Here is a 56,925-nt window from a genome sequence, read left to right as displayed (position 1 = left end):
GATCACACCCCTTGATATAGTAACATGCCAGACAGTAAGGACTAAAACCAAGAAAAACACCTGCTCCTGAGTGTCCCTCAGGACATTGTCAACATGGGACAGAAGCCAGGCGAACTAGAAAAGGAGAGGAGATGAAAAGCGTTGGTCTCAAATGTATCAGTAATTGTGAGGTTTAAATGAGGGGAGGTCTTGCAACAATACAGAAAGTTTTATTGAAGTATGCATGGGACAGGGAAGAACTGTTTGTGTGGCTCAGTAGAAAGGAAGGCTGCAGGATGGTGGCGCATTATACTGACTTTAAAATCTGCTTTGAAGACAAACCTAGTGAGCACCCAGTTATTGGGGGGAAAAACAAAACCCTCAGCTGACAGTCCTGCAGACTAGTGAAACACAAATCCATAGCAGCTGATGCTTCCATACTTGACTCACAGAACACAGATTGAGCACAGGCAGAGCCCCCTGTTGTCAGAAATGCAGGGTTTGGTTGTTCAATTGCTGCCCTTCCCTACCACCCCCACATCCTGATTTGACTAAGATAATAAAGTAAGTTATGATAAGCTGCTTCTTGGGCAGTTCCTTGACCATTACCAAGTTGAAAGCATTTTCCTGTTCTGTCAAGTGTTTTCCCACAATGTGTTAGTTGCTTTATTGTGTCCAATCACAACAAAAGCAATGAAAACACAAAATAAAAATCCTTGTTTAACTACCCAAAATGTGTTCATGAACCTTGAGCTTTAGGTGAGTTACCCCACCTGGTAATAAATGAAGTATTTTGTCCTCTTTGGTTAAGCAAATATTAGGAAGAAAAAGGTCTTTAGAAATTGCAAGGATATGTCTAAATTAAAACATTAAGGCAAAACTTGGAGAGAGAATGTTTCCTTATTGGTTGGACATATTTTTCAAAAATAGTGTCTGAAGCATAGCTAGGGAGTTAAGAACTTAGTAAATTTTGTTCAAAATAGATTCTTATCACAAAAGCTGGTAAAATTGTACAGTTTAATACTCCCATTAAAAGCAATTTTTCAGTTGCTTAAAATGTCACTAAGGCAGAACAAATTATAATCTGGTGCTTCCTGCAAATGCGTTAACACAGTTCATTAAATCAGTCATTCTTCTTGACAGCTTTTCAATACACTTCTGGGATGTGACTCTCTAAATGTTCTCATTGGATGATACACAGGATCATTTGGTAGGGTAGGGATCACTCCTACCCGTTCCAACCCAAAAGCAGGACTGAACCTTGTCTTTTGTTCTGTATCCTAAATTCCCTTACAGTTCATTCAAAGTTAATCACCTGATTTCTTTCCTTCTCAAAGGCCACGGTACCACTCTTTGAATTTGCTGTTGTGATCTTACCTTTGAAGAAACAAAGCAATTTAAATCAATTTATGTACCATTACAGAAAGGGATTTATGTACTATTGCAGAGATGTGAAAAACCCTGGCAAGACAAAGCAGCTGACACCTCTCTAAAATATGCCCCTTGAAAGCTTTTTACTAGGACACACCTAAAATAACTTCCAGTTTCCCTGAATCTGGTGAGGTGATTTTTGTGAGGGTTTAGAGGGTTTCACACAGCCAGTGCCTGGAAAAACATAGAAAATAAATCATTCCATGAGATGACATCTATTCTAGGTACTTAAAATAACAACAAAGGAAAGTAGGGCTTCATCTTTCCAAGGGTACATCCCATTTTTGTCTTCAGTGATCCTATCTAAAAATTCTAACACATTGTTCCAGACAGAATACAGAAGTGAAACTAATGTCCAATTAGGTGTCAAGAATAACAAGCTGACATTTATTCTTTACCCAAGAAATTACTTTTTCACCTTCCATTAGGCTTCAAAAATATAATCAAATCATTTTTCTGGCTGGGCTTAGTAAAATCCTGTCCTTTGAGTAATTTAGGCTCTCTATGCATAAAAGCCTCTTAACATTTACATATACCTCCGATTGTGTGCTAAATCCTTTGTCCCCCATTCTTTCTGCACTTAGTGAAGTTAAACTATTTTGTTAATATTTGATAATGTACTTTATTTACAAATCTCACCTTTGGTATTTTATTATTGTTATATAGAAAAATTTCAGATTATAAAAAGAAAAAAAATGCAAGAGAACTCTTTGATTTTTTTTCCCTCTCCCAAAGTAGTTAATTTTGTTTAATTTTCTCTGTTTAATTTTTTCTCCTCCTCCAGAAACAGTTCTGATCACATAACATCTTCAGCATTTGTTATTGATACTAAGTGTATATTACAGCAGAGGCCATTGCTATCAAGTCTTTGATGCCATGTTAGTGAGATAAGGTAAGACAGATCATTAAGGCTATACCGTTTCCCAAGCACATTTTGATTTAGTGGGGCCAGACTGTATCTATCAAAATGTTTCCGTTGAAAAACCCAGCATTAAATCCTGGATCCTTCATCCCTCCCTGGAGGACTTTATTCTTACGGTGAGCAGGTCTGTGCAAACTTGGAGGATCCTGACTGAAATGGGTCAAGGAATGCAGTGCAAGAGCTTCAGCAGCAGAGGAGAAAACGCTGACAGCCCAGCATGGTAACACCTTCCCTCACACAGCTGCCTCTAGAAAACAATAGCCCTGCTCCTCTTAGCCTAAAAAGTTGAAGGCACTGCTACATTCCCCTTCTTAAGCCATTCAATACTGTACACATGGCAGGAAGGTAACATGAGTATGCAATGCAAATAATAATAATAATAATAATAATAATAATAATAATAATAATAATAATAATAATAATGGAAACTTTTCTTGTTCTTTTGTTCTTTCTTATTATCCCCTCTTTTGTCCTTCCTTGCCTGAGAGATCTTATCTCCGTAAACTGTTGTTTTTATTTGTCTGTCATATCTCTTCTCTTCTCTTCTCTTCTCTTCTCTTCTCTTCTCTTCTCTTCTCTTCTCTTCTCTTCTCTTCTCTTCTCTTCTCTTCTCTTCTCTTCTCTTCTCTTCTCTTCTCTTCTCTTCTCTTCTCTTCTCTTCTCTTCTCTTCTCTTCTCTTCTCTTCTTTCTCCTTTTCTTTTGTTTCTAGAAGTATTACTGAAACGTTGATTTTATTCCCAGCATGTACTGTTTAGCAACTAACACTTGTCTAATTTCTAGCAAATATGTTGCAGCTGCACTTTTCTTTTCTGACTTTTCTTGTCTTTGTGAAGATAAATCATCATCACTCTGTGGCAGGAAAACAGGGAGGTAACTATTCCCATATTTGGCCATTTCTTACCATTGTCAAAATAAATACTTTCATCTGTGCAACTTAAATATGAAATTATGTCTTCCCTTTTTTGAAACCATCAAATACTAACAACAGCAAGCTGGCATCTGAAAAGAAAATGAACAATAAAGATGACATTTATGCTTAAAATTCTTTATCACTCAAAATGAGAGCTCCCAACTCTGAAAACTCCATCTGTACCTTTACATTGAGGTTACAAGGTTATGATAAAAGTGACTGTGACATTCATGTTACTGAGTTGCTGAGGTCAATAGTATTAAATAAAATCTTAGCACCCAAAAAGGGCCAAATGCAGAACTAACCTTAACAGTTGCTACCATGGGCTGTCCATTGAAAATGTATTAGAAGAATTGTGACAGTTTCTGCATTAAAATTTACAGAAAGGACTGTCTTGAGGTCTAAGTGTATTGAGGAAGAAACACTTGGAGTGAGGAGATCTGTTTTCACCACGGAGAACTTCAGGACAGCAATGAAACAAAGCATGTTAGAAGCTTGCAGCTGAACAGTGAGGACCATAAGGAAGCTCTCCTCAGACCACTGGGGCTGGCGAAATAAAAGCAGTAACATCTAAATAATAACACAGAAAAGAATGCTGTGCACTGTTCTGAGTACATGATTTGTGATTCCTGCTGCTAAAAGTGCTTCATACTCGGATTCTTACACCATTACAGCAAATAGAGTTCTGTAGAGCTTCTGCATGAAGATCTGTTTAAATGTCCTCCATTTTAAGCACCTCAAGGAAAGGTTTATTTTGCTTGTATATTGCCAAACACAAAGGCTGCTTAATCTTCTTAGGTATCTCTGAACAATGCTGCAGTAGGACTGTTCAGAAATAACTGATACATGCTTCTGGATCGCTTTTTACATTCATTAAGACAAATCAAGTTACATCAAACACTGAGCCAAAGAAAACCTGGAATAATATCTCAAGCTGCTCCATTTTCACACACATCCAATAAAATCCTTGGCAATTCCATTCAGATTGTGCTCTTTCTTCAAATGGCTGGCAGAGAAGCAGTATTGGCTGATGTGATGCAACAGGCAAGCAACTTACAGATGCAGATGGACTCAAAGACAGCTTCTTTACTGAAATATCTTGATCTAATATTGTCAAGAAAAAAATGCTGCCATAGATGTGGTGTGAACAACAATGGTTTACCAGCTGGGGGTTTTTACCCCTTTCAGTGTGATGTGGAACTTTCCTGCCATGCAGATGTGGGAGCTGTTTTCTACTGTCCCTCAAAACTGCTTCAACTCCTGGTCCAGTGTGTGCAACCCACAAGTAGCTTCTGTGCTACCACCATCCCAGGTATTTGTAACTCATCAGGCAGGATGTCCAGAAACACGCCAAGAAGGCGCTGTTGTTTCTCAGCCATGCTTTGTTAACCAAGTGTTCTCTTTGATAGAAATGAGCCCCAGGTCCCCATAAGCCCTGTGTGCACAACTAGCACAAGCTACATCAAGGTCTGACCCTGTAAGAAGGGATGTTCAGGGTTTGACAGCAGCCTTGGCCTCGGTTAGAAGCATTTTTGCCATATTAAGAATTCAGGGCTCCAGATTTCCACAGACTTCCCCTGGTGAGCATTTAGCCCAATTTGAAGATAGAGAAAGGGAAGGACCACCTAGTCTGGCCACCTGAAGTTGTACAGGAATTGCAGACCTGCCGTCTTCAGCAGCTGCTCTAAGTCACCAAAAACCATCTACTGAGAATTTCCATTTTTATTTTACATATTGTGTGCTATTTATCAGTAGTAGAACAATATTAGTACTTTTTGTGGCAGTGCTACACAGTGAAGTTGTATCTGATTATCGGTCTGTGAGAATTCCTCTGTCCTCTTCGGTGTCAGGGCTGTCTTTGACACGGCAGCTCGGGGCGCTGTAGGAAAGAGAATAACTATGAAACCATAAATAGAAAAGAATGGATTTGATTTCTATTGGCAACGTTCAGACAGAGCCGAACCAGTTTCACAGGGGATAGATAACACGCCACAGGAGCAGGGCTACCGCTCCACCTGGTGGGCACCCGGCGGCTCCGAGGGGCACGGCGAGCCTCGGCCGGCGCCGCTGCGGCCGCGGAGAGCGGCAGAGCCGCTCGGGGATGCCCCTCAGAGCCAGCCCGGGGTGCGTTGCCTGGGAACGAACCACGATCCTGGGGGATCGCCTTCAGAGGCTCCGCCTGAGACCTGAGCCACTACCGCACAGCCCCTCCCTGGCCCCGCAGCGCCGCGCCGAGGCAGCCAAAGCCCTGTGGAGCACAGCCCGGCCAGGTCTGCGGCAGCCGCCGGCCTGGACGGGCGGGACTACAGGGCCCAGGCTGCCGCGGGCGGGAGGGCGGTGCCGCCGCCGTGCGCCGCCGCCGTGCCCGGGCTGGGCCCGCCCGCCGCGCCGAGAGCATGGCCGGCTTCGCCGACCTGAATCTGCCGCAGGGAGCGGACAAGAAGTCCCTGCAGAGCCTGCTGGAGGCCGCGGCGCACCGTGAGTCTGCGAGCGGGGCGGGCGGCGGGGCCGGCCCGGAGCTCGGGGGGGCCGAGCTGGGGAGCGCGGCCGGCCCCGGCCAGGAGGGCAGCGGGACGCGAGCGGCGGCTCCCCTGGCTCGGCAGGCACTGCCGGAGCCTGCGGGCTGGGCTGGCACGGCCGGACTGCCGGGATGAACCTTCCCTTCCCGCCGTTTCCCCCGGCGCCGCTCCGCTCAGCCCGCGGCTCTCTGCCAGCCCAGTGCCCAGGGCTGGCTCTGCCCGGGACGGGGGCGCAGGGGAAGCTCCTGCTGCGCCTTGCAGCTCTGTCTCTGCCTGCTTGTCCCGGTGTCACGGTTGGTTCTTTCCCTACGTGCACAAGTTTTTCCGCCGGCAGTTTGGGAGGGCCCGGCTCTTTTCCTGCAGAGCTGTTGTTCAGCCCCGTGCTGCCTGTGCGGGGTTCGGGGCGGGAGGTTTGAATGCCCCCGGCAGGTCTGTCATCCTCCCCAGAGCCTGTGAACCAAACCTTCTCCTCCGTTCACTCAGCATCGTTTGGGATTACTGCTTTGCCTTCTCCGGCAGCTCTGCGTTATCTGCACTTTTTAACAAATGTCCTGAGTACAGCAGTTTTCCATAAGAAAGTCACAAACAGGGCCAGGCTAGGCCAGAGCTTTGGGGACACCAAACCCATGTATTTGTGTTCATAAAGCTCTGCATTGAGTGAGTTGTCAGGCCAGGGCTATGTTAAAAGCCAAACAGATTTTTTTTTTTGTCTACTTCAAAGCACTTTTTGGGTGAACCAGTTGTCTTAAAAAATAATAGAAATCTAAACATGCGCGTGATTATTAACTGTAGAACATTTAAGTAATGAGTATTTTACAGTTTTCTCATTGGAATTGCTTTTTACTATATATTTACTAAATTTTTACTGTGTGTTTTTCAGTGGGATATTCTGTAGTTGCACTTAATCATGTAATCGACTTTAAAGAAAAGAAGCAGGTAATTTTTCTTGGGGTTATTTGTTCTTACTGTGTTTTCTTTAGTAAATCTGCTGCCTTATTCCATGTTTCCAGATAGCTTTAGCTGCAGAATGCACATCTAGATACAAGCACAAATCTCTATTTATAACAAAACTCCCATTTTATATTTCAGTAGAACTGCCTTCGGATTAATTTTTAATATGGTTCATGTACTGTCCCACAAAAATAGTTTCCTTAGTGTGGTAAATTTCTTCTTAAGATTGGAACACAGTTTTTGTTTACATGTAAACATAACCCATGACATTTTTAATAACTTTGTTCTGTTCTCTTTCAAGGAAATCATCAAGCCAGTATCCCCTTCAGAGTTGTTTCCATCTTTACCTATTGTACAAGTATGTCTAGTTACATTCTATATATATACACTGGTATTCCGAGTTACCCTTTTTTACCTTTGTGTGTTTGTATATGGAATTTTGTGTATGAGGTGTTAATCAAAAAGGAAAAATTTGTCCATTATTTCATGGTTCAAACTCCAAGCATTGGAAGAATAGTAAACTCACATCAGGGTAGGCTCTATTCGTTATTTTAGAAATTATTAAAGAAATTGCTTTGTTTGAATTTTGAATCTGCTTGTAGTGGAATAATCACAGTACAGTTCTTGAAATTTAAGTTTTGAAAATAATTTTGTGGTTTTGATGGAGCAAAATTTGGATATAAAGAAATACAATAATATGTTTTGGGTCACTGACATTGATTAATTCAAGAACTGCTTTTCATTGCAGTTGTGGCCTGCCTGGGGAATCATAGCAGTAGTAAATTATACTCAATTTTTCTGCATGGTTGTTTTTCTTTTTTTTCTTTGCTTTCTATTCATCCTTCCCCAGAGAAACACAGTAAGTCGTTCTTTGTAAGGACAGGTATAATAGCAAAGAGATAATGTAAATTAGGGAAGTGTAACTACAAACTTTAGAAAATTAGTCTAGCAAGACTATAAGCATGACACCATTTTCTTTTTATAGCAGACTGGGTGGAAATTACCACAGATTTTTGCATTGGATTATTAATTTTTTTTTTATATTATTCTTTTTTCTGTAGGGGACATCTAAAAGAATTAAAGTCTTGACCCGGCTAACACTTGTTGTTTCTGATCCTTCCCACTGTAATCTCTTGGTAAGTATACTCAGCAATCAATTTTGCAACTTTTATTTCCTTTTCTTAATGAATGAATGAAACTGGAAATTCTATGGGGACAACATCCTGGAATTTATAGGGCACCCTGCTGTGGCTTCTGAAATTGCATCTCTAACAAGTAATGTGATCATGAGGAGATGCAGACTTATAAGAGTGTATATGGCATCTGTTGATCATTTGTCAATATGGAAAAATAGTTCTGTTCCTTGATTTCTGGACTTCTGTGCATGAACTAGAAGACCATGAGTAACCCTTGCATCTGGTTATATTTTTGTGCTACAAGATCAAAGCAAAAAGTGTGTCTTAATAAATTGCTGGGACAAGCCTCAAATTGAGAATAAACGACTTCATTGTAGAAACCTGCTGTGTAATTTGATGATTATTGGCTTTGTTTTAATACTTGACAGGGAAAAAGGATTTTTTTCCTCATTGTTTTGGTTGTAATCATTGTGCATGTCAGAATTCAAAGTAGTAATTGTTTCCTCCTTTTATAGAGATCAACATCTGCAAACATAAGGTTATATGACATCATAGCAGTATTTCCAAAAACTGAGAAGCTGTTCCATGTAAGTACCATCATCTCATCAGTAATGCTCGTTCAGTAGCCTTTAGTGCCTTGTGCTAATCTAAGTACGTGGTTTTGTTTTGATTTTATGCCCCATTTATAAAGGCCTCATGGAGTTAGTCAAACATTATAGGCTGCCTGGGCAGTTGATGGGCTGAGGGGTTTGGGAGGATTTGCAGGAGGCTGCAGGACTCTGAGGTGACAGGTTAAAGTCTGAAATATCTACCTTGTCTACCTGATGGAGGGACTTCTATGCCCTGCACTGTGATTGCCTTTATGTGCCTTATGTGCCACTGTACTCTAGTGAGGAGAGAAAACATTCTTTTTCCCCCTCCAATATATGTGTATATCATCATGTAGAAAACTTCTGTCTTCAGCTTTAACTTCTCAAACTCTTGACAACTTCCCTAAAATGCACTTTTGATCTTCTGTTAGAACTATTTATTCCTCAAAAATGCTAGGGAGGATTTTAAAGTGGAACTAATGTGGTTCTGTGAGTTACCTGGTAGCTGTTCACCTCCATTTCCTTAATATTTTATTTAAATTGTTCTGAAATACTTGATAACAGCTGATGTCGATGTTCTGATTTGGTGGAGCACCTTGAAAGAAGTTATGTTTTTGTCAGAATTTTTCTGACAAAAAATACAAAACCCAAAATTGTGATGTCTGATCTGTTGTAAGCTTGTAAATATTAAGTCTGAATTGGGTGAGTAGGTGGAAGTGTTCCATCTCTGTTAGCCTTGGCAGGCAGACATGCAGTTTAAAGCAGTGTGAGGGGCAGGGACAGCAAAAAAAAAAGTGAGTTTCTTTGAAGAATTTACTTTCAAAGATATTTACTTTCAAAACTTCTCAGTTTAAGACTGAGTCTGGTGGTTGTTTTTTTTAAATAAGTTAAAACCACTTTCCAGTACTGTTGAGTACCTGTTTTGCTACATTAAAATTGCATTATTCTGTTTTGTTTTTCTACATTATTTCCCCTCCTATTTCAAGTCTTGTCCAAGTAAACTACAAAGCAGGAGCTGTCAAAGAATATGAACTTTAGAGAATTTTTCAGCCAAATTCAAACATTAATTATAAGAGTTACAGCAAAATTAAACAAATTTCTGAATTTTATTTCCCTTGAAAGATTTTAGGACTCTTCAGGGTGTGACAGAGGCAAATGGTTTAAAATATTTTTTGCTGGCCACTCTCCACCTCTTTCTTTTGATATTTGGCAATAATGTAAAATCTCATTTCTCAAGTGAGTTCAATCAGTTTATCATGTGCTTAAACAAGCACCTGAAACTAGGTGATCAGCTGGGGTGTGCTGTGTTGTTTTTTTGGGAAAAGGGTTATTAGTGTTTATTTTCAGCCATATCACGCCTCCTGCTGCAGTTGCACATCCAGCTGTGGCAGCGTTTAAGCAGCCACTCATTTCTGCAGTCCCTGCCTGCTTTGCTGAGCTGCTTGCTTGCTCAGCTGCATGGCAGCTTGCTTGGAGGAGCCTGCTTTTGGCTGAGCAGTAACCAGAGGTTTTGCCAAGTTCTTTTGCAGGCAGATCCCCTTTCCCAGAGTGATTCAGCAGGCAGCCCCGCGGAGCTGTGCCAGCGCAGAGCAGTGCTGTGCTCTGGCAGGGCAGTGCAGGCAGGGTCTGGCTAAGCTGACACTCTGGCAGGTGATGGGCAGGCTGTGAGGAAAGAGGCAGGATTGTCAGTGAGATTATCTCCATTGCTTCCATGCTGGCAGCACTTTGAGCTGGGGATGGAACCCAAGCGTGTTTTTTGCAAAGTGCATGAGGTGAAAGACTTCATTCATCCTTCACATTCAGGGCAGGTTTGTATGGCTGCCTTTTGTTTAGAGATTTTAGAATATCTCACTGTGCAAAACTGATTCAGTTTCACAGAAGTACCACACAGATGAAAGGGACTTTACATAGGGCGTTTCAGCACATACAGTTTGCCTCTTACAACTCATGGATATTTCATTATTAAGAATAAAGCCTTCAAGAGTGGGTCTTGCATGACAAATAAACTTCCTATTGGCTTTTGGTAACTCAGCATGAGCTCAAGAGCATCATCTTTCTCACCAACAATTTGGCACTTGTGTTTTCTCCATAGAACAAGATTTTTCATGTTTTTGTGAAAAAATTACATGACCCTTGGAGGTGTACTCCAGTTTTAGCATGGCCCAAAACTAGTCTGTGCCCTTTTGTCACAAGCCAGGGAAGCTCTTTTGTGGCTGAGTGTGGCAGTGATATGTACTGAAAGATGTGCTCAAATTCTTCAAATAATTTATATCCTTTAGGGGATGAGGAAGCCATGTTTGCCAGTTGTAGAATGGGCTCCTTGTTTAAGTCTCCCAAAAATATTGTTTTGGCCTGCAGCAGGACTGCCCACCCCATGCAGGTAATAGGGTCTGTACTTGCTGCTTTTAAAAAATGTTGCTTTCTAAGATTTCTGATTGTTTAAATTATATTAGTTAGCTCTGTCTGCTGTTTTTAAGCACTTAGCACATCACTAATATCTCAAAAAGCCTGCATATGTACATCTGAAGATGTAGTGCAAAGTCAGATTTCAATGTTTATTCCTAGAACGTTTGCCAGAGCTTGCTTCAGAGCCCCCAGACAGTGGCAGATGTATTTATTAATGGCTGGCTGGAGTTCTCCCAGCAGATGGGGCTCTTGCCCACAGTGCTGCCAGGCAGCTGCTGGGCTGTGCAACTTGCTGCATGTCATTTTCTGGATGAAGTTGTTGCACTTCAGATCTTCTCAGCAGCCAGGGTAGCCTTAGCTTGGCTGCATGTTTGATTTGTCTGGGAGCCAGAGCTAGGCTGAATATTAGAGTTCTTGGAGAAATCTGCTCTCCAGTTTTTCATGCAGTGCAGGAATTCCTCATATGTGAGGAATATGGCTCACAGTTTGGTTTTCCTTGGTGGTATTTTCTGACATGTTCATGTCACTGGAATCCTGTCGATATCCTGGCTTTTGAGTCACTCCCTGTCCCGCTGTGCTTAATTTACAAATTTTCCAGTGTTTCTGGAGCTGATTAGGAAGGATTGATTTCTCATCAAATAGGACAACTTGCCTGTGTCTGATGTCTGTTCTTGCTTCCCTTAATTTTTGCCATAATCTCTTCCTGAATTTTTAATGACCTCGCTGACATATTTTCTGTGATTCAGAGCTATTTGTTCTGTGCATGTTCCCATAAATCACCTCAGTGTAGTAGTTTGTACCTCATGTAAGAAAAGGAGGGAAGCTGACTGTAGTAGGGCTGAACTTCCTCCTGGAAATCTAATTCCATGCCATAGATTCCACAGGCAGCCCATGTCCTGCCTAATGGAGGATAAAGATAAAGGTAGGGCATGAAGGAAAAGTTCAGTCTGAATGTCCTAGCAAAGACATTTCAACTTCAAAAACCTTGGTGGTGGTTTGCCTGCATGTGTACTGTGGCTGTCTTGTCTAGGAAAGAGTGCTATCAACAGCTAAGAAACATTCCTAAAGCTGGGCCTGTGCTCTCATCTCCATCCAAATTCCATGTGAACAGAGTGGTAGAAGACCAGTTTGCCAAGCAGCAGTGTGCCTTGTGTTAGAGCAGCCCTTACCACTGCTTTTGTGCCAGTGGGAGGAGGGATGAATGGTTGGCACCTGGCCCAGGTGTATTTGGAGCAGTTGCTGCCAGGTTTCTGAGTGCAGAGAGTTCCCCAACACACAGAAAATTCCTTTTCAACTTCCCCATCCTGTCTTACCTTTTTTGTTACAACACTGCTTACAGACATTAGTCTAGCCCTGTGTAATCATCCTTACAGAGTAGGCATATATAATTCCTACCTTGGGTGCATGAGATTAATGTCAATCAAAGACTCCCTTTTAGGGCCCCTCAATTTTCCCTGTATCTCAGTGTGAGGAGTCTCTGCCCCTTGTTCATTTCCTCTGTCTCTCAATACAACCTGTAAATTGTGGTGTGAATTCAAAGCTACATTCTTAAACTGCAGCCTTCAGTGCTGTCTCCAGACTCTGCCAGAGGTGTGCCTCTCAGGAGGAGCTGCACCCAGCCAGGAAAGGGAGGCTCTGAGGATTGGTCTCCTGCACCAACAGTCACATTCTGCTTTTTTCCCATACTTTTCTCTATTGCTTCTGGTAAAAGTAATTAATCCTGAAAACAACCAGGTGCTGCTCTGGAAGCAGAGCATGATGGTACAAGGGGCAGTTCCTGCAGTCTTCCCTTTCTAAATTGGGGTTGGTCTTTATTATCTGTGAGTTCTTTTGTCAAAAGCCAACATTGCTTCTGCATGTCCTCTGTCAGACAAAAACAAAGAAGTAAGTACTGCTTTGGGGTTGACCATTACTTTATTGGAAAATTAGTTCTATAAGAAAGGGAAGACTTGGGTTTTAAGTCTCAAATGCTGCTGTTGTATTGGCATACTTGCAATGCACAGTACCTCTTAATTTTAAAACTGAACTCACCCTGGAGAGACATCTGTTGCATTAAGAAATGAAGGAGAATATTAGTGCACCTAAAGTTAGTTATGTATTTTTTGGCATATCTAATAATCTGTTCCTGTTTCTTTGCTCTAGATTGCTTGCACAACACTAGATGTGGATCTGGTCTGCATAAATGTAACAGAAAAGCTGCCATTCTACTTCCGAAGGCCCCCTGTGAATATGGTAAATTTACATCTAAATTGCACTCTTGCTGTTAGACTGACATTAAATACAAAATCTGAGTCGAATTCCCGACTGCTTTCCACCCACCATTCCTATCCAAGTGGTTCTTTTATTTTCTTGCATAATGTATAGTTTTGTTTCAAATGTCCTTCACTTCAGGGCCTCCACTGTAGCACTTAATACACATTGATGTATGTTCTTTCTTTTTCTCCTCCTGTCCCCCACTTAAGAAGGCAGAAGTGGTGTTCCCAAGGAGTGGAAACAGAGCCTTCAGGCCACTGTGCTGCTAAGCAGGGAGATATGGTGTGATTGCTGACAAAGCTGCTTCCCAAACCAGAAATGGTACAGCTGTGTCAAAACAGATAAACAGCCCTTTGATATAAAAGACAGGAAATGTGAATGGCAGTGTCAATTTAGGAGAAGGATGTTGTGCTGGTTACTTGAAAGACAACTGTATTGAATCCATACTTGGACAAAAGAATGTCTTGGTAAATGAACCCAGTGTAGCATTGCTAAATATATGCTGTGGGACCCAAGATGGCTATCAATGTGCATCAAATATAGTTCTGCCTGCTGTTGGTAGTTTGCCAGAAAACTTAATCTGAGCGTGCTCTTATGGGAACTTGTTTTCTCCTCTGAGTGTATGTAAAGGTTCATTCCACATGGGCATTCTTGGCTGATGTAGAACTCAGTTCTCAAAATTTTAAATTTGGAATTGGCTAGTAATCCTACTTCCTTTTCTTAGAAAGTTTGACCTAGAATAAAAATTCAAAATTAACTAGAATTAATTCTGAGACAGAATAACAATAATACATTGGCATTTATGGTAAACTGAGGATTTCAACATTCCACTTGGAATAACAATTTTGTATGAAACACTGTATGAAAGAACCCTAGCTGTCTAAAACTGCAGCAGCTGGCCCAGGTAAGGAGCTGTGTGGCTCTTAGAGCCCTGTGTTGGGAGACATTTTCCTTGCAAGCTACCTCTCATTTTCCACACTCCCAGCCTCAAGGCAGTCTGTCTGTGGGCAGGTCTGTGCATCCTGGGGCAGTCAGTTTTGGTTTTTACAATGCCAGACAGATTGGCAGGCAGCTGAAGTGGTAGGGATGAGGTTAAAAACCACCTTGACTGGAAATTGCTGTATTGCCATCACCTGTTTGGTTTTGATGAATTCAGGCTTCTGTTGTTTGCAGCTATCAGGCCGGATCTATGTAAAACATTTGATGCATGTATAGCTTCTGTTGTGCTTGCATACAGAGGTCATGCATGGCTGGGAGCTGGATTAATTCCAGCTGTGTTCGGTTACTGGACTCTCTTACAGTATTACCATTGCAGCCTATTTTAATAATATTTATGTAAGAGTAGAGTATCATTTCAGGCAAATGTAGGATTGCCATGGAACAAAGAACTCCTGGCCTTACATTGTGTCTTTATTGCTAGCACACTGTGTGCAAGCTTATTAACCTTTCTGTTTGCAAAAACAAGAATACTGGGCTTTTGGTGAGGCACAGCAAAGGATGTCAAAGCAGCTGAAAACATAACCAGTACATTACTGTTTGAAACCTCTTCTGTGATTCAGTGTTTTCTGACACTGTCACAAACACCAGAGTATGCTGTGAGACAGGAGAAGGGTCCTTGTTGCTGCTTTTGTGCAAGGAGGAATTGTTCATCTGCAGTACATGGCTACTGAGGGAAGTGATGATCTTTCTTACAGCAGGTGGGGGACTAGAGGACTTGAGTCCTCAAAGTTTCAAGACAGCAGATTACCAGCAATGGTTATCTGTCTCCTTGACTCTGACTGTGTGTATATATTAGTGATAGCCAGTTACAGCAAATAAGTGGTTTGTTTGTTAGACCTCATTTATCTGTCCAAGATTTATGCACACGTATCTGGTGTACAGTGAAGCCTTCCCCCACTCTCCTTCCATGCTATACTGTGCTCTTACTGGAACAATTCTGCCTTATTTTTTTTGTATGTGACACAGTTAAAGTGAGAGTAAGCTGCATCAATAACAGACAGCAGTTGTTAGATTGTTAGGCTTCTCTCCTTTTGATTTTTGATCACTCTCTTTCATGTGAAGGCAATAGATCGAGGCATTTACTTTGAACTTCTTTACACACCTGCCATCAAAGACTCCACTATGAGAAGATACACAATTTCAAATGCCATCAGCCTGATGCAGATCTGCAAAGGAAAGGTAAGCTGTCAAAGTGAAAACAAGGTAATTAAATCAGTTCAAATTTTTCTGGAGTTGTACAGACTGAGCCATTTTAAATGAGTTTGATGCTGGGACATCTGAAGCTGTGACTAAATCTTGGCCTACTAATACAAGGACACAATCATTGTAGCTCCAGATACTTCCACTCTTGCACCATTGCATGCTTTCTTCTTAAGCTGTCAAGCTGTTAAATTCTTTTTCCAGAACAACCCATGTGTTGTTATGGTATGCAATTCCCAAAACAAAGGTGGGAGGGGATGGAGGGAGATTCAAGTGCCAGACATCTAAGGTTTGCACTAGAACTGAAATTCATGTATTTCTTTAAAATCTTCCACTTCATATTTCTCATTAACCAAGAGCTCTTTTGACTGCCTACTTTGAATATGGAGGCTAAAACACATTTAAAAAAAAGAAGTAGAAATCTTGTTTTGTTAACAAGTAAATTCTCTGTGTCCAAAATAGACCAAACAGCTAGCTGGCTGTCAGCCAAGGCTTTGCTGCAGTCAGATGAGCTGCGTTCTTCCATGCTACTGAAACCCAAGGAAGAAGTAACTTTGGGATGCCTGTAACCATTGCTTTCATAACTTACCTCCTCCCAGGCTACCAGGTTAAGCTGTCTGTTATGCTGTGTCCTCTCAGGCCATGCTTTTTAATATGGGGTCATATCAAATTTAACAGAAATTGTAGCTCCCTCTTTTGTATTGTAAATGGCCTCTGCCACATGTAGCTAGTCTAGAGAAGCTGGATTTGGAAAATCTGAAATGGGATGTAGAGCTTGGAAGATAAATTAAAAGTAGATCCATCATTACCTCAATTCTCCTCAATCATGGCAGCTCTTATAGAACAGCAGGGTGGGTGAAACAGATTCATTCCTTGGTGCTCCAGAGAAGGTGAGTGTTTGCACAGCCTCTCCTGAGAAGCCCAGCTCTGGCAGGTAATAACATGAAGTACTGACTTGGACATGACTTCTATACACACCAGACCACTTTCCTTTGAAATTCCCTTTTTGATACTGCTCCTCTTTCCTCTGTGCAGTTCAGGATGTGCTTCTCATGTGGTTGTTGATGAACTGGAGAGCACCAGCTGTGTTGGTATCATGGATAGGGCAAGCAAGATGTTCAGGCTCTCAGTCTGTCCACGGTGCCCTTTGACTCTGCATCTGTCAGTCAGGGTTTCATCTGTGCCTGGAAGGTAAAGCAGCTGGAGCTGCACAGGACAACTTGTTGTCAGGCATGGAAGAGGACTGCTAGCTTGTCTTTGTTCTTTGCCTCCAGACTCAGTAGGCTGTGGACCAGCAGAGATGGTTATTAGCCCTACTGAGAGTTTGCCTCTGTCAGTGAGGTGGAGGCCCTTGTTTCAATGGAGCATGGGATGCTTCTGATGACATCTGGCATGCAACTCTCATGTTCTGTAACGTGTAGTTGCTCAACCCATAGTAGCTTTTGGATACTTCTATTCCTCTATTGTAGCAGGGCAGAGAAACCTTCAGAAATTTACTTGTGTTCTCAGAGCTGGCATTGAGCAGTGTCTTTAAAACATTAAAATGTGCAGGGAATGAAGGAGAAACTCCCCTGCCTTGCCAGACCGAAGGTGTGTATAGCGACAGTCCCTCACCTGCTGTGTTTTGGTAACTGAGTTGGAGGCTGCCTGGGGCAATCTACTGAACAGCTGCTGTCTGCTTTACCTGGGGAGATAGTGTTTTGCCTTTTAGATTTGCCTTTAGCTCTTGCCTTAGATTTGCCTTTGCCTGCTGCTCTTCACTTGCCAGCAGTGCTTTTCTTACCTGCTCTTTTGTCCCTCCTCCATGTTGCCCGTCCCCTAGTAAAAGCCTTTGAACCAGGCAGAGCATATCTCCAGTGCCCAGCAGTGATCCACAGTCCTGTGCTGGCTTCAGATGGCTCACATAGCTGCTCTGAGCCTGGGTGACAGGCATTAGTTGCTACAGTTTGCAGCAGGAAACTTGAGTTTTCCCAGCAAACTCTTGCAGTCAGCACCACTTATGCCCAAAAGCACCTCTGGGATCCATAGTGTAGTCGTTTTAAAGGTGAAGTATTCAGAAAAAACAATGTCCTAGGCTCCATCAGGATGTGTGCTGTTAAGTCACTTTGATGTATATATTGTTTCTGCTTCTGGCTTTCCTTGTGGGGAGGCAGAGTCATCTGTCCCATCCTTGTCTTCTCAGCACATGAGGAAACCTGGGGCACACTGAACATGCAGTCATGTTTACACAGGTCTTTCAGCTGTTGAGTTTAGCTGCACACAGAGCTTTTTCTTCCAATATCTGCCCAGCTCTTTGTACTGTGGAGGTGGCAGGGAAGCAGAGCAGTGTGGGGAAACCCCCACCCTGAAACCAGAGCTGGGTGATGTGTTGGTGGTACTGACATCAGAGAGGGAAAGTCTGTCTCTGCCTCAGCACAATTCTAATTCTCACCCACTCAAGCAGGAATTCCCAAAGCCCTTTATTCAGTATAATAAAAGGTGCAGGGAGATTTTGCTGCTGCAGAGTTACCAGCTGAGCCATGCAGGCCCCCCTAGGTGAGCATCCTTGAGCTCAGCATCACAAGAGCTCTGGCAGCTGAGCTGTGGGATCTGCCAGCCCCACTGTAGTCACATGCCTGTTCTGCAGAAACCTTTTGGGAGAAAAGGGAGAGGGATTTCTCTGCCTGGTGATGTTCATAGGGGTGCCAGTGTTAAGGGAAAGGAGTGTATGACACAAAGTGGCTGCCACTGCCTAAATGTAGATGCATTTCCTGAGCCAGTGTGGGTATGGTCAAGGCTAACACAAATGCTTAGCATTGAGTGGTACTGCAGCAGTACAGACTGAAAATCTGGGAGCACCAAACTGTCTCAAGGCACTGTCTGTAAGCTGCTTCTGGGGGGTCCTGGACTCCTATTTCTCTTACAGCTCAGGGTGAGTTGTTGTTTATGTAGGGCCTTTTTCAACCGGTGTAAATAAAGGGGACACTTGTTAACACAGTGGCTGCATTTTTTCTTTACCCTTAAGGGCACTTTGAAGTCCAGTATGAGAGATACAGGCTGATAGGTGATTGCTTAATGCCATCACTCTGGACACTTACACTGCTTAGATCACGTCCCTAAATTAAGATTCCCACCCCAACAGAGTTCATCTGAGGGCATCAGATACTCTGATGTTTAATTGGGCTCTGAGCCTGAACTTAGCTAATGCTCAAAAAATTTTTTGCATCTTGCTGATTTTTATTTCATTTCTTGGAGCTGTCTGACAGATGAATGTTTGTACTCTTTTGTTTTCCAGAACATAGTTATATCTAGTGCAGCTGAAAGGGTAAGTCTCGGATTTTTTTTTTTTATAAATCAAAACCAATTGAAGATTTATCTGTGGCTGAAAATACAGCTTTAATTACACATTAAACGTATAAAAATGTATGTTTAAATATGGTTGCCATTACCAAAGAATTGTATTGTGGGTTTTGGGACTTTTTTTTGGTTAGTTGTTTTGTTTTGTTGGTTTTGGGGGCATTTTTTTTTGCTGTTGCTGTGGTATTTTTCATTACAGTTTTGTCCCAGATGGACACACTGTTTGCCAAAATAGTGGTATTTGCTTGATTTACTGTTATGTTCAGTAGCTTGCTATTATATAGCATTTAATCTTGCCTATCTGATAGCCTTGGCCTGCCTGCTCACACTGTGAGCAAAGGCATTCACATATCCAAACTTTGTTTTGTTTTAGCCTCTAGAGCTCCGAGGTCCTTATGATGTGGCTAATCTGTATCCTTTCCCAAAGTCAAAGGCAGCAGTTAGTAGTAGCATTGGAAAGTTCAAAGTGGTTTTGAAATTCTTTTCATCCTTTACAGTCCTTGAACTTTATACAGTGGTACTTGCTGGTGACCCATTCAGTGAATCAGGGCTCTGAGTGTGTGGAAGGAGCAACAGATCTTGGTCATGGGGTGGCATGAGAAGTCACTGTGACTACTAATGTTTGTGTTCAGCTCCAGGAATGTTTTGTTGTGATTGTGTATTAATGTTGTGTGGGTGTAAATAGAGAAATTAATAAAACCCATAAAAATCTAAGGACACTATGAACCAAACGAGAAATTATTACTTAGTATCTCCAAAGTGTCACATTTTTGGTAGCAGAAGCTATAAAATTGGTTTCATGTAAAATTAAAAGTCCCTATCTGAGCAGTAACTACTTCTGGTGTGGATTTTCCAGTCCTTAGTTATACATGTAATGTTAAAAAAACTTGTTGTGTTCTAGAAACAAAGAAGAGTGTATTTTCTTCCCTTCTTTTAGGAGTTCAGATGCATTTTTGTTACTCTCCCCACCCCTGAAGCACATATTTTGCCTGTCCCTGGAAGGGAAGGAGCATGCTCTGAGTCATGAGAGCCACGTGGGAGGCTGTGTGGCCTGGAAGGATTTTATGCACAACGCTTTTTCTTCCCTCTAAAAATGAGCAGTCAGGCTCAAGCCAAATTAACACAGCTAAGGTGGTGTCATCCCTGCTAAAAGTGGCTGGAAACTTCAGCATAATGCTTTAGTATCAGACAGTACCCTGTCCCCAAAGCTGAAATTTTCTTGGGGGTAATTTTTTTCTTGATTATGCATATCTAAAATGTTTCTGTGTTGACAGACTTTTATTTTCAAAAGTACAGCTTCTTGTCTGGAAATAAACAACATTGCCAGGAGCTTTCCAGGAGGGCTGCTGGGGAACTGCAGCCAGGAGAATTGGGTGCCTCATTTCTGCTTCTGGGTAACCTTATGCAAAATGTCACTTTGAGTTACAGCTTTGCTAATTCCCAGTTATTTGTAGAGTAAGCAAGCCTGTCGTGCAGAGAGCCTTCCCTGTTGTGTGTGTTGCTTCCTGTGTGTTTGATCCTGAGCAGCAGTGACAGAGGTTTGCTGTTTGGCCTGTCAGAAGGTGAAGCAAAGGCAGCTGTGTCCACCAACTGTAGAGCCACCATGCTGCATGGAGGTGAGCACTTGGAAGCTCCTGTAAATAATGTGTGCATTTGTTAAACTGAGTTCTTGTGGATGCATATTCTGCAAAAGGTCTGAGACCTTACAGAGCAGGTCAGATCAGGGTTTTACTTCCTTGTCCAATGCATGAAGAGGAGCTTGTGTGGCAAGGCTGTTTCATTTTCCCTCGTTGCCATGTTGGCCAGTCAGTGGCTGAACTGGCGGTGCTGTCTGTGCTGGAGGACTCGTGCAACCACATTAATGAGTCAGAAAGGATTGAACCAAAATAGGAGCCTGCTGCTGTGCTTCATAGTGAAATTGCCCCATTTCAGAAAGATTTGAATGCTGATCTTAGTGACAATCCAAACAACTCAGTGATTGAAGCCAAAAAATGGGTATGCATGTGTTTTGCATTTGCCTTTTTGCAGCATGTGTGCAGAAGCACCTTAGTCATGTCCCTTTCTGATGCTTTAATACGTGGATTATTTCTGACTCACTCTTCAGTGTGTATCATTTCAAACTCATGGAAAAATCAACAGGTTCTCCTCCAGCCTGCTGCTCATCTACATAGAAATACAGAGTTCATCAAATTTATGTGAGATTTCTCAAGCCTGTCATCCATCTTATCTGTGAAATTAAATAGCAAGTGTCATTTCCCTTGTCCCAGAGAGGATACTAGCCCAGAATAAGTCAATATATTTTGTCAAGGTTCTTGCAGAGCCTCTCTGCTAATAGAGTATTTGTAGGGAACAGGGACTCTCTTCTAACTCAAATTTTGCTGAGAAGCTTCCCACCAGTAATTACAAAATTGAATTGGGCTCAGTAGGTTATTGGACCAGTATTTCATGATAATGTTGAGAGTTTAGTAAATAAAATTCTTGAATACCATAAAATACTTCCTTGGTATGTAGGGGATCCTCTGCCAATACAATTGTGCCCACATAGTCTAAGAATCCTGGGGTATGCGAATGCATTTTTTAGTGTTTTTTTAATAACAGTATGTTTGGCTCAGAAGTGCTTTTGACAGTGCTTCAAGAATGTGTCCTTCTGTGATTATTGAACTGACTAAGCCTGTTTTCCTATGGTTTTGTGTCTCTGCAGCTCCTCAGCCCCTGCAGACCTTGGTTTTCCTTGGTTTGCTATAATTCTACACCCACCATTGTATTTCCCCCAGTATTTTCTCCACTCTGTAATGCAGTGAATCCCGAGCTCCTGTCCTTGCAGGTTGCTTCCCTGCTGTGTGTGCTGACTGGCTGGTTGCTCATCATGTCCAGCTGTGGTTTGGGGCATGGACACCTGAACTGAGCATGCCTTAAATGCATTTTATTTCAGCATTTGAGGTGCTGGTACTGCAGCTTCTGCTTGTGTATTCCAGAAACTCGAAAGAGTGCCTGTGGCGTGGTGTACACGGTGAAGAAGCCTCGCAAGGTTGAGGAGGAGGAAACAGCAGTGCCAGCCTGCAAAAAAGCTAAGACTCAAGCTTGAGGACTGAACAAGTTGTCAACAGAAGCCTCCATCTCATCTTTAGCCAGTGTTGAGTCTTCCTCCAACCAACCTTATTTTTCCCTTACTACCTTGCTCAGCCCGCAGAAGAGTTATTCTTCCAGCATTCAAGTGAGGAAAACTGTGTGAATGAGACTGCTGAATAGTGTTCACCACATCTGAAAGGTCATGCTGGGCTTCTGGCCAAGGGCAGGAGACTGACTCTTCACCCTCCCTTAAGTGTCCTGGAGTTAATGCAAACTCAACAGAACATTTCTAACGTGGAAGTTTTTACTTGTACACATGCATTCCTTTTTTATTAAAAAACATGTCTAAGAATACATGCCTTCATAGTCTAGCTCTTCTGGTTTCTCAAGTTTTGAACACATCTCTGTACAGCTGCAAGCCTGTAGATGAAGTTTACCTTCAAGTGGCCTGTGAAGAAACTTTTCAATCAGCTCCTGAAGCACTGTGTCTAATAAAGTTTCTTCTCCCCCAGTTTCGTGAAGCACGTTGCTGTGGCCACTTGGGTGCCTGAATGATTGAACTGTTGCTGGGTTAGGTGTGGAACAGACTGAGTTAGCCAGCATTGATGTCATTTCTGTTTCCTGCCAGGCTTGCTGCCAGTGTGCAGGTAATTGGGCAGAAACAAGCAGGGAGGTTGTGGCTTGCAGCACAGGGCAGCAGGTGGAGGTGAGCTGTGATTTCTGTGGAGAAGGATGTGAGCATACATCAGGCCTGTGGCTGCCAGGGTGGCACTCGTGAGCTATGGTGCTTGTGTGAGAAAAGTCTCATCTGTCTGAAGCCGTTGGCCTCAGTCTAAGAGAGCTGCCTGCAGACAGAATAGGTGGTTCTTCTTCTTGCTCCTCTGGGTTTTGGGCAACTTCACTCCAAAACTGGCATTCCAGGAAAAGTTATTCATTGCTGCTGACTTCTGACTCCACCTCAGGATAGTGCCCAGGACATGGCTTTGGCCAGGCTATAAAGCCAGCTGCCATGGGTTGGTGGAGGAGTGTGAGAGCCTCTGGTATATTTGTCTGCCAGGCCACCCAGTGGATAATGAGGCATTTAACTGAATGCAGCTAGCATCTAGATACCCCTCTGCTCTGCTGTCTCCCACCTGGAGCGCTGTGTCCTCAGCACAGGAAGAACATGGAGCTGTTGGAGTGTGTCCAGAGAGGGCCACAAAGCTGAGAAGAAGGATGGAGCACTTCTGTGTGGAAGTGTTGAGAGAGCTGGGGTTGTTCAGCCTGGAGAATAGAAGGCTCCAGCACCACCTTGCTGGGGCCTTTCAGTACTTAAAGGGACTTACAAGAAAGATTACTCCAGAATATTCATCAGAGCCTGTTGTGATAGGACAAAAGATAATGGGTTTAAACTAAAAAAAGGATGGATACAAGAAAGAAGTCTTTTACAATGAGGGTGGTGAAACACCAGCACAGGTTGCCCAGAGGTGGTAAATGTCCCATCCCTGGAAACATTCAAGGCCAGGTGGGACAGGGCTCTGAGCAACCTGATGGTGTTGAAAAGGTCCCTGCTCGTTGCAGAGGGGTTGGAATAGATGAGCTTTAAAGGTCTCTTCCAGCCCATGGGACATCTTGCCCTGGCTGGCAGCCCTGAAGCTTGTCCTGCTTCTGCTAAAGCAAAGGGAGAAGTGCCTGCCTTTCCTAACAGGACTTGGCATCTCTCTTGGCTTGGGTAACTGGAGCTGTCTCATGCTCCACATAGTGACTAAGAAAGAGATATTTTTTAAATCAAACTCAGTAATGGAACTGTAACTTTGTTTTACTAGCTAGTTGAAATACTCTCTTTCTGCTTTCACATGTGCCTCCACTTAACAAAATAAGTGAGATGGGGTTTATCTAAGAGTGGCAAGGAGGGAGTGTAAGGGATGGCTGCTCTTGGCAACTGAGACTTAAGTTTTTTAGGAATTTTGCAGCAGACACAATGTGAACTTCCTTTAAAGAGAGACAAAATTACCCCATGCATGCTCACCACTCCAACAAATAAAAAGAACCACTCAGTTAATTTAATCTGAAATGGATCAGTTCAAAATGTACAGAAAAAGCAGTACAAATTTACAAATATACATAATCTGATTTTGCATTCTTCTATCATCATAGTTTGTAGTAGTCTAGCTTTTAAAAAATTCACTTCCCTGATACAGTCTCCTCTGACCTTCACAACATTAAATCTGAATCCTTCAGCCCAAAGGGGTACATGGTGGTTGGAGCTCTGTCCTCAAGCTCGTTATCAACCATGATTGCCAAACCCTGTGTAAACACCATTACTCGACTGCTTCATTAAATCCTCTTGGCACCTCAGTACACCTCCTTCCAGTGCTCTTCCACATACCACCACTCCATTCACAGGTTATTTTAGCAGTGAGACAAGGCAACAGCTGCAAGTATTTGCTATTTAGAGCTATTGGAAGGCTTGAGAAAACTTGCTACTACAGTTGAAAATTCTGCCATTTAAGACCAAAGGATTTATGTTGCTGGCAAAAATTGCATTTAGACCAATTGCACCTATAAAAAAAGCTTAAATAACATAATTAAAAATTACTTTTAAATAAATAAATAATAAATAGAAATAAATAAAGCCATTTTAGAACTAGTGGAATTTTAACACTCAACCTGTCTTTCAAAATAATTTCTTTGTAAGTTTCTTGCAGTTTCAGTGAAGGCACCTCACATAATCCAGTACAATAAATATTTTCAATAGATGTTCAAGGACATTTTCATCCAGGTTTGTGGGCAGCATTTCAAAGCAGCAAAAGGGCGTGGTCTGGTGTCTCTCCTCAGAATTTACCTGGACGGGCATTCTTTTTGGAATTGTCTTTCAGGCTGTTGAATATCTCTTTGGTGCCATTCTGCCACTGAAGGACAAGATCCATAGGAGTTTTCCCTTCCTGGTTAAAAGAAACAGAGAAATATTTAATTTCATCCAATGATGGCCAAGTCCTTGTTCTTTCCTAAATACCTGTTCAGTGCATCTGCATGATGTGAATCCCTTCTGCACACACAGACTTATTCTTGCACCCCTGGGGTCAGAGTATTTCTGCTCTACAGATCTAGTCCCAGTCCTGGTCAGAGCCATGATGAAAACTGCCTGGGTTTTAGTGGGTTTAGACGAAGGCTGTGACCAGCAGAACATGCAGGTCTTCCTTTTGTTTTAGTTGCAAGTGATTAGAAATTTATTTAGGTGCAATCTCAGTAAGACGCTCTTTCATTTAATGCAGAGTTCAGGTAAGAGTTTAACTACGGTATGAGCCACAGGAATCAAGTAGGACCAACTTCTGTGTGCAGACAAACTCTGAGAGGGCAAGTCTCTGGCCTTTGGGGCTGTACCTTCCATAATTGTTTGATGAGGGATAAAGCCAGAACAGCCACACTTCAGGGAGTTGGGCAGAGAGTAAGGAGTACTGAGTGCTCCAGTGGCTGTTTTCCTCCTTGTCCCCTGGGGTTTTGACTGATTGTCAGTCAAAAACATTGACTGCCAATGGTAGAACCCATGCTACTGCTGCTAGGTTTGGATTTGAAAGAAAGTGCTGTATTTTAATAAGTGGTCACAGAGCTCAAGCAATGCTACTGCTGCTGCAGTGGCTCTGAGCACAGCCAGGTGTGGGACTTTGCTCAGCCACAGGGATTTGTTGGCCAGCTCTAAGGCTGACAGCCAGTCCTGCAGCTCTGGCGCTGGCCCTCACCTGTGGGCTTCACAAAAGGATTTCTCTTGCAAGCTAAGATCCTTGTTGTCTCAGCGGTGGTTGAAGCCCAGGAGTTGTGCAGAGTAAGTATCCTGTCTATTACATCTTTTCATTATACGAGTAATTAAAATAAATCATAGAAAGATGTGATGTTATCTAAGTAGCAGATAGTGGGTTCTGGTTTTAAAAGAGGTACTGGGTTTTTCCTCTTTTCCTGACCTCCCCCAAGTTACCCTTTCGTTGTCTCAGCTCTGCTTTAATTAGCTCTGAAGTGATCTAATTAAGTCTATTCAAAATAGTCTCTCCCGGTCTCGAAAACTGGCTCTGGTGGGAAATTTATTTTAAAGCATTTTAAAATTACTTGGATTTTGTGCTGTTACTTACGCAGTTCTTTAGAGTCAGATCTGCTCCGTGCAGGATCAGAAGCCGGATGATTTTGTAGCGGTTCAGCCTCACGGCGTCGTGCATTGGCGTGTCCCCTTCCTGGAGACACAGAGAACGGCGTCAGAACAGCCTCAGCTAGTCAGTCCCGGTACTGCCCCGGCCGCTGAGGCCGCTCCCGGCACTGCCTCGGCCGATCCCGGCCAGCCCCGGCCGCTGGGGCCGCTCCCGGCAGTGCCAGGACTGCCCCGGCCCGCTGGGGCCGCTCCCGGTACAGCCCCGGCCACCCCGGCCGCTGGGGCCGCTCCCGGTACAGCCCCGGCCGATCCCGGCCGCTGGGGCCGCTCCCAGTATTGCCCCGGCCAGCCCTGGCCGCTGGGGCCGCTCCCGGTATTGCCCCGGCCGCTGGGGCCGCTCCCGGTATTGCCCCGGCCGCTAGGGCCGCTCCCGGTATTGCCCCGGCCCGCTGGGCCCGCTCCGGGCCGGCTGGCGGAGCGGCAGGGCAGAGCTGCCGGTGCTTACCCGGTCCCTGGCGTTGAGATCGGCCTCGCAGGCGATGAGGTGCTCCCCGCAGTCGTAGCGACCTGTCCGAACAGCCACGTGCAGGGGCGTGCTGAGCAGCTGCGGGCAGGGCGGGAGATGGTCAGTGCCATGGAACAGGGGAAAGCTGTTTCAAAAACAGCTGCCAGGAGTTAGCTGCCGGGGGTAAGGGCCAGCTTTTCGTCTCCAATTTAAAAAGCTGCAGAGTTCCAGAAGCACTTACCTTGTCTCTTGCATTTATGTTTATCCCTTTGTCCAGTAGGAATTTCAGAACGTCCAGGTTTCCACCCCGGCATGCCCAGTGCAGAGCTGTAGAATGAAGCTTTAATGGGGAAAAAGAAATTTAAAGTATTTTAATCTATCATTATGTTAAAAAACACTATTTTAACCAAATTTCCAAATTCATTTTATGTGATTTAACCTAGAGCACTTAACTGTGATCACTGTGTGATCACAGTTTCTAGTAAAAAAGAAATTGTTTCTAGTAACAGCTTTTCTTATTTTGCCCTAATTTCTGCAGTACTTTGAATTTCTCACTCTTCACATTCACGGCATATTACTCCTAAAGACAGAGATCTTGGCAATGCTGCTGTGAAAGAAAATGTGCTTTGTTTATTCCTTGAGCTTAGAAGTTACCTTTTGCCAGCTATGTGGCTGGTATGTGCTAGTTATTATTTTTATTTAATGCCTTTTGGGTTCTAAAATGCATAGGAAATTAAACTCAAGGGAAAGAACAGTTCTCTTTAAAAAACAAACAAATCCCCATGTTATGCAAGTCCACAAAGTGAATTAAAACCCCTCTCCTCTGCAGGATTCAGCATCTGTGCCCTGAGCTGTGCTGGAAGGAGTCCCTTGATGCTCACACTCTGCCTGTCATTCCTCCTCTTCCTCACCCTCTGGGAGCCCCACTAGGTCAGTGAGGGGGAGCAAGGCTGGCAGTGCAGCCAAGGGCAGAGGAGCAAAGGAACAGCTGCGGGAGCTGTGGGTGCTCAGGACCCCTCGTGGCTGGCATTGCAGAGGAGCAGGGGGCTCTCGGGCACAGCCTTGAAATCCTGCTGACCCTAGGGACCTGCGTGGGACAGCCTGACCTCAGCTCCCCTACCCTACCCTACCCTACCCTACCCTACCCTACCCTACCCTACCCTACCCTACCCTACCCTACCCTACCCTACCCTACCCTACCCTACCCTACCCTACCCTACCCTACCCTACCCTACCCTACCCTACCCTACCCTACCCTTCCCTTTCTTGCTTGTGGCACTCTGCTGGCCAGCACTTTTGTGTTTTCCAACAACCATTCTGGCACAGGGAGGCAGACACTCCCTCCTGAAACCTCTTCTCAACAATGTTATTTTAAGGATAAACTTCAAGGGCATTGCAAGGCCTTTTAGAACTCCTCCTCTGTAAGAAGCACTTCTATAAATGGTTCTCCTGGCACCTCTAGAACAATAAGCAGCTTTTGGGAAGAGGTGTGAGTGGATGTGCATACCATGTCTTTCTGTTCAAGCTGGGCTCCAGCTTCCACCAGCTTCTTCACCACCTCTAGATGTCCTTCAGAGCATGCCCTGTGCAGCGCAGTGCGTTTGAACTGGCAATTGAAGCAGTGCAAAGTTAGATATCACATATGGCACAAAAGATCTTTAAATCTCTTCTCCCACCCTCCCTAGGATGATGGCAAATACATATTCCATGCTGGTTCCTTTTAAAGAGCTTTTGAGACCTGAAATCTGCTAAATTTTCATAGCAGCCTGATAGCTGAGAGCTGCCTACCCAGCATTTTAAAGGATGGGGGAAGTATCTGCAGTATGGCATCCAGATTAAAATGACACCTGCTGATTTCCCCATCCAACATGCTACACTGTGTTTTGAAAGTGCACCTCCTGCATCATGGAGTATGAGGGCAGCCATTTATTTATGTTGTTCTGCAGAAACATTTCTTATCTCTTTTTCCATAGCATTGGAAGATCACCTTTTGCAGAAAATCAGGTTCTCCTGGGTACCAACAGCCTTTCTATTTATAAAGACTCTTTTGAGGTAATATGATTGTGAAGGGTCTCAGTGGCCACTAGAAAACTTGATGTACGAAACTTCCCAGCATTTATTTACTTTCCCCCACCCCTTTTTGCCTCTCATGAGGCTGGAATCTACAAAACCTCATGGTAAAAGTTATTTTTGTTCTCTTCTGTAGTAGGCTTTGCATTAGGAAGAAGACAGTACCTTATCACAGACATTTGGATCCCCTTTGTCTGACAGGTATTTTTCAATTACTGGCAACTTATTCTCTAGTGCAGCTTTGAAGAATGTGGGAATATCCACAGGTCCTGTCTGAAGAAAAGAATATAGAGAACATAATTGTGTGTGGCACAAACCCCCATTAATACTTTCCCAGGATAAGCTACTTTGAAGTAACTTACAATAACTTCTGGTTCAGGCTTCTTTAAAACAGGTACTTTCACTTTCTTGCATCTTTTCTTCTTCTTCAGCTCAATAATTTTTTCAAGATCCTCCAAATTTTCAAGTTTTGACCTGGCCTGTAATTTCTTCTTCTTCAGCTGGAACAAATCAGGGAAAGCAGCAAGTTGAGCGGTGTGACCACCTCTCCCTTTCAGAGTGGCAGGATAGCAATGTGATACTATTCAGCTGAATTCAAATAAGACTGGATGAACTTTGAAATAAAATGTTTTAATTTTTTTTTCCAGGTGAGACTAATTGACCATTACAATAAGTTGCTAACTATATGAGAAATTCTACCTCATCTATAGTTTTTCATATACCATTAGACCTCTTCCTAACTACTTCTTGAGCTGTATGTTGTGACATGAATTTAAGCCAGGAGTCAGAGCAGCACTACAGTCTCTTCTGGCACAACAATTTAAAAAATCTCCTGTGCAGCTTATGAAAGCTGGAAAGCTCCTGAAGTTTCAACTGACTTCCACCAAGTGATTTTCTTTAATCACTTTTTTTTTAATGGTGCAAGTACCTAAATTATTGGAACTTCTCTTTGCTTAAAAACATACCCTCAAGAGAGGAACAAGGTTTAGAGTGATCTTAGCATTTCAGTCCACAAGTGTTTGTACATTTTGGGAAGCCACGAACAATGTCCTCAGTGTCCTTGGTGGGGCAGTTCAAGAAATGTGTAAGACTTGTCCAGACCTGCTTGTGAAAAGCACCTGGGCATGAAGTGAGTGTGGGGCACTGTTGACACCCAGGGCAGGTCTGTGGCCTGAATTGAGATCCCATGAGGTGTCCTTGGCTTCAGGAGATTCACAAACAGGGGCTAAGTCAGGGTGAACACAGATGACAGATTCTGTCCCATGGTGTGATCAAGGGTGAATACACTGGTACATGGTCGTAGGGTATACAGTTTTGTCAACTGAATTCTTATTCAAGTTATTTCCACCTCTTCTTTTTGTTGTTCTCTGTGTTTGTGGTTTGGTCTGCAGGTCATTGGCCTAATGGAAAATAATTATGCTGACTGTGGATAACTGGAAACCCATAAAGTTCTTAGGAACTGGCTTTGAAGGAGCTCAAAAAAACCTCTGTAGCCAGTAATGATGTCTCTGGTGAAGTTTAAGAAGTAGTTTTTATTCTAATTCTAATGTTTCTGAGACTGACTTTCTTACTCTTCATGCTTTAGAACAAAGTCTTATTTCCCCTGCTACCTAAACTTGATCATTTCCAAATCACTTTACATTATTAGGCCAGTTCATTGCTTATTCACAAAGAAAAAAAAAATTAAAGCTATTACAGCTACTGTGTTACTGGGGAGAAAAACATCAGTTCTTAAGGATCTAGGGAGAATTGTCATGCTCCAGGAATTGAAGTTGGTACTTTTCTGTAGACCAGTATGAGTTTCATTTGTAACAGTTCTTCCTAAATGCAATGCCTTGTTGTCATAAAAAGAACATTTTCATGTTACTGGTGGGTTAGTTATTCTGGTAGCAGTCATTAGGTGTGCAGCTGTAGGTGTCTCCCTGGCTCTGATCGCTCCCCCCCTGCACTGACAGCCAGCGGCAGCTGACCCCTGGGCACAGGAGCTCTCAGGGGTTCAGGCAGGCACTGTAGGGGTGCTTGAGGTTCTGCCTCAGTGTTACTGCCCTCACCCACAGGCCACACAGGTGAGCAGATCTCCGTGGTCTTCAGTGGACTTTGGACCAACCTCCTTCATGGTGGTCTCCCAAGGGGTTTTCTAGCCCACCATGTATTTCTAACTTAGAGAGAGGCAGAACGTCAAGGACTGCAACAGGAAATGCACACATGATGATAAAAATCCAAGCAGAAAAGCCAGGAACCTACCTCTGCTTCTAGTTTATTCTCCTTTTCATAATCCAGATGACCTCGGGCCAAGGAGTGCTCAGGGACTGTCTTTAGGTCCTCCTGCTTCTCTAACCTTACAGCAGCTTCATACTCTCCATTCTTGAAGTCCTCAGGGAGGAAGCTGCCAGTCTCTTTATCATCCACCTTCTTCCCAGTCACCTGTAAATGCAAGCATGATAAAATATAATCAGAGGATTCTTGACTGCAGTAGCCACCACCTGGAAACATGGATTGCTTAGGGCTGCTTGTACCTCCTTCCTGCCCTCTCTCAGTGTGTGACAGCCGGGCCAGGCCATTCTGCCTGTGCCTGGCTTAGCTGCGATGCAACTGGCTGGGGCACATCTCCCAAGCAGTTAAATTGGGTTGCTGAGGGATTTCAAGGCTGGTTTTATCCACTGCTGTCAGTACCAAAGTCCCACTCATAGCAGAATGGCAGAAGCTTTGTGGTGCTGTGCACAGCACAGCTTTCAATAGTTTTCAGAAATATTTCTGATACCCAATTACGTGTGTATGAAGAGATAACTTGTTAAACTTAGTAGTGGCAGATGTGTATTTTGAGAGTGGTTCATGTGGCCTAGACTGCCTTTCTATTTGATTACCTTGTAAAATTCTATTTGTTATAGAGTCTAATGCAGAAGAACCTTAATGTGAGAACCTTACCAAAGAATTTAAGGCAGCATTAACTACTTAGGCAGTTGTATCTTAAGAAAACCATCTGGGAAAACAAGTGCAGTGTTTTACTGAATCAATCCTGTTTTCCCAGTTTCTCCATCAGATCAGACATTCTTAGTCTGAATCCTGCTGTGGAATGTCCCATTACTTGTGGTCTCGACCTAATTTTTCAAAGACTTTTACATCATGAACAGCAGTGGCTGTAGGAACTGTTAGTTTATTATTAGAAAACAATACTATTATTAAGCTGCTAATTTAGTGTTATAAAATACTGTAGTTTCCAAGCATTAATATGTTGTCCCAGTCCCTTATTATATAGGAATTACTTAGTGTGATCATAAAATTACCGGCTTCTAAAAATATATATGAATTAAAATCAAGGACAGAGTCAAATAAGTAGCTAAATTTTGGTTGATCTTTTCCTGGTGAACTGTGCTGTGATGCCAAATCCAAACAGCTGTATGGTTGTATCTGTGGTGAGACCCTTTCCCAAGGAAAAGTTAAAATGAAAATATAATAATATAACAAACAGTATATAAGGGTTTGCCCCTAGAGCACAGCAGTGCTGGTAACCTGCTAAATCAGTGATCCACAAAGGTTGCCTTTCTCTGCTGGTCCGATGACAGTCTAGAAAATAATTCATTGTGAGTAAATGAAGGAAGGTTGCACCTACCAGCTCTTCTACCTTCATCATCATCGTCGTCATGTTTGCTGTGATCCGAGGCTGTGCTCCTGTGTGCCTGGAACCTCCCAGGGCCGGGGCTCTCAGGGACCACCACGCTCACTGCACTTATATATCTTGGGAGAGCTGTGCCTCAATGAGATAATCTTCCAACCTGGGAATCCAAGTATGCCCTTGTGCTTGCCAGCTGAGAGGTGGCTCGGGCTCGTTCCAGACGCCAGATCTGGTGTCCGGGCAGCGAGGGGCCGCAGGGGCGGCAGCCCCACAGCCCCGCACAGCACGGGAACCAGAATGGAATGTGAGCTCATCATTCCTGGGGCAGTGACTGCACTGCTCAGCAATGCCAGCCATGCCGTGCTCCCAGTGCCCACTAGGACAGCTGTCTGTTGATGCAGCGTTATAACTTCATCTTCTTCTCCTTTCTTTTTTTTTTTTTTTAATTGACATTCAGATGACTGTCAGACACTGGAAAGGGTAAATGGCTTATGTACAATTCTTATAGCAATATCTTCCTGATAAATGGATGATTACCTCTGAAGTCTCAAAAAGCCATTATTTTCATTGCTATTTATTCTTGGATGATAAACACTGTTAGGGGAAAGGCTTTTTCCCATCATGATGACAGTCTTCTATATTTGTTGGAAGGAATTCTCTGAAGGGATTACTCTACCAGAATGATGTCTCTGGTGCTAAAAGGGCCTATGACATGATGAGTTACTATCAGTGTAAGATATCAAAACAGTAAGATTTGCATTTCTTTGGACCCTTGTCAATGATTATAAGCCAAATAATAAATTATGTTTATACAAAAGAAAAAAAGAGGGAAAACAATACTGTTTTCTCGGCCAATATATGAGAGAATAGGGGCCCAGAAGTGATTTGTTTATTTTTTAGGATAAGATGAGATGAGATACACACAAATATAAGCAGATGATGTGTGTGTTTTGGGGGAAAAGAGCTATTGAATCCTTTGGGAAAGCTTTTCTTGTGCTATGAATCAGAGTTGTCTGGAATCAGGAGAATGATCACCAGCAGAAGGCAGTTCTATGAGAGGAAGACACACCAATCTTTGCATTCAGAGAGTGTGGGTAGATGCCAAGCCACATCAGCTCTGTGTCAGTGCAATGCCTGGAGGTCCTTTGCGGTGAGGCACGCAGGTCACCTGGCTGAAATGAATACAGCAGCCCAGGTGCTGCAAGTACGACATGTCCACAAGTGCTCCAGCAAATGGAGACCTATCTCTGGTTGTTTATACCATCAGCATCATTAGCATGCTGCATTCCTGACTTTGACCTTTCAAGGTGTCTCTCCTCTGAACTATCCCCCAGTAATCCGAGCACATCCAAACTTGTCTTCTGGTGCCCATCATACCTATGCCCTCCCTTTCCCTGAAATGAAGCTGGACATCAGGTGGTTCCTTTACCACTCAGAATATATATGACATTAGAGAATGACTCCCAGAACGAAAATAGAGTATGTGCTAGCAACACAACCTTTCAGAACATTTTTTTCTAAACTTAAGTACAGCAACGCTATCATTCCCCCCTAGTGGTATGTTCTGAATCACTCTGCCAGGCTTTTTTTCACTGCAGTTTTGTACTCCTGCTAAATGTCTCTGTGACAAGAGGCAGCTCTGGTGTTTTCTTGTGTTCTAACAGCTTACCTCAATCTGTTCAGTTCTCTGATTTTTATTTGGGAGATTGTCTTGAAATCACAACCCTAACAGGATGGCTGCGTAGAATGCTTCTGGTTTAGTGGAAACAGATCACAGGAGAGACCTGATGCAGAAAGAGAAATGTAGGTTTGCTTTTAGAACAAGAAATGTTTAAGGAACTGTGAACTTCCTCTGGACTCGTTTTTTTGAAGCTTATTTTCTCTTTTTTTGCTTTCTCTCATTTTTTTTAACAGCTTGATATATGAAACTGACTCTGCTAAATCTAATGCGGAAGCTTTAAGGGGATAGATCTTCTTCTGCAAATGGTATATAAATCCAGAGCCAGAGTAGCTTTACAGGAAACCTCAGTGCTCTGAGGGGAAACAGAAACCAATTCTCACAACTGCTAATGAAAGACCACAGTTTATTCATCTTTAAAGCATCCCATCCATGATGGCTAAAAGAATAATAAAATATAGAATACTCCTTGATTATCCCAAGTTTCTATTTTGAAATAGTGGCACCCAGAAATCCACTTTAACCAAAGGCTGGGATCTAAATTACCCTAACAGTAACTGCTGTAAGCTGAATGTCATGTAAACAAAGGCAACACGATTGAAATAGCAGAAATGCACCAGGTTGTATCAGCTAAGACTCTTGGCTTATCACTATTGCTTAATATTGGAGGGGGAAGTAGTATAATGAGCTTGTAACCTTGTACTGGACAGTAACCACTCAATCACCTTTCATCAAGTGATTTCTCATTAAGGTGGTAATGGCAGATGGTCAGTGGGCGATGTGTAACAGGAATCTGAAAAACTCTTGCCACTCCACTGAAGGATAAGGGCAGAGCAATCATCTGCAAGGTGTGAGGCAACTGGATATTGTCACAAAAATCCTCCACAGAGAAAACACCAAAGGACAGCAGGCTCATCGTGACAGACAGAAAACTGTGGCACACCCTGTTCCCTGCTACCAAAATTGAACTGACTAGAGTAAAGAATGTTTGTACTTAATATTTCTAAGTGATTAATGGTAGAGTGAAAGTACCATGTGTGATAAAGATGATATTGTCACCTCCTGTCAAGTGTGTGATGGTCGTGTTTTCAGTGGTGTCGCTGCTCAACTTGTCTGTCTTACATTTTCCAGCACTCTGCCCTTGGCTCTGTCCATGCACCCATAGATGCTGCCCTTGGATGCCACTGTGCCTGGCTGCCTGTTGTCCTTTTCCTGCTAAGTAAGTAAGGTGTGAACAAATCAGCTGCTGAGGAGTGGGAATGCACCCAAGAGGTTACTGAGCCAGCAAACTGTGCCACATGTGTGCAGCCAAAGATTAATTCATAACTGAGGTACAGAGAAGAAGTAGCAACCACAGGTTACTCCTCCTGGATTAGTGATGTGCTAGTGTGCAATGACTTGTTTATTTTGCAGTGAGTATGTGCACCCAACACACCTTATATATCCACATGCAACAGATATAACTGCATATTGCAAGAAATGCATTTATTTCCTCATCTTTCTTTTTAGCTGTTGGTTTTCTATAAAAGGTAGGAAACACTTTTATTTGTCTAACATATTCTCTTCAATACTTTTGTCAAGAAGTTAAGTGATTTGGGAATGAGTTTACTATGATTTTACATCATCATTTGGACACACGTGATGAAAATACTAAACAATGTTGTACCAGGAACTGATCCTTGTGGGAATCTGCTGGAAATAGTTCCACTCGTTACTCTCACCACTTTGCAATCTGTCAGTGAGCCAACTTTTAGTTCTTCCAAAGTGCATCCTTTTAATTCCATACAATGCATGCTTTTTAATCATACCAACATATGCCATGAAATGAAATACCATTGGCAAGACCCAAGTAAACTGCATTAATATGAATGCTACTCTCAAGCAGACCTTTAATTCTGCAAAAAGACCCTTTTAAAAAAAGGTTTTCGTTGCACCTAGCCCTACAGATTGGCATCCATTTCATGTAACTTGTCTGATTCTGCCTTGATAAAGCTTTGGTTAATTCTTCCCCCTGTTTTCCCAGCACTAAGTCATGTCAGCCAGCCTGTTGTTAACTCTTTCATCATTTTCAGCCAGTCAAAACATCTTGAGAGCTAAAAAAAAATGAAAAGGAGCTTCTCTGCTTTACTGGCACTGAGGCTGGCCTGGGATATCTTTGGATGCAGCCCAAGTGGATGCTCTACCTGAGGGAGATTCCTGCTTCTTGTGAATAAAAAGGAGCTCAGGGAATCAAGGTGATAAAGAATTGGATGGATTTTGATTTAAAATGCAAGAATGTTTTCATAAAACATTGATTTTGTAATCTCTTAGCAAAACAGTAGTGTGTCAGAACCCTGTTATAAGACGTATATTCAGGCAGCCTCTCTCCCATTTATTGGAACCATATAACGTTAGAATTTGTCATGTTAGAAACAGCTTAAGGAGAATTTTAAAATCACTATCACCTGGAAAAAATAACCCTTTTGTGTTTTAATTTTGGGGAGAGAGGGTTTATTGTTTTGTGTTTTGTTTTTTCTTTTAAAATTTTGCAAATGAAATGTAAATGCATAAACCTGCTTCACATTAAATTTGCTGAAAAGCTATTTCTCCCCTTTCATGAGGTTTCATTGGCAGTAAGATGTCACTGGATTTTTATCCAAGCTATGTTTAACAAATATCTCCTTTGATTCCAATAATACCAGGGAGGGTGGAAAAGCATTGATGCAAATTTGGAATTACATTATATCATATGTTGGTCATCCTCATGGGGCTGGAGGATGGATACTTCTGTGACTGCAAATAGGATAAGAAAATACTTTTTCTCTTTTTTGTCAGTTTATTATAGATATATAGCATATAATAAAAGATGTTTGACTTTAATTTTAGAGAAGAGAGTAAGTAAAACACCAACAGAAAAAAAAGGGCAAGCAAAAAACCTCAAATGCACCTTTTCCTCTAAAGTTTCATAATCAGAGACAAATTTATGAGAAAAACCTTGTGTCCTATTGCAACACAGAAATTTTACAGGAGTCTGTAATGAAACTGGCATGGGGTTTCTGTTTCATTTCAGGTTTAGAAAGTGTAGGGAGTGCATGCAGAGGGAGGAAAGAGGAGTGAATGATCTAAGTTGGTTTCTCTGGGTCTGCAAACTGCAATGTATTCATCTGCAGACACTAGTTTTAGGAAGTTGTTATTTCACATAGGAAAATACTAAAAACCTCCCCCATAGCTATTTTGTCTCAGCAAAGGCATCTGCACACCACAGCCACCTGAATAAGGAGACCATGGGGTAGGCCTTTTCCCCCAAAAATCTGTTCTTGTCCAGAGGAGCTAGAGAGATGACTAGGCTGTGACCAGGACCAGCCAGTTCTTCCTGAAGCTCTGCCCATATCTGATTCACATACCCTGTGAGAAATTTGCTATGAGCCCTGCTTCTTTTTTCATGTTTTTTGCCACTTGTGTGGCAAAGACAGTGTAGGCATAGGCTGTTCTCACTCTAGCATTGTGGAAAGACCAGGAAGATCTTTCTTTTTCCTCCCCTAGGGCATTGATAGAGAGGATGCAGGATGGCAATAATCCAAATGAAACACTAAATTTCATGGTGAAGAAGTGTAAAAACAAATACATGCTTTACTTTTTTCTCATGGATACCAGAAAAAAAATAAGAAACTGAGATACTAAAGGGCACTGTCATTTGTCAGAGCCCAGTTTTTCAGATGGCCAAGGGTTGTGGCTGAGTGACCACAGGACTGAGTACATTCCCAATGGCAATGAAGAGGGCACTGTCTTCTCTGACCCTTGGATTCAGACCACTGGGTTGTCTTTATTTCAAGTGAGTGGCCAGTAAATTCTGTTGAGTAACCTTATGTTTTCATAGAGTGATGTGCGATGAGGAGGGGAAAAGGCATTGGTATCCCACTAAGCAGCATGAGTCAGAGAACTAGTTTGGAGGAAATGAGAAATCACCAGGGGCTTTGCCAAGAAACTGCAGCTTGTGAGACATAGCACAGTTCAGTTGGTTATTTTGTTTTCTTCATGCAGTGTCTCTGCAAGTCTTAGTTTTGGCAGAAAGTGGAAAAGAAATATTGAAACATTGGATGTCTAAATTCCACAGGGCTCCTGGCTTTCCTGAAGCAAGAAAGTGTTGGGCATCTCTGACTGACTATAGCTTTGTCTGAATTCCAGCTCAAATAGGTATGGAAAAAAATTTTCCTTTTCTTTTTTAATATTCTTAAACCTTATTTGTCAGAGGCCAAATACATGGTCACAGACTGAACTCCTAGGTTTGCATGTGCTGGCTCAGAATGCCAGACTGCTGAGGTTAGGGCCAGGTACAGGTGAATTTGTGATTATCCTTGCAATTTCCTTTTGGGCTTTCCTCTTTTAGTGTTTGATCACAGAAATCAGTAGAAATGTTTACTCTGTCTTTTGGGGGAAAAAAATTCACTTGAGACGTATATGACATTTGTCACCTCCTGTCAGAAATCCCTACCAGGTGACCTAGAGACTTGCACACATGGAAGATAGTAGAGATGCTGCTTTGATCAAAAGCCAGTCAATCAGTGAATCAGGAGCAAGAGAAAAGAGCCAAACTTGTCCAAAAGAGCCAAAATAAAGCACTGTCCTGTGTTTTGAACATCCACCCAGCACTAAGATCGCTAGAGCTGTGTTCTGTGTCCAGCAATGGACATTAAAAAAAAAAAAATTTGATTTTTGAGGGCTACTGCCATGTGCAGCCTCTATCACAAGCACAAACACAGGGACTTCACACACAAACTCTGTAATGGCACTTCTAGGAAAACTTGAAGACAGGAATCCCAGCAGTGTGCATCCATGCCTCCCTCAGCTTCATGACTGAGGTTTCATGGAACTTGTATGGCTTAGTGCTGATGAGTCTGGGAGTTGTGCTCTTTTCACTAAGGGTTTTTAAGGTAGGAGGAGCACCACATTCCATATCAGCTATAAATTATTAATGAGAGGACAAAAGCATCTTCCCATCAGCAATAAGTGCTCGGTGTAATGAGCTCTCAAGGCATTCCAGCATCATTCACAGTAACACAGTGCTGTGAAGCAGACCTCCAGCCTGTTGAACCAAACAAATTAATCCCAAGTAAAACATCAAACCCCTCAGCACCAGATGATTGAGAAAGTCAAGTCTACTATTAAAAGCACTTTGCAAGTGCAGAGGACTTTTAACCTGTGATTTGTAAAACCAGAAACTAGTGTGGGAAACGGGTAAATTTAAACTTTAGATGAAAAATGTGTAGATGAAGCAGTTCCCAGATGAAAAACATAAGGCCATGGTGCCAAATTTGGCTTCTACTGTACGAACAATTTTTTAGAAATGAGGAATAGTCATAAGAAGGTGATTTTTCCAAAGACAGAATTTCTAGACAGCTGCAACATTAAAAAGCTCAGATTTGAATTGCCTTGAATCAAGCAGCTGCAAATAGTTCTGTGGTCCCAGTCACTGAAGAATGCATTTTGGGGTGCCTGCTTCTCTGCTGCTGAAAGGAAACAGTCATAATACATCTTCCCATGCTAGCTGTAAGCTAACAAAAAAGAAAAAAAGGGCAACTTTTACACTTAGTATAACATGATGAAAGCATATTCACAATTGTAATATCTTACGACTTTACTGCTTAATTTTCTGTTGACTTTTCAAAGAGCTACTTTTTACTAAGCTGCATAAGCAATCGTGCACATGCTCATTATGTTCTTGGGCAAGAAGTTATTCTAGACAATAGATGAAAGCAAATCCAATTTTGCTTTTCCCTTTATTACAAGTTGGTAAATACTTAGCTATCAACCCAAGAAAAGCAGCAGCCTTGCTGCCTGGGTTCTCTCTTCATGTTTTTGCTGCAGTATGTCACCTAGTTTTTCTAAAATTACACCACCTGCACCCAAAGCCCATGGCCCCCATCAGAACTTTTAATACATGTATGAAAACAATAATTGTATGTTTATTTGGTGGCTGGTTGTAACAGAATAAAGACATTGAAAAAGCTGTCTTTTTCCCTGGGTGACAAAAGTAATTTATAAATGAAACTAGGGGAAAAAAGTAGTACCTTGAGTATGAGGTTAAAATGTAATTTTATTTGCTTTTAATAACAGCTGCACATTTGAGAAGGGCAACTTTTAATCTCTTATCAAAGCATTCTATTTTTCTTTGATCTAACTAGAATTTATTGAGTGTAGTTGCCACCAGCATCTGTAATCCTTCCTAAAATCCCTCTATGCATTCCACTTTCTTCCAGGCTGGCCTTTTTCTGTCCATCATGGTGAACCTATTCTCCCTTTTGTTTATATGTGCATCTTCCATTTGTCTCCATTGAGGTTAGAGGCACTCACATACAAATGAATTATCCTTTGAAGTGTATGTTTTCTTTGTATTTTGTTTCACATGATCATTAATTAAGATGATTATTTGCCACTCAGGGAGCTCTCAGTTATCTATATTGAGGGAGCCTTTAGAATGTGGGGAAAAAAACCCAAACATTTTCTTGTTTGTTACTGCCCAGGAATAATGGCAGGGACATGTAGCAGCTTTCCTAGATAAAGCAGCACTCCATCACCAACTGGTAGAGTTTCATTGGCACCCTTATGGCATTTTTATGTAAAGAAAAACTAAAATGGAAAGTTTTGAACCTGTAAAATGTTGCCTCTGCCACCTGTAAATGCCAAGGTAAGTGTTCTTAGTAGTTTGAAGCCATCCCATAGCTGTTTTGTACACTCAGTGAGGTCCTGGTCTTCCTCACACACACAAGGCATTCTGCATTGATGGACAGTCCCAAAACCACTGACCTGGCACAGAAGCCCTGCAGTGAAGTGTACTCCTCTGCAAATGGTATCTAATACACTCTGAGACCACAGTACCCATTTCTTACTGAAAATCAAGCAGAGTAGGCTGTAGCAATTACTTAGCCATCAGAAATCACGAGGGGATTAGATACTGACTCAGAAACAGAATCATGAAACTTGCAGGCTCTTGGTCTGAGTGTATCTCCATGCTTATTACGGAGTTGTAGATGGGTGGAGTCAGTCCATGTGGTGCCTATAGACTTTTTTAAAGTGTAAGCCTAAAAATACAAAACTGAACAGATGTATATTTAAAATTTTTATAATTCCAACATTTCATTCAAGCAAATAATTCAAATGTTAAATTTTCCCTGTGCATTTTAGAATGTTATATTTGTTTCTCTTTCCAGGTAGTATAGGTTTCAGTTCATAACTTGCATGAGTTGAAGTCTATTGCCTAAAATCTGTGGTCTCCTCATATATCATAAATGAGTTTGAAGCTTCCTCAATAATCAGCTTTTCCCTTCAAGCAGCTAAATCACAGTTGGGTGAAGCTAATATGTCCAAAACAAAGAAGTTTAGAGAAGAAGCCCTTGGCCTATTCCATTATGATGTAGGAGCACCATCAGTTAAAAAGAGCTGTCCCAAAATCATAGATTAGTCTGCCTTTTAAAAACCCAGTACATGAAATAGGTGCTACCTTCAGTATCTTTGCAGAAGGTTGTTGCCATAGTTGTACTGGGCTTGACCCTGGTTGCCTCAGTTCTCTCAAGATGAAAACCAACAATTTCACCCTCTCTTTGACCAGCACACAGAAAATTTATCTTGTGTTTGCTCTGCTGGCTGTGCATTGTCAGCCAGGGAGATGGTTCTTCAGAACTGTCACATGAAGCAGATCATCCTTATGGAAATCATCCCTAGATGCAATGAAATTACCACAAACCACCATGCTGAAGTGCACAATTTGTGCCAAGATTTTTCATTTCTCTTTCAGGACAGTGTTTTCCTAAGTCAACTAAACACAAAAACTTGACCACAAGACATCCCAGCTGATAAGAACAAGTTAGTAACACCAGTCCTGCCCACAGGAGAGAAAACAAAACTCCTCTGAAGTTTCACAGAGCACTTCTTGCTCTAAGCATCGATGACTTTCCAAAATCATCTCTTCCTATCTTGCAAGGACAGTTGTCTGTGAGATTTCTGCTGGGCTGAACTAGTGCAGAGTTCTCTTTAATCTTAGCAAACTTTCTCCCTCATTAAGATGGCTTCAGCACAAGGGATTAAAGTAATATTGTGCTTTAAGAAATGACAGGATGTATTTATTAGTCATTGTGAGAAAGAGGAGCCAAGTAACTGTCAGAAGCACCAGTCAGGAGTGGACCAACTCAGCTTCAGCAAGGAGCTGAACATGGAGCTACAAACACACTTCTGGATCAGAGCAAGTGCAACACCACCTCCACAGCCTCTGGAGCTGCAGGTTCATGGAGCCCTCAAGTCCGGGGAAAACCTGTAGGGTCAAAAGTTTGCAGGGTTTTGGTTGAGGACTAAAGCTCAGCAGCTGTTGGCTACCCCTCCTACTGTGTCTGCACAGGGACCGCAAGACCTTCACACTAGAAATGATACCTAGCTGCATCTGCTAGATATTCATAACAAATGTCTAATGGCTAAAACTGTGTGCTGTGGGCAGTGTCACCTTTCATGTCATATGGGGACAATTGTGTATTCTCCACTGTGGCTGGGATGTGTCATCCCACCATCATCTGGAGCTGTAGTCCCAGACCAGGAACTGCTGTTGCTGAGCAGTAAGTTCAGACCCCTGCTGATGCTATCTTGTATCAAGTTACTGTTTTCTAACATTGTGCATATACCAGAACTGAGTTGCTGCCACTGTGTCTCTCTGTAAGAGGGAAAGTGTAACTGTAGTAGCCCTGTCTATGAATTACATTTGAATCAGGTTCCATTCCAGGTTACAGCAGGACAAGGGACATGTGCATCCCATTCCAGAGGTATGTGCTTCCAAAGGCAAACTGCCTTTTGTGCTGATATTGGGGATCACCAGGGGGAAACACAAGGAGGATTTATTCTGTTGATGAGCAAAGCTGATGAACTGCTGCCGACCAACATGAAGTTTCTGCTCTGAAACACCTTTCTTCAGAATCACAGAATCCCTGAATACTCTGGGTTGGAAGGGACCCACAAGGATCACTGAGTCCAACTCTTACATGAATGGCCCACACAGGAATTGAACCATGACTTTGGCATTATTAGCACCACGCTCCAACCAGCTGAGCTTCAAGGAATCTGGAGTCACTCTTCTGGGAAGAGCATGCCTTTCTACTGATTTACACTGTAGAATTAACCAGAAATAGTGTTTCCATTAATCAATCAATTTTCCAACCCCCAGAATCTTGCAATCTTACGAAAATCTTCTTTTTGTTCAGATACAATGAGGTGCCACAAACGGCCTGAGGGGATGGAAAGCACAGAGAAACTCCTGCAGTGTGTAGGGGTGCAGTGCTGGCCTGTGACCCAAAGTACAATGCACGCCTCAGAGCTGGAAAGGACCCTCTGCACCAGCTCCGTGAGGGCTCCAGTGCCTTCAGGGCACTTTGCTGTGACACAGCTGATTGTATGTCCTGTTCACACACATCCTGGATATGCTGGGCTTAGGGAAAATACCTGGAAAAATTCTGTTGTGTGCACAACAACAGCTTGTCTGTGTTCAGCAGCCAAATAACCAGAGGTTTCCTCTTGAAGTGGTAAGTTGCATGTTGCCATTCTGAATCAGTAGAATTGGTGCATCTGATAATCATATGTGATTATCTGTCTTTTCCAGCTCTAAATCTAGATTTGACAGACTGAGATTTGAACTCAGTGCCAAAGGCTCAGACAGAAGAGAAGGAAACATCACTTGCTTTCTTTGCTTTGTGAGAGAAAAAAACATTAGAGCTCAGTGCTTTTCCTGTGGAAGGACACATTTCATTAGATGCTATCATCCTTTAACAGGTTCTGGGATTATTTTTGAAATGACAGAAACAACCAGATGAGTTCTTTCTTGTTTACAGGACAACTGTTCCCACAAAATAAATCCAGCAACAAAGGGGAGTGGCAGGGAAAGATGGATAGTATTTGGTTTCACTAACAGTCTAGTCAGATGAAAATATCCCCCCTATATCTGACCCTCAGGGGGTGTTGCTGGTCAAGTGAAGCCAAGTTGCATGATGCCCAGCCAAGAGAGCACCAAATTTGGCCTGATGGGTGCTGAGGATGAGATTTATTACACCATATTTATGTGTATAGAATCAGTTTAAAGAAGCACTGCAATATTTGTTGTCCTGTAGGTAACTGGCCTCACCCTGAGATGCCCTTGGATCCCTTGCCTGGTGCTGAGTCACTCCTGCAGGAGTTAATCAGAGCTGGGAGCTTGGGATGTCTTGGGATCTGCCTCATCCAGAGTGTGATGGACAGGATCCTGCTGACAAACCCTCCTTCTCCACTGCAGTTTAATTTTAGGATTTGGCACTGATGTGTATTTTGTGTCCTCTTTTGTCATCACACACATAAATTAGGGTGGAATTCTTACAGAGAGATGAGGGGTGAAAGTCCTTTTTGGAGGAGTTTTGCCATAGCTAAGAGAACTTTTTCTTATGCAAATCAGAAAAATAGTGTCTGTTCTACAGGAAAACCAAAAGTTAGCAGAACTTTGAGTCAGTAATGCCTCTTCCCCTTTCTCTGTTGTGCATCCTCCCTCTTGACATGTACTAACCTAATCTTTCGCTTCATCATGAAGCATTCCCCAAAAACGTTATGTTTTTTAACATTTGCAAGAATCTTGTCTCTGAGTTTGACTTGGGTTTTGTTGAAGAAAACAATCCTAAAAAACTATTGGATTCAATCTATCACTTCATTGAACTGGATTTCTAAATTCACTTACATCTGTTACAGAATAGCACCAAATATTTTAAGGAGAATTTTAGCTCATATTTATGCTCTGAGCTGCCAATAAATAAACAGTTTACATGAAATTATACAGCTGAGAAAGGAGAAATAACCCTAATGATTAGCAAATTCAGGAACTTGTTCAGAATCTAAATACACAGGTTTTGGCTTTCATGTACATGAGAAGAATCCTTCCCTGTCCCTCTAATGGTGGCATTGTGTCTGCACCTAGGAATGTCATAAACAGATCATACCAAAAATCATTCAAAATCACATTTCTTAAAATCACAATCACAACATGATTCACCAGAAATGCATTACAGTAAAAGTAAGAGGAACGATGAACTGTATTAAATGCATATGTACACTTTGCAGTTTTCTATATCTCTGCTATTCTTTCAGTGTTTCTTTTATACCCTTTCTGACAAGACAGTGAAAGTGAATCTCTAATTCATAACCTCTAATCTTGATACTATATTCTATCATATTGAGCTGTTCCTGAAATAAACCCCTCTAGTTTTTTATGTCATTTGTATTCTCCAAATCCCACCCACATAATTGGAAGCTTTTGAGGCATAGTATGTGTGTTCACAATACAAAAGGAAGCTATCCACAGGCTGCAGAATTGTGGGGCATTAATTTACATAAGGTAGGAACTTATAAATCACAAGATACCTCTCTATGATAGTATGATTTAGCATAATTTATTCACATTCATACCATATCTTCTTAAAGCAATTGGAAACACTTATATGAGTTTATCATTGTATTTTCAATAAAAGGTGTAAGAGTTTACTGGAATATTAGGAAGCATTGATCAAGTAAGCTGTTTTTTACCAGAAAAATGCCCATTACAGCTCACAGATAGCTAAAACTACAACAATCTTTATAAAGAATCATTAACTGATTGTTAAAATCCTTTGTTTGAAATCCCAGCCACCCCTGTGCTCTGTTAGCAATCTGTGCTGAACCAGGTGTTTCTCCTAAGGACCAGGGACCAGCTGACCTTCTGGCAGGTAGCTCATAAGAGAGCAGAGGAGAGCAGAGCGTCTCCACTGAGAAAGCAAGCAGGAGAGGAGCAGCTTTAGGTGCCAGCAGGCTCCTTTTCAGCCCTGAAATGAGGTAAGTGCTACCTTTGTTTTGGGCTACTGCTGAGGGAGATGTGCTTGCTTTGTTTACACTGATATGCTGCAGTCTGTTTACTGTGTTTAATTGTCATTTATAATGTGCCCCACAGGAGCTGTGCTCTGAGATTATTGTCTTTGTGCTCTGAGATGTTTTGTAGAAGTTTATACTTCTGTTTGGGTGTTTGGAATCTGTGCTTTAATTAGCTGCCCTTCTCCAGGGTGACTGACAAAAAAAAAAAAAAAAAAAAAAAAAAAAAAAAAAAAAAAAAGTGGTGTAAAAACTTCAGCAACTTCTGTGATTCTGTAATTGAAGCTGTGTGCTTGGCTTGTAAGAGTTCCCTAATGTTTAGGATAGAAGATAATTCAGAGGCCAGGTTGGGTATAGCACCTGTTTCCTGTGGAGCAGTGAGAAAGGAGGTAAGATGTGAATAGAAGCCTGAGGTTTGTGTGATGGACCACTTGTTGCTCTTCTGGAGGAGTAATTTTTTCAGGAGGTTGAAGGAAAAAAAATCCTAAGTTTGCTTATTTTGATGGCTCTGCCTTTGGCTGCTACAGCCTTTTAGTTCCTCATTTGAAAGAAAAAACCTTGAATATTCAGATGGCCAATCGAACATTTGCCAAAGAAACCCCTGATCTCTCCCCACTTAAAAACCTGCTGTAAATCTGAGTTCATGACACCCCTTGTTTCCTCTTTGCTCCCAGTTCTTCCCCTCAGGCTGCAGAAGAGATGAACTAAGAAACCACTGAGGCATGGGGGCTGCCCTGACACCTCCTACTTGTTGTAATATATCTATGGAAGTTATTGCCAAGTATTCCAGGGGAGAGGGGGGAAAAAAGGGGTGTGGGATGCTTGTCTTGAAGTGTTCCCAGCCTCCTACATGCAGAGGAGAGCTGGTGTTTGGCTAGGGTGGGGCACAGGGGAGCTCTGCAGCTGCCCCCACGTGCCCCCTGCTCTGAGGGCTGTGTCTGCACTCCTGGCCAGGGGTGAGTCCTGGGGGCAGCAGGTTCTGCTGTTCCTGTTACTTTGGCAGGGACCAGCAGTTGTTTCTGTAAAGTGTCTGCTGGCATCAAGCTGTGTTTTGACTGGGAGTACTCCAATATCTGCCTTAATGCCTATTCATAGGTAGTCAGGAGCTCAAAAACCATGTTTTATAGTCAAGTTGCCAAACAGCATCTGTGAAAAAGTTAGATTTTTGTAAATGGTTTTTCCCTTCTGGTCTTGCTGCTTCACCAGAGTCAGAGGGATCTCCAGCACTTTTCAGCCTCTGCCTCTCTGCAGCCAGCAGCAGGGCTTTGCCAAAAGCCTGATTTCATCACTGACCTTTCTGAGGGACCGCAGTGGTACCTTGTACCCTGTGTGCCTTGTACCTGTGATGGCATATGCTGACTTATCTTCTCCCTGGTGTGCTTAAAAACACCAGGAATTGTTTTGAACCTCCTGCACCTGTGTTCTGTGGCACCCAGGGCAGCCCAGCTGGGTTACTGAGTGGTGCTGGGCTGCAGGTGACAGCCAGAGCCTTCCTGGGACTATCCAGCTCCTTTCACAGACACCCTGTGTGCAAGCTCTAATTGTTCCTTTCCTGTGCTTGGCAGCAGCGAGGCTGCAGAGCAATAATGCACAGCAAATAGTTTGACTCATGCACACCTTTAGCCTCTCTGCTGAGCAGCAATGAGACCTGCATTGGCACATCAGCTTACGGAGAAATGATTTCCATAGCAACAGCCAGGATATGTGGGATAGGATGAATGCTGCCTTGGAGAGCATGGAAAGCACCTGCTTAAGAAATAACTGACTACGCAGGCTCTGAAAAGAAACCAAACCACTCACAGTTGGCTATGTGAAAGGAGGGTTGTGAAATTTTTTTGTTTTGTTTTTTATTGTAAAAAAATTCTATTAATGAAATTTTTAGATATCACTTTAAAAAAATGTATTGGGTAAAGAGAGTGAGGAATTTCTGCTTTATATAAACTGTTAGTGGATGCAGAGAGCATGGAAAAATCTGTGGTGATTCTGCAGCAACAGAGAGAATTTAATATCCTGACTGAAGACCTGATAGAGATTTACCTGAGGCAAGCACCAAGGGGAAGGGAAGAATGACTGCTCCATGGATTGAGGGGCAGGGAAGCAGGATCAGCTGGTAGTCCCTTTAAGTAACAGGTTTTCTGGTTTTTACTGTGGGGTGGACTTTCTGTTATCAGAAGACAAGAAGGCAATGCTCTAGTACTTGGACATGCATAGAAACAGAATGGGAAACGTGCATGAAGGAATGGAAGCCATTTAACTCTTGGTTACATGCATGTGATCATGTCTTCCCCTTGCTGCTGTTCTGCTTCTTTTCCTCTTTGGATGTTTTCTTGGTTTGTGGTTTTTTTGGGTGGAGGGGTTGTTGCACAGCTCTCTGTACCCTCAAAGCTGGCCAGTACCTGGACACCCCCTCCAGGCTTCTCTGGGGAATGTGACAGACAAATGTATTGGCTTCTGCAGGGTCAGGTGTGTCCCTGCTTCAGGAGGGTTTGCTCTTCCTTGGGGGAGATGAGTCCCTGGGCATACACCTGCAGCCAGCTCTGTGTGCCAGCACTGTTACCTGGATACAAACAGCTCTGCCTTTCCAAATGGCACGAGACTGGAAGGAATTGCTTCAGCCTACCATAGGTGGAATGAATAAAAGCAACAAGGCTGATGTCATCACTTGCTTAGTAAGGTGATATGTAATCAACAGTGTGTGCTGCACTGCAGCACAAGTGTCTTAAAAAGAAACAGTTTTGGAAGGGAAAAACTACTTCACATTTCAGAAGCTTAACAGATTAAATCAAATGTTGGAAACAGCTAAAACCATTGGAAGTCTTGAATCTTGTACTTAAGCTGGGTGCTGCAGACAAGCTCCACATGCTATTGAATTCCTTCCATGCCCCTTCCATGCATTAAGAGATTTGGATGAGTTTGCACAGCCCATCTACCTAGATCTTTTTAAACTTTTTGCTAGCTAATTACTATTCCTAAAAGATTTCCCTGCTGACTTGTACAACCAGCTAATATTTTGTCCACCTGGTACTTTTTCAGTGAGAAGGGCAGTGTGGGGACAATGACAACTAGCTGTGGCTTTGTATGGACCCTGCGTGACTAAAGCAGCACCCAAAGGATTAGCTGGACCCTAATATTTGCCATTTCCCTTTGGAAATGTGTGCTATAGCTCTGGAGTAGGGATCCTAAATCCGTGCTTTCATATGGGAGCAAAGAGCAGGGCTGTGAGAGCTGGCAGGAGCTGTGGATGGCAAGCCCTGGCTGCAGAGGTCAATATTGGTGGGTTATCCCACAGTGTCTGCTGCTGTAGAGCTCAGGAACAAAGCAAGCTATTCTCTTCTAATGAGTATCGTGTACTTCCAGCTTATGCTTTAATAGGATTAAACAGTCTGGCACGGCCTTGGCAAGGTTGCACATACCCTGGGGCAGGGCAGTCTAGACTCATCCCTTTGATGCTGCCATGTGAGGAGTGTGGCTCTGTGGGCACCCTGGCAGGTGTGGCTGAATCCTGCCCTGAAACACGCTGCCTTTGTCTGGCAGCAGCTTAATGCCCTGTGTGCACAGATTTAGCTGCTAACATGGATTCTAAAGAGGCAAAAGATGAGCTGGGGTACTGCATGTACTGATGTAAACATGGTAATGAGAGATGCACTTCTCTCAAAGGAGAATTGGGCTGGACCCTTTAGTAGCCATCTACTTGTGCAGCAATCTTTCCCTCCTCCTCTTTTTCTGTCTTTTGTTCTCTCTTCTGTTGATGACTTAGACATATAGACACATTTAATGTCTAACCCAGTGTGACCATCTGAGAGTGTCCTTGTTTATAGGGATGCTTATTCCAGGCTGATGTGTTGCAAGGGAGGTTCAGAGTCTGAAGCAGAGTGGGATGGCAGCCACAGGTTGTTGACATTTGGTGTAAGCAGCAAGTTTCCCTCTGGGAGCAGGGGGTCTCATGAAGCAAGACCTGGCTGCCTTCTCCTCACTCCTCCTTCTCAGCAAATAAAATACAGCCTCTTTTCATATACTTTCTTCTCTCACCAGCTACATCTCCTCTGCCCACATGCCAGCCCTCCTGGCAAGTCTCAGATATGGGAGTTGTGGACCTGCATTTCAGTGCTTGGCCAGCCAGTGTTGTGGAGGAAGAGCATGTGCACTTCCAGGGTGGAGATCTCCTCGTGCTGCTATCTCTGAAGGCAGCTCTGTGGGAGTGAGCTCCAACTAAACTCAGTAACTGTAGGAGACCAGTGCTGCAAACTGGCTTTGTTTTATCCCATGCATCTGTTTTCTTCATGCCAATGCAATGTGTCTGTGTCAAGGCTATAAAATAAGATACCTATTTTCCAGAAATTAATTGTGAATGCATAAGGTGACATTGCCATTTATGCTGAATGGAGAACAAAAAGGAAAGAACAGCTTGTAATAAAATTCCTTTTATTGAAGCAGTAAATATCCCTGTGATCTTCCACCTACCCTTTGAGAAAATGCCTCAGCTTACCAGCACTGGTAACAAGGAATAGATGGTTTTAGAGTTGTTTTCTTAGAGAAAATATATATTAAACATATCCTTGGATTTATCAGGATTTATATTAGCTCCTGAAGTAAGTTTGAGGGTCTCCCTTTAATGCTGTAGGGCTCTTGCTAAGCCATTGCCTTCAAAAGAAATCATTCTCTGCTGTGAAGTCTGCCCTTCTGCCATCTTTCAGGGGGGCACATGTAGGGTGGAGCTGAACAAGCAACAAGGAAATTCAGTCTCTTGCCAGAGGCTGGAGGGTGAGGCTGTGGCAGAAATGGGAAGATGGGCTACATACAAACTTGCATCCTGCATAGCATTTTTGGTAGCTCCACGCAGCTTCAGGGGAGATGGAGTAATCATTGGCAGTGAAGCCAGACACGGGCAAGCAGGGAGTCTGGGCATCTAAATGCAGGGAAGAGAGATGTTTGGGAGCGTTCTGTCAGGAATGGGCCGCGGGGCTCGGGAGGTATTTCAACACCGCCAAGGTACTGTACAAAAAGCAACTATGGCAAAGCAAAATCCTCCAGGCTGCTGTCCATTATTCCTGGTTTTTTTCTGAGTCATCCAGCCCCGTGTGAGAAGGAGATATCCCTGGGCTGGGGGTGCTGAATGCTGGAAGTCAAGGGGAGTGGGAATATTCTCTGTTTACCACGCCTGACTCTCGCTTGTTGCAATCGTCCATTAAGCTCATGTTAATTGCATTGATTTATTTGATGCTGTATGCAAAGGGGTTGATGTGCATCCCCTCGCCTTCCGCTGAGTACAGAAATGCCACCCAGTCCAACCTGTGTCACTTTTGCTGCCCAGACACCGTTTTATTGCCACCCGTAACAGTGCCTGCGAGCCAAACAACTCCACTGCCCTCATGCTGTGCCTTACTGTCTCCCATCCCCGTCAGCAAAGGGAAAATTGAGCGCTCTTAAACCCGGGAAATATTCCGCTGATGGGCACATAAATCTCTTCTGCAGAGCGGTAACATTTAAGCAGCACAGCATGGCGATGCTCACTGGCTGAGCTATTCCCATTATAACAGAAATCCCTCAGGACTTGCTGGGTTGTTTTGGGGTTTTCTTTCTTTATTAAAGGTTTAGGGGGGTGGAGGGGGGAAGATTAAAAATCAGGTAGAGCTTTTGAAATACACTCCCTACCTAGGGAGGGAAGGGGATATGACTGCACGGAAACTTTCCTGAGCAGCCTGGTGCGGGAGGATCCCGGCAGCAGCAGCGCCAGAGGCGGGGAATTCAGGGAAAATGTCTGGGATTTGGTTCATCGCCTCAGTTATGGAAAGGTCCGGGGCAGGAAGAGGAGGTGGGGATAGAGGTGCAAGTCAGCAGGAATGGGAAAACCCTGCTGGAGTCTCCCGGAGAAGGATGCTGAGCTGGAAGGAGATAAGTAGGCATGGTGGAAGAAGAGAGGCGCTGGAGGAAGGGTGAATTTTGGATCCCATGCTTGAAGGGCTTTTTCACTACTCCATTCCAGACAGCAGCCAGCAATCTGGCGGCCGAAGCGGGAGGCAGCAGGGCGGGGAGAGGAGGGTGGAGGGAAGAACAAGGGGGGAGCACACTCTAGCATTGAATTGGTCTTTCCCTTCTTCTGCCTGCCACCAGGCAATAAATTCAGATCTTGTTATTTCTCCCTGGCATCCCTACCTGCCTGCAAGCCTCGAGCACCTTCCTGGTGATCTCTGCAGGTTCTCCTTTGGAGACATGACCGCTCACACACAGACACACACGCACACACTTATCCTGCACCCAAATGACAGAGTTACATGGAGCCCAGACATAGCATATTTCCTCCCTGCCTTCTGCTATTGACCGTGGGAGGATCTTTGCCGCTAATTAGAGACACTGAAATCCTGGAAGTATCAACCACAAATAGCACTCTGAGGGCACTTGTCCTTTTTTTTTTAATGTAATGTGTTTCTTTCCCTTGCTTGTTCTCTCTTTTTCTTTCAATGTAGCCCTTACTTGATTCAAAAGCTCTACTACCTATACTTCAGGTACATATAGGTGGGCGTACATTTCCCTGCGCTCCTCAGGAGCCAATTTTTGGCCAGCAAAAAATACAGGTATGCCAGAAAATAGTGATAAATGAAATAAGGTGCAATGGGATTAAGAAATGAGGAAAGAGAGAGGAGCGAGCGGCTGCAGAGGCTGGACAGAAGCCCTGGCAGCAGCAGGACAGGAGCCCCGGCCGCCGACCCCGCTGCTGCCCGGCCCCCCCTGCCTGGCCACTGCCCCCTCCCAGCACATGCGACAGGGCTGGAGATCTGGAAATCCTTTCCTATCCCTTCTGGAGAATCCTTCCCCACCCCCAATCCTGTGCAAGTTCTTCAGGGGAAGAGGGACAGCAATGAACTTTTCCAGCTGATCTCCCCCCGCAGGTTCCCAGACATTCCCAAGGATGCTCCCGGCTGTCTCAGCCAGCAGCAATCCCGTCCTTTCCTTCCCTCGGCACACTGAGCCCTCCCAGCGCCCACGTCTGCAGGGGTTAACCGGGGAATGGAGCAGGTACCGTGCCTGATGGAAACATGAATAAAATGTGATGAATAAGCAGCGGAACGGTGACTCTGGAAGTGGTGCTGCGGTGCGCGCTGCAATCAGCGCCGAGCGCGGTGGCTGGGAATGAACGTGAGCAGAAAACTGGTGCTTCCTAATTCCTTCGAGTTTAGAAAGTGGAGCCCGCCCGTTGGGGAACAAGGGGAAGCAAAACTTTTCTTAATTTATTTTTTCTTTTTATTTCTCCCTGCTGTTTTTGCTGGAAGCGCGCCACCTGAACGCGAAATCAAACCTACTCACCGGATGAAATTGCAGGAGGCGAAGCGGCTGTGAATAAAACGCATCCCGGCTCCAAGCATATAGTCCATGATCTGCGGCTTCAGGCTAGAGGAGGGCTGAGCAGTCTGGGGGCACTTTGGGAACCAGCAGAGGTTCTGCGTGTGTGACAACCCATTTACACCGTGCGTGCCTGTCTGTGTGTGTGTGTAGGGCAGAGAGAGGCTCCAAACCCGAAACGGGAGAAAGAGGGAGGGGAGAAGGAGGAGGAGAGAGGGAAGCAAACCCGAATAGCAAGAGGACTTGCGAAGAGGGATGGGATTCGCTGGGGTAGATGTGTGGGGTTGGGGTTTTTTTTGGTTTTTGTTTTTGTTTTTTTTTTTTTTTTGGTGGTGATGGAAGCGATTCTCGAGGAAAGAATAACAAATTGTGGGATCTCAGCCGCAGGTAGGAGGAGAGGGGCTTTGCCCACGCAGGTGGAACCCAGACAAGACCGCACCGAGGATCGAGAGGCTGGAACCAGCCGGGAATGTTGGACAGCGCCGGGGGCTCATCCCGGCAGCCGCGGCCGGGGGGGGACGCTCCCCTCGGGGCGGAGGGGGCGCGGGGAGCTGGGACCGAGGACCGAGCTGGGGGGAGCCGGGGGCAGCTCCCGGGGCACTGCGGGGGCGGGGCTCGGCTCGGGGGCAGCTCCTGGTGCGGGGCACGGCTCGAGGGCAGCTCCTGGGATCAGGGCTCGGCACGGGGGCAGCTCCCGATGCGGGGCACGGCGGGGACAGGGCTCGGCACGGGGGCAGCTCCCGGGGCACGGCGGGGACCGCGCTCGGCTCGGGGGCAGCTCCTGCAGGCTGCGGGTGGCGCAGCACCAGCCTCTCCTCCTCCTCTTCCTCCTCCTCCTGCGCCCGCAATCCAGCGAGCCATGGCGGCGATCCCGACCGGGTAAGAGCATACCTGCCCCCCACCCTCGGCCAGCCCTTTGTTTCTCATCTTTTTATTTCGTATTTTCCGCAGCCTTGCTGCCCGCCCGGCGCCGCTCTCGCTCGGAAGGGATGTGGAGATCCCCGAGCAGGGAAGCGGATTTTGGGAGCGACCCTGCTGCGGGGAGAGGGGATGGGCGGAAATTCCCCCGCTCATCACCCGAGTCCCTCTTCTGCCCCGGGTAAGCGGAGCATCTCCTTTCCATTTCCCCCGCTTCTCGATGCTTCCGGGCTCTCGGTATGGAAATAATGACCTGGCTCGTTGGAAAAAACACCTTTTTCCTCACATAGTGGCTCCGGAATGCGTGCGGAATTTTGAGGTGTGTGGGGTCCAGCATTTATGGAGCTTGATGTATGTACTCCCCTCTCCTGGTCCCTTTTCTGCTGTGAACAGACATGCGTTCATGGCTAATAAAAATGCTTTTCCCTGGGTATAGTGGGGCTGAGAGCTGAGCACGGGTAAAGTGAAAGGCAGTCCGTGTCAGGAAAGCGTGCACAGAGCTCTGGCATCCCTGCAGGGCAGCAGGGGATGGGTGCAGCTCACGCTCAGCAGGATCAATGAGCGCAGTAACCATGAGATTATGTGATGTATGTTCCAGGCAATATGGAGAGTTACAGCAGCACTCGTCTGCTGCGCTCTGTGCGGTCTTTAAATGAGATGGCAATTCTGGGTTTTTATTAAGAAGCTTTTTGTCTTCTTTCTATTGTCTCTATAAGCACCAGTGTGAAGCTTCCGTGTCTGTTTGCCAGCCTGGCAGGTTGAGGTTTCCAGAATCTGCTGGGGAAAAGTCGGAAACCGCAGGAACCCAGGATTCCTCTGGCATCGCATTGGTTTGTTCCTGTCAGCATATCTAATCATTCTTATGCTAAAGAATCGTGGAGTGAGCTGATCTTAGCAATGATTTACGCTACTTGGGGCTTTATTGATTATTTTTTCTTTAGCGAGGATGTAAGAAAAGGAGTGAAGGAAGGATTATATGGTTTGTAAAGAGAATAATTCAGTGTACATTTCAAGTGTAGTGGTTGTTAAATATGTAGATATAGATACGATTCTTTATGCAGTCGTATAAACGAAAGGTCTCTTTGCCTCAGGATATGATTTCTCTTACAGCAACAGGTAGCAAAGGCTCCTCTGCCCCTTTCTCTCCCCTTATCTCCTCCCCTTCAGCTCCTCCTGACAAAATGAGGTTTAAAAGGTCAACCTGTTTATGTAAATATTGTGCTTTCCTTAACAAAGACCGCTGCACATCAAGCCTGCAGTGACTGTCAAATAGATTTGGGATTCAAGGCATTCAGTAAGGGTACTGTCTGTTTTCTGAGACTGATAAAATCTGGCAGAAAACAAAGGAGAGACGTAATGTGTGCCTGGGATGGATCAACAGCGCTGGGGAGCCCATGGGCAGCAGCACCAGCGCGGCAGAGTTCGGTACTACAATGTCCATCGGACCTTTCCATCGCATGTGAGTGACAGAGGGACCCACAAAATGTACAAAAAGAGATTTGCTGCTATGCTAATGCCTTTCTGCTCTTTCCTTCAGGTTTCTTCTGCTCTCTAGTGACGTCCTAGGCTGAACTTGCTTTGCAGCTCCTTCACACCAAAGGGAGCTTAACTCAGCCAAGGAGGGTTTTGAGTCTGACCTACCTCACCCGCCCAATGAAAGAGATTAACTTCATTAGTCCCTGGCTCAGACACTTCACAATAAGGTGGAGTCTCTATTCCATACCATCCAGAGGTGCAGTGGACATAGTCTGCTCTTTTTTTTCACTGTGCTCTCTTTCCCTCCCTGCCACCTTCTTTCACCTACAGAGCAGGACACCTTGGTTTCCTCAGGTAGCATCAACTCTTCTGGTTCTTTTCCACTTTAAATTGGAAAAGAATATTCTGCAATTATTTTCACTTCATAGAATCACAGAATTATGGGAAGGGACCTTAAAGATCATCTAATTCCAGCCCCTTTACCCATTCCACTAAAACAGGCTGCTCAGAAAAGATTGTGTCCATTACCAAAAGGTTAAAAAAGTTACTTTGGAATTGCAACACAGATCTTTCCCAAGAGCTAATTGCCCCACAGTTTGATTTGAGCCCTTAAAATCATTCTGAAGCAGAGTTAAAGGGTTGTGGAGGATTATGATGCCTTTTGTTCAGTGGTGTTAATAATCTGTGGCCTTAAAATATGATATTATAAAATCTCATTTTAGGGCAGAGTACTGAAGTCACAAATAATGGAACAGACTGTACTGAAAGAGGCAGAAACTTAGATCCCCACAAAAAAATGCTAACTCCAGATTGGGACCCTGTCTGCAGCAGAATCGTGTGAGGGAGGAGTGGCACATCAAATTCCCTCTTCCCAAAAGCCTTTTTTGACCCCTGAATTAGAGGTCATTAGAGTCCTTTGTCCTGTAAATCTGCATTCAACAGCAGTGTATATCTGTATAAACACATTTTAACAGCTTATCCCATAACATTTTTTTTTGTCTACTTCATATGATCGACTACTTGGTTCTCTTTCTTCCAGAACCTGCTAAATACTTCTCTTTAACTACCAAAAAATGTAATTTATTAAGGCAGCTCTGTAGCTAGTCTTAGTTTGCAACAGGCAAACCTATTATGCAAACAATACTGTCACCTTCTTGCAGTGACTTCCTTCTCCCAGCTTTAATGAATTCCCTGCATGCTACTCTGCTGTAAATTCTCCATCTAAAAATTCCATCCATTATGTGATGTGTCAGGGGAAACCACACTTGACTTTTGAAACAGTTGGGAGGAACAGAATGATAACCTACTAAAGTGCCTTGCCCTTAACAGAAATTATGGCAAGCAATTAAAGTTGGAGCAAAAAGACTTAAGCTTTGGACTGCTTATGTTCTTAGTGCTTTAACTTGGGTGAAATTTTTTTTTTAGAAGTCTGATTTGAATGTCAAATTTGCATATTTATCCAGAAAACACAGGGAGTGCTTAATTGCCTGTGTCCAGCATTCATATTTTGCTTGGGAAGCAATGCTTCACATATTCTTGAGTTTCATTTCTAGCTCCTGTTTGCACCCATCAATTGCCCTACATATCTAAACAAGCCCTGTAGTTGCTCATTAGAGAAACAAATGTGCCATATTTAA

At 43.5% G+C, this 56,925-nt stretch overlaps 2 protein-coding genes and 1 long non-coding RNA gene across 5 annotated transcripts; 2 read left to right on the top strand and 1 right to left on the bottom strand.

Annotated features, from left to right (window-relative positions):
• The first annotated feature begins 4,293 nt into the window (after positions 1 to 4,293).
• RPP30 (ribonuclease P/MRP subunit p30) lies at positions 4,294 to 22,213 on the top strand. Of its 3 annotated transcripts, none has more exons than XM_063163532.1 (11): positions 4,294 to 4,555; positions 6,643 to 6,698; positions 7,015 to 7,071; positions 7,775 to 7,849; positions 8,365 to 8,436; positions 12,988 to 13,077; positions 15,160 to 15,276; positions 18,572 to 18,601; positions 19,007 to 19,044; positions 20,170 to 20,249; positions 21,609 to 22,213. In XM_063163532.1, exons 1-11 carry the CDS (start codon positions 4,303 to 4,305, stop codon positions 21,716 to 21,718), a joined length of 978 nt encoding a protein of 325 aa, XP_063019602.1. In that variant the 5' UTR covers positions 4,294 to 4,302; the 3' UTR covers positions 21,719 to 22,213. The 3 variants fall into 3 exon arrangements, with proteins under 3 accessions (XP_063019602.1, XP_063019604.1, XP_063019603.1); XM_063163534.1 differs by lacking the exon at positions 4,294 to 4,555 and adding an exon at positions 5,613 to 5,721; XM_063163533.1 differs by lacking the exon at positions 4,294 to 4,555 and adding an exon at positions 5,613 to 5,721 and having other exon boundaries at positions 15,160 to 15,300.
• A 1,509-nt stretch (positions 22,214 to 23,722) lies between these two features.
• ANKRD1 (ankyrin repeat domain 1) lies at positions 23,723 to 32,149 on the bottom strand. The gene is made up of 9 exons (XM_063163535.1): positions 32,005 to 32,149; positions 30,639 to 30,818; positions 28,757 to 28,894; positions 28,560 to 28,667; positions 27,832 to 27,930; positions 26,566 to 26,664; positions 26,325 to 26,423; positions 25,806 to 25,904; positions 23,723 to 24,626 (listed from the first exon to the last, which is right to left on the bottom strand). Exons 1-9 carry the CDS (start codon positions 32,035 to 32,037, stop codon positions 24,516 to 24,518), a joined length of 966 nt encoding a protein of 321 aa, XP_063019605.1. The 5' UTR covers positions 32,038 to 32,149; the 3' UTR covers positions 23,723 to 24,515.
• A 1,634-nt stretch (positions 32,150 to 33,783) lies between these two features.
• Positions 33,784 to 45,523, top strand: LOC134421982 (uncharacterized). Its single transcript, XR_010028708.1, has 4 exons — positions 33,784 to 33,810; positions 34,817 to 34,904; positions 37,779 to 37,858; positions 45,338 to 45,523. It is a non-coding gene; the product is annotated as an uncharacterized LOC134421982 (long non-coding RNA).
• Positions 45,524 to 56,925: the final 11,402 nt, after the last annotated feature.

This window comes from Melospiza melodia, chromosome 9 (genome assembly GCF_035770615.1).
Source record: "Melospiza melodia melodia isolate bMelMel2 chromosome 9, bMelMel2.pri, whole genome shotgun sequence".
Classification (NCBI taxonomy): Eukaryota; Metazoa; Chordata; class Aves; order Passeriformes; family Passerellidae; genus Melospiza; species Melospiza melodia.
Note: the sequence above shows the minus strand (reverse complement) of the source record. Positions and strands in the feature narration are given on the sequence as shown.

Bases quoted from the DNA above. Each gene is read 5' to 3' on its own strand.
- RPP30 (XM_063163532.1), top strand. From the start codon at position 4,303: ATGCAGATGGACTCAAAGACAGCTTCTTTACTGAAATATCTTGATCTA. The intron at 7,072-7,774 runs GTATGTCTAGTT...TTTTTTCTGTAG, and splicing joins CATCTTTACCTATTGTACAA to GGGACATCTAAAAGAATTAA. The intron at 18,602-19,006 runs GTAAGTCTCGGA...GTTTTGTTTTAG, and splicing joins TATCTAGTGCAGCTGAAAGG to CCTCTAGAGCTCCGAGGTCC.
- ANKRD1 (XM_063163535.1), bottom strand. From the start codon at position 32,037: ATGACGACGATGATGATGAAGGTAGAAGAGCTG. The intron at 26,665-27,831 runs GTATGCACATCC...TCCCCATTAAAG, and splicing joins AGCTTGAACAGAAAGACATG to CTTCATTCTACAGCTCTGCA. The intron at 24,627-25,805 runs GTAAGTAACAGC...TCTTTTAACCAG, and splicing joins ATCTGACTCTAAAGAACTGC to GAAGGGAAAACTCCTATGGA.